General features: G+C 43.5%; 4 protein-coding genes across 4 annotated transcripts; 2 read left to right on the top strand and 2 right to left on the bottom strand.

Moving 5' to 3' along the window:
* The first annotated feature begins 17977 nt into the window (after positions 1–17977).
* On the top strand, positions 17978–20011 carry LOC137356399 (histone H2B 7-like). The gene is made up of 2 exons (XM_068022286.1): positions 17978–18007; positions 19541–20011. The coding sequence occupies exons 1-2, from the start codon at positions 17978–17980 to the stop codon at positions 19994–19996; spliced, it is 486 nt and encodes a 161-aa protein (XP_067878387.1). The 3' UTR covers positions 19997–20011.
* Positions 20012–23096: 3085 nt separating this feature from the next.
* Positions 23097–23438, bottom strand: LOC137356227 (histone H4). Its single transcript, XM_068022100.1, has one exon. It carries the CDS (start codon positions 23434–23436, stop codon positions 23125–23127), a length of 312 nt encoding a protein of 103 aa, XP_067878201.1. The 5' UTR covers positions 23437–23438; the 3' UTR covers positions 23097–23124.
* Positions 23439–24204: 766 nt separating this feature from the next.
* Positions 24205–28699, bottom strand: LOC137356398 (histone H1-like). Its single transcript, XM_068022285.1, has 2 exons — positions 28477–28699; positions 24205–24872 (listed from the first exon to the last, which is right to left on the bottom strand). Exons 1-2 carry the CDS (start codon positions 28697–28699, stop codon positions 24205–24207), a joined length of 891 nt encoding a protein of 296 aa, XP_067878386.1.
* Positions 28700–56227: 27528 nt separating this feature from the next.
* On the top strand, positions 56228–56897 carry LOC137356310 (histone H2B 5-like). The gene has a single exon (XM_068022188.1). The coding sequence runs from the start codon at positions 56236–56238 to the stop codon at positions 56614–56616; it is 381 nt and encodes a 126-aa protein (XP_067878289.1). The 5' UTR covers positions 56228–56235; the 3' UTR covers positions 56617–56897.
* Positions 56898–72089: the final 15192 nt, after the last annotated feature.

Here is a 72089-nt window from a genome sequence, read left to right as displayed (position 1 = left end):
GTGAAGGAATGGTGATATAGTTCCAAGTCAGGATGGTGTGAGACTGGAAGGGAAACTTGCACGTGGTGGTGTTCCCATATGTGTTTCCTGTTTGTTTGCTCTCTCTCCCTCCTTATTTCTCGACCACCCTGTCCTTCTGTCCCTCTCTGTCATGGGAAGCTACGAAGAGAAGGAAGTGGGTGCAGGAAGAGAGAGACCTGGGGATGTCTGTGCACAAATTGAAGGTGGCAGGGCTAGTTGAGAAAGTGGTTAAAAGACATATGGGATCCAGGCTTTGAATATAGAGGCTGAGAGTATAAAAGCAAGGAGGTTATGATGAAGATTTATAAAACACAGGCTTCATCCTCATCTAGTATTGTGATCAATTCTGGACACCATACTTTAGGAAGGATGTGGCGGCTTTCGAGAGGATGCATAAAAGATTCACGAGCAAGGTTCCAGGGATGAGGGACTTCAGTTACCTGGATAGATTGGAGAAGCTGGGGTTGTTCTCTGTGTCTTTCTCCGTCTTCCTCTCTCTCTCCCTCCTGCTATCTCTGACACTAGGAGAGAGACAGAGGGAGAGAGGGTTAGCTATGAAGCCAGGAGAAAAAGTCCAACAAATTCAGCAACCATTTCAGGAGGAGAAAAGCCAATAACAAGCACAAGCTGTTGGAGGGACGGGAAATCGTTTACGAAGGGACAGAGTATCTGATCACACCCGGGATGGTGTAATGGATGCCAACAAAGCCCATTTCAGCCTGCAATATGAAAAGGAGGGATAGAGAGCTGAGAGGGAATGAGTTAATTTTTACTGAGTTAATGAGGGGGCAATGGCGTCCTGCGGCTCCCACAATGCCGCGCGACTGGGAACGGCCCCTTTCTGCGGTACAGGCCGCGCTGCACTCTGGGAGGATGCTCCGCACATGCGCATCTCCACAAGAGCGTTAAATGCCGCTTTTTTATATTCTCCCCCGGCTCCGACGTTCAACTTTCCCCCATTGAGATCGACAGCTGAAGCCGCTTCTCCTTTTCCTTTCAGCTGCTGTTTGCGGAAATAAGTAGCCGGCGGGTGACGTCACGCGAACATGGCGGCTGATGACACCTCCCTCCCGCTCTGGCGTCAGTGAGGTCTCATTGGCTGCCTGGCCCCACGTGTCTGGAGGTCAAGGGGTCAAAATGTGCTTCCAGCCTCCGCGCAGCCGCGGTTTGGGCGACTTGTAACCCCACCCCCCGGGGTGGGGGAGGGGGGTCAGCACCAGACTCTTAAAGGGACCCTGCACCACCAGAACTGTCCCAAACTCTTAAAAGGACCCAACATGGACAGAGAGAGCAAGACAGTTGGAGAGCAAGTAATAGAGACGGAAATAGAAAAGAGAGAGTGATGGGGAGAGAGAGAGAGAGGAAGGACTGAGCTTGAAAGAATCATAGAGAGATGGAGAGACTGAGAGAAAATAGGTGAGAGTGAGAGAGCAACAGATGGTGAGTAATGGAGGGAGAATCTCCTCAATTGGACAGAGATGGAGAGAGAGTGATGGAGAGACTGAGAGAAAACAGGTGAGAGGGAGAGAGTGACAGAGCAAGAGATGGAGAGAAATGGAGGAAGAATTTCCTCAATTGGACAGAGATGGAGAGAGAGAGATGGAGAGACTGAGAGAAAATAGGTGAGAGGGAGAGAGTGAGAGAGCAAGAGATGGTGAGAAATGGAGGAAGAATTCAGCCCCTCAAACCTGCCCCACCATTCAATACAACCATGGCTGATCTCATTTCGTCCTCAACTCCACTTTCCTTCCCGTTCTCCATAACCCTTCAACCCATTATTAATTGAAAATCTGACCATCTCCTCCTTAACTTTACTCAACGTCCCGTCATCCAGCACAATGTGGGGTAGTGAATTCCACAGTCTCACGACCCTTTGAGAGAAGTAATGTCTCCTCATCTCTGTTTTAAATCTGCTCCCCCTTATTCTGAAACGATGGCCTCTCGTTCTAGATTGCCTCACATGAGGAAACATCGTCTCGGTCTACTTTGTCAATCCCCTTAATCATCATATATATCCCTCAATTAGATCTCCCCTCATTCTTCTAAACACTAGAAAAGGCAAAGGCCTAAACTGCTCAATCTCTCTTCATAAGACAAACCCCTCATATCTGGAATCAGTCTCGTGAACCTCCTCTGAACTGCCTCAAAGAACAAAGAACAGTACAGCACAGGAACAGGCCATTCGGCCCTCCAAGCCTGCGCCGATCTTGATGCCTGCCTATATTAAACAAGTGGTGACCCTTACCTCCCACATCCTGTAAGAGGAGCATGCAACTGCCCTAGCTTCCATCCCCTCCACTCTAAATTGACAAAAGAGATTTAAAAAAATAAAGGAAAAAACTTACCTCACCGAACCCTCCTGACAAGAGTCCTTTTTTTTTGGTTAGAGGAGGAGGATGGGTGGGAGACACTACACGTGTAGTGTTTCAGGTTTAGCCACTGCCTGAATATATAAGTTCACTTACCCAGCAGTCCCTGTGTCCGTGTCCGCCCAATCACGAGGTAAGTACTTTCTAGTGAAACTTACCTTCCCGGCTGCCCCCTGGCTCGCACTCTCACCACTCCCACTGCTCAAATGGAAGAAAGAAATACCCACCAATCACTGAGCAGCTCTCCTGTGACATCACACTTCACCTTTTGCTGGTCAAGCAGGTCCACAGAACAGAACCGAGCGGCTCTCGCTGCTGCTTCTGGTCTCTGGCTTCGGCTCCTTTTATCTCCCGGCTCCTCTCGCCTGTTCCCGCTCTCTCTGCAGAGATCTGCTCATGCGCGATAGAGGCCTGTCGAATATGACGTCATAACGCGGAGAAGAGCGCATGCGCACCCCATCCCCCAGCACTGCCTCTGAGCACCATTCACTGTGATTGTTTAAATCAGCTGCAAATGGAGACATTACAAGCCTGGGGTAAGTGAACAAACAGTATCTGCTCACAGCAGTACAACAGATTTGGCCCCGCGTCTGCCGATGTGCTGATAGATTAGCATTGATTACCGGGTACATTCAGCGGGAGTGGGGGACAGTTTGTAATGTGTATTGTGGAGCAGGAACTGGTCCTGGAACATGGAGTGAGCTGGGGGGGGAAGGGAGAGGTCTTTCTCAGGCAGTGTCTGGACAGGGAGAGAGAGACAGAATATGATGAACTCACTATTGAAAATCATTGCTGATTTCTCTCTCCAAACAGCAATGAATGTTATAATAAAAAGCAAAATACTGCGGATGCTGGAAATCTGAAATAAAAACAAGAAATGTTGTAAATACTCAGCAGGTCTGGCTGTATCTGTGGAGAGAGAAGCAGAGTTAACGTTTCAGGTCAGTGACCCTTCTTCAGTAATGAATGTTCCTGATTCAGATCCAGTATCTCACTATTTATTGTTACTAAATAGAGTACAGCAGAAGAAAATTGCTGAACAATAAAGATGCGGTAGATTTGAAGGGACCAGGTGAGAAGATTAAGGACACTTTTTTAAACAGTGCTTACTTGTTGTCCGTTGAACAATGGAACATGGAAATAGAAATCTGGCTTACACAAATGTCACTACTCGATCGGGTATTCCAATTCATGGAGCAGTGCGGGGCTTGGGGTGTTTCTGAATGTCACAATATTGTTATAAAACCGTTCCAAATACCTGGCAAGTAGAAGCAGAGTTCTGCAGTACTGCAGTGGACTCAGACACTGACACTGCTTGTGTTGTTAACTTTCCTTTTGTGATTGTTCAGAATGTTTATTATTGAAAAGATTACATTGATCACTTTTCTGTCTTCTCACTCAGCTGTTATTCAAGTATAAGAGTTGCCTTTCTTTTCCTGCAGGCAAACACTTGAAGGAACCAGAATGAAAGGCATGACTCCTCGACAGAAGGAAACGTGCATCCAGCTCGTTCCAATACACAGTAGGTACAGTATCACTCACAAAGCACACTGACATGGTCAGGTCGTCATTTCCACTGTAACAAACAAAAGAAGTAGTCAGACCCACACAGATCCCAAAGAGACACATTATCAATTCAATAGTCAAACAGAGCATTAGAGATAGTAGTCGTTTCTATTTCACTCCAACTGACTGGTAGATATATCAATTACAGTCCAAAAACACACAGTATCAGATTTAAATACATTGTGTCACCTTGGTTACAATTCAATTACCAAATCTTAAGTAGAATTGAACAAATGTACCTGATTGAAAGCGACAGAATGAATCCCAATAACATACCCCACAATATAAACTGAGACACAAGTTACACACCAGTCCAAACATGTCACTAAGGGTCTGACAAAAACACACAGGATTAATTCATTTTCTACAAACCGATGGAATTTGACATTACATATCAGGTCATGCTCTAAAATTGAAAGATTGTCATTCACAATTGCTTTTGCAGAGATACAAATTGGATACCAAGCTGCAACTCACAAACAAGAATTGCATAACACCTACAGCAATAAAATATAGTTAATCCATATTTTAAATTAAACACAAGTAAACACATATTGATAGCACAAAGACACATAGATGCAGAGTGAATCCTACACTCAACCAGGGTGCCAGAACCTCACAGATCAGGAATGAATTACATCTACAGAAACAGTATCAGTAACTTACATATATTGAATGTGTCTATCCTGTGTGCACAGTCGAGATACTGGCAGATACAGAATGTCTCCCACACTTACACACTCCCCCATAGACAGAAACATAAGGAATGCATTCCAAGCACACATTCAGTACCAGAGACTGTCAAATTCAGAATAAACCCTACATTCACACACAGGATCAGAGACTGAAAGTCCAGAATGTGGCCCACATTCATATACATATCATTAGCCCTTATCCAATAGGTATGAGCTTCTTGCTCCCTGTGTGGACGAGGGCACAGGCTGCAGGGAGGATGAGCAAACTGTCCACAGCACCGTGGTTCAGAGCGCTATTCAAGTGGGGGGATTAGTAATAGGGGATTGCAGATTTTGGGGAAGTATACCACTCTCTGGCATCAATAACAGGGAGTCCCAAAGGCTGCGTTGCCGACCTGGTGCCTAGATTAACGAGATCTCTTCTTGACTGGAGAGTAACTTGGAGTGGGAGGGGAAGGATCCAGCTGTCTTGGACCACATCGGTAGGACAAGGAATCCATTTCTGCTGAGGGCCGATGAGCAGCTCGGGGCTAAATTAAGAAGCAGAACCAGAAAGGTAATACTCTCCAGAATGCTACCAGAGCAACGTGCAAATTGGTGTAGGGTAAATCAGATTATAGAGGTAAACGTATGGCTCAAAGATTGGTGTGGGAGAAACGGGTTCCAATTCCTGGGGCACTGGCACCAGTACTGGGGAAGGAGAGAGCTGTTCCACTGGGACAGGCTTCGTTTGGACCATGCTGGGACCAATGTCCTGGCGAATCATATAACGAGGGTTGTAGATAGGACTTTAAAAATTTTTTAGTGTGGGGTGGGGGGTGGCGTTCAATTGAAGGGAAGCTTCAAAAATCAAAAAGGAACGAGAGAACAGAGGTGCAGAGTAGTGAAGAGGCAAACGGTAATCAAAGTATGACAGGAAGGTGCAGCTAATATAAGCAGCAGAGTTCAACAGAAATTAGAACCAGAATGAATAATAATGATAAAAAGTCAAAGCCTCTTTATCTGAATGCACACAGCATTTGTAACAAGATAGATCAGTTGGCGGCACAAATAGAAATAAATGAATGTGACTTGATAGCTATTACAGAGACGTAGTTGCAGGGTGACCAAGACTGGAAACTCAATATTCAAGGGTATACAATGCTCTGGAAAAATAGGCAAAAAGGAAAAGGAGGTGGGGTAGCTTTGTTAATAAAGGATGGTATCAGTGCGGTGTTGAGTAGTGAAATAGGTGCAATAGATCATGATGTGGAATCAGTTTGTGTGGAAATAAGGAATAGCAAAGGGAAGAAGTTACGGGTGGGAGTCATCCATAGGCCCCCGAAGAGCTGTCTCACTGGAGGACAAAGTATAAATCAGGAAATAATGGAGCTGTGTAAGAAGGGTGCTACAATCGTCACGAGTGATTTTAATCTGCATATTGACTGGACAAATCAGATTGGCAGAGGTAACATGGAAGGTGAATTTGTCGAGTACATCAGGGACTGTTACTTCGATCAATACATTGCAGAACATACCCGGGAACAGGCTATTTTGGATCTAGTAATGTGTAATGTGAAAGGATTAACAAGAGATATTGTCGTTAAGGATCCTCTATGGGGTAGTGATCACAACATGGTAGAATATCAAATTCAGTTTGAGGGCGAGCAACTCGGGTCTCAAACCAGTGTCCTCAAATTAAACAAGGGCAATTGCTGTGGTATGAAGAAAGAGTTGTCTAAAGTGGGCTGGGAAAATGGACTAAGGGGAAGGTCAGTGGATGAGCAGTGGCAGATATTTAAACAGATATTTCATAATGCTGAGCAAAAATTTATCCCAGTTAAAAAGAGAAGGATGAAGCATCTGTGGTTAATAAATGCTGCCAAGGAGAATATCTAATTAAAAACTAAGGCATACAAAGAGGCAAAAACTAGTGGCTGGCCAGGGGATTGGGAATATTTTAGGAATCAGCAACGGATGACTAAAACATTAATAAAGAGGGGGAACATTGATTCTGACAGTAAATTGGCAAGAAATATATAAACAAACAGCGAGAGCTTCTCCGGGTATATAAAAAGAACGAGAGTAGCTAAAGTGAGTGAGGGGACCTCAGAGGATGCAAAAGGAGAACTGATAATGGGGAACAGGGAAATGGCAAATAATTTATACCAATATTTTGCCTTGGTCTTCACACATTACACATACTCACGTAGCAGACGTTGATAGCTGCAGAAAAAGGAAATGTGCACACAGACACCTATAAGGAACTGTAAGATGCAGATAAGAACACAAACTTACCGACCAGAAATCGAAAGATTCATAGAAAAAAAAAACATATCACACACTAGAGTTTGAAAGATACAGAATAAACCCACACTGTCATACCTTAACTTTACAGGTACAACTTAAAACTGACACTCACATACCAGAAACCAACTGGTGCAAAGTGAAACTCAGTCAAGTAACAGTAACTGACAGGTACAGATCAAAAACCAGATTCATATCACAGAAAATAACAGGTACAGAATAAAACAACAGTCACATATCAGAATCTGGCAGGTAGAGAAATAAACCACCTTATTTTGCCATAAACTGCCAGGTACAGACTAAAACAGATAATCATTTACTATCAATGGACAGGTACAGATCTAATCCTCCATTCACTTAACAGAAGCAAAAAGGTATAGGATAAAGCATGTACTCAAATTCCAAAGATTGAAAGATCCAGAATAAACCCACATTCACATATCAGAAACTGACAGGAAATGATTGAAACCTTCTCACATTTCAGAAAGTAATTGGTACAGAATAAATGCCACCCTCACATTGAGAAACTGGTAGATACAGATTGAAACACAGACTCACACACTAGAAGCCAAAAGGTACAGATTAAAATCTCCATTCACATATCAGAAATTAGGAGATGAAGTATAAAAACCACACTTAACTACCAGAGACTGACAGACACAGAGTGAAATCCACAGTGAATTGTAAAAAATTTACAGTTAGAGAGGGAAAGTCTGTGATGCATAACAGAGAGTGACAGGGACAAAGAAAACCTGACAATTGGCACTTCAGACACTGACAAATACAGAACAAAACATACGCATAAGGAAGAAGATTCATATACCAGATACTGACAGATACAGACTAAAACTCGCACACAGGTAAAGGCAACTGAGAGGTTCAGAATAAAATTGGCACTCACATACCAGAGAATGACATGTACAAATTAAACCTCAGAGACATATGTCAGAAACTGGCATATACAGATTAAAAATCACATTCACATCTGAGACAATGTAGAGATGTGGTGAAAAATCCACAATCAAAAACCAGAATGTACCCCTTACTCTTATAACAGATAGTGACAGTGACAGGATAAAAACCACAGCTACACATTAGAAATTTAAGGGCACAGATTAAACCTTAAATTGGCCGAGACACTCAAAGATGAAGTGTAAACCCCCACTCATATTCCCAAGAATGTAATATTAACAGTCAAATCCACACTCACATACCCTAAACTGATGGGGACCAAGTACAAGCCAGACACACAGACACATCAAAATCTGAAAGATACAGAATAAGACGGTTCTCACATAAAACAGGTACAGATTTACTCACACTCAAAATCAGAAACTGACAGAGATAAATTGTAGACTTGGGAATTGAGAGGTAAACATGCTGGGACCAGTTTTCTGGCAAACTGCATAACTAGGGAAGCAGTGAGGGCTTTGAACGAAACAAAGGGGTAGAGGGATCAAGCTTGGGTAGGTGCAACAAATCAAGGGGTAGAATCAAGGTAAGAGAGCAGAATAGTAATATGGGAAATGAAGACCAGTGAATGGCGGAAGGGACAGAGAGAAAAAAACCGAAGAACACAGCAACAGTCAACACGAGGTGTTAGAAAGAAAGCAAAAATATAAGGCTCTGTATGTGAATGCACATAGCATTCATAACAAGGTAGAGGAACAGATAGTGCACATTGAAGTAAATCAATATGATATAATAGCCATTACAGAGACATGGTTGCAAGTTAACAATGGTTGGGTCCTGAATATTGAGGGATATACAGCATTCAAGAAGAATAGGAAGTTAGATAAAGGTGAAGGGGTTGCACTGTTAATCAAGGATGGCATTGGTGCAATAGTTAGAGATGACCTTGCTTCAGGAGATCAGGATGTTGAATCGGTTTGGGTGATGATGAGGAATAGTTGGGGAAAGAAGTCACTAGTAGGAGTTGTGTACAGGCCACCGAGCAATAATGACAATGTAGGGTAAAGTATACAAGAACAAATTTTGGGTGCTTGTGATAAAGGGATGGAAATAATAATGGGGATTTTATTCAACATATAAACTGGAAAAATGGGATTGGTTATAGCAGCCTGGACGAGGAGTTCATAGAATGCTTTTGAGATAGTTTCTTCGAGCAGTACATTCTGGAACCAGGTTATATTAGATTTGGTATTGTGTAATTTGACAGGATTAATTAATGACCTCAGTGTAAAGGGACCTCGAGGTAGCAGCAACCACAATATGACTGAATTTTGCATCCAGTTTGAAATTGAGAGGAGTGGGTCTAAGACTAGTATTTTAAACTTAAATAAGGACAAGTATGTGGGCATGAAAGCTGAGCTAGCTGAATTGAACTGGGTTACTAGGCTAGGAGATAAATCAATAGAGAAGCAGTAGCAGACATTTAAGGTGATATTTCTGAAAACTCAAAGGAAGTATATTCCGACAGTAAAGTAAAATTCCAAGGGGAGGACCCACCATCCATTGTTAACTAAAGAAGTTAAGGATAGCCTCAACCTGAAGGAAAAAGCATATAATTGTGCAAAGACGAGTGGCAGGTCAGATGATTGGTCAGAATATAATGAATGGCAGAGAATGACTGAAAGGTTAATCAGGGGAAAATAAATTAGATTATGACAGCAAACTAGCTAGAAATGTAAAAACAGATAGCAAGAGTTTCCATAGGTATTTAAAAAGGAAAAGTGTAAGTAAAGTGAGTGTTGGTCCTTTAGAGAATGAGAATGGGGAGTTAATAGTAGATAATAAGGAAATGGTGGTTGAAATGAACAATTATTTGGCTTCTGTCTTCACTGGAGGATACACAAAATATTTCAGTAATAGCAGTAAATCAGGAGGTGGAAGGAAGAGAGGAACTTGGTGAAGTTACAATCACCAGGGAAGTGGTACTGAGTAAACTGATGGAGCTGCTGGCTGACAAGTCTCTGGGTCCTGATGGGCTTCATCCTCGGGTCCTTAAAGTCATGGCTGCTGAAATAGTTGACTCGTTATTTTTTCAAGATTTGCGAGATTCTAGAAAGGTTCCATCAGACTGGAAAGTAGTAAATATAACCCTTCTATTCAAGAAGGTGGAGAGGCAGAAATTGGGTAACTATAGGCCAGTTAGCTTGACCCCTGATTCAGGGAAGGCATTAGAATTGATCATTAAGGAGGCTATAGCTGGGCCTTTAGAAAAACACAAGGTCATTGGAAATGTTCAGCATGGCTATGTGAAAGGGAAATCATGGTTAACCAAAGTATTAGAGTTCTTTCAAGGAGGAAAATGCACTGGGGATAAAGGGGAGCCCATTGACATACAGTATTTGGTTTTCAAGAAGGCCTTTGTCAAGGTGCCACATGAAAGGTTATTGTGCAAAGGTTATTGACCACATCTTGAATACTGCGTGCAGTTTTAGTCTCCATATTTCAGGAAGGAAGTAAATGTGTTGGATGTGTTTCACAGGAGGTTTATTAGATTGATACCTGGAATGAGTGGGTTGTCTTATGAGCAAAGGTTGGACAGACTGGGCTTTTCTTCACTGGAGTTTAGAAGAGTGAGGGGAGACTTGATTGAAGTGCATAAGATCCTGAATGGTCTTGACAAGTGGATGGGGAAAGGATGTTTCCTCTTGTGGATGAGTTCAAAACTCAGGGATGCTGTTTTAGAATTAGGGATCGCCATTTTAGGACAGAGATGAGATTTTTTTCTCTCCGAGGGTTGTGCAACTTTGGAATTCTCTGCCTCAGAAGGTGGTGGAGGTGGGGTAATTGAATATTTTTAAGGCAGGGGTAGATAGATTCTTGTTAGGCAAGGGAATCTAAGATTATCAGGCATAGATGGGAGTGTGGAATTCAACTCAGAAATTGATCAGCCATGAACAAATTGAATAGCGGAGCAAGCTCGAGCGGCTGAATGGTCTACTATTGCTAATTCAGCAGGACTGGGGGACTGTTTGTAATATGCACTGCGAAGCAGGAACTGGACCCGGAACATGGAGTGACCCAGGTGAAAGGGAGAGGTCTTTCTCAGGCAGTGTCTAGACAGGGAGAGAGAGACAGAATATGATGAACTCGCTTTTCAAGATCATTGCTGATTTCTCTCTCCAAACTGTAATGAATGTTCCTGGTTTGGATTGAATATCTTACTGTGTGTTGTTGGATGGTGAATTGGGTGGCAGAGTGGCCAGCACCGCAGCCTCACAGCTCCAGTGACATTGGTCCGGTTCTTCGTCCTGCTTGTGTGGATTTTGCAAGTTTTCCCTGTGACTGCATGGGTTTCCGCTGGGTGCTCTGGTTTCCTTCCACATGCCAATGACTTGCAAGTTGATGGGTAAATTAGCCATTGTAAAAAAAAAAAATGCCCCTGGTGTAGGTATGTTGTAGGAGAATAGTGGGGACATTAGAGGGAAAAATGGGATAAATATAGATTGGTATAAATGGGTGGTTGATGGTCAACATGGACTCGATGGGCTGAAGGGCCTGTTTGGAACTGTACCTGACTATGAATGGCGGAAAAAAAATGGCTGAATAATCAAGACATGGCAGACTTTCCAAGACTGTCAATTGCAGGATCAGGTGAGGAAATTAAGGACACTTTTCTAAACAGTCATTACTTCTTGTCCATTGAACAATTGGACATGGAAATAGAACTCTGGCTTGTGCAAATGTCACTTCTCCATTGAGTCGTCCGAGTCATTGAGCACTGCTGGGCATGGGTTGTTTCTGAATGTCACAAAATTGCGGTAAAACTGCTCCAAATACCTGGGAAACAGAAGCAGAGTGCTGCAGTACTGCAGTGGACTCAGACACTGACACTGCTTATGTGTGAACTTTCCTTTTGTGATTGCTCAGAATGATTATTATTGAAAATATTACATTGATTACTTTTGTGTCTTCTCACTCACCAGTACTTCAAGTGTAAGAGTTACCTTTTTTATCTGCCAGGCAAACACTCAAAGGAACCAGAACGAAAGTCATGACTCATCAATAGATGGAAAAGTACCTCCAGCTCGTTCCAACACATATTAGGTACAGTGTCAGTCACAAAGCACAGTGACACGGTCAGGTCATCATTTCCACTGTAACAAACAAAAGAAGTAGTCAGACCCAGACTGATCCCAAAGAGACACATTATCAATCCAATAGTCAAACAGAGCATAGAGATAGTATTTGTTTCTATTTCTCTGCAACTGACTGGTAGATACATGATTCACAGTCCAAAAACACACACATTATCTGATTTAAATACACTGTGTCACCTTGGCTACAATTCAAATACCAAATCTTAAACAGAACAGACAAAATGTACCTGATTGAAAGCTACAGAATGAATCCCAATAACATACCCCACAATATAAACTGAGCTACAAATTACACACCAGTGTAAACATGTCACTAAGGGTCAGACAAAAACATACAGGATCAGTTCATTTACTACAAACCGATGGAATTTGACATTACATGTCAGGTCATACTCTAAAATTGAAAGATTGTCATTCACAATTGCTTTTGCAGAGATACAAATTGGATAAAAAGCTACAACTCACAAACAAGAATTGAATAAAACCTACAGCAATAAAACATTGTTAATCCATATTTTAAATTAAACACAAGTAAACACATATTGATACATTAACGTGTGAAACAAAGAGCTGTCACCACAATGCCTGAGATACATATGAAGTACCGGATATTCCAATATTCTGTAGACTCTGGAGCAGTTCGTACAGATTGGAGGGTGGAAAATGTAACCCCACTATTTAAAACAAGGAGGGAGAGAAAAAAAGGAATTACAGACAGAACCTTGCATCAGTCGTGGGGAAAATGCTGGAGTCTATTATAAAGGATGTGATAGTTTTACGAAAGAGAAGTCATGCTTAACAAATCCACTGGAGTTTTTTGAGGATGTAACTAGCAGACTCGATAATGGAGAACTAGTGGATGTGGTGCATTAGGATTTTCAGAAGGCTTTTGACAAGGTCCCACATAAGAGGTTAGTGTGCAAAATTAAAGCACATGGGATTGGGGGTAATATACTGGCAGGGATTGGGAATTAGTTGACAGACAGGAAACAGAGTAGGAATAAATGGGTATATTTCTGGGTGGCAGGCAGGGTCCAGTGGGGTACTGCAGGAAACTGTGCTTGAGCCCCAGCTATTCACAATATATCTTAGAGACTTGGGTGAGGGAAGTAAATGTAACATTTCCAGGTTTGCAGATGACACAGAGCTGGGGGTGGGGTTTGGGGGGGGGTGGATTGTGAGCTGTGAGGAGGATGCAAAAGGCTCCAATGTGATTTGGACAAGTTGGGTGAGTAGGCAACTGTGTGGCAGATGAAATATAAATTGGATAAAAGTGAATTTATCCATTTTGGTTTTAAAATAGTAAAGCAGATTATTATCTGAATAGTGATAGATAGGGAAAGGGGGAGGTGCAACGAGACCTGGGTGTCCTTGTACATCAGTCGCTGAAAGCAAGCATTCAGGTGCAGCAAGCAATTAGGAAGGAAAATGGTATGTTGGCCTTCGTTGCAAGAGGATTTGAGTACAGGAGCACAGATGTCTTACTGCAGTTATACAAGGCCTTGGTGAGACTCATCTGGAGTATTTCGAGTCAAAGAGTGATACAGCACTGAACAAGGCCCTTTGGGCAACCGAGTCTGTGCTGACCAACAACCACCCATTTTTATACTAATCCTACATTAACCCCATCCGACCAACAACCACCTATTTATACTAATCCTACATTAATACCATATTCCCTACCTCTACCCACCTTCCCAACCACCAACCTATACTCGGGGCAATTTACAATGGCCAATTTACCTATCAACCTGCAAGTCTTTGGCTGTTGGAGAAAATCAGAGCACCCAGCGGAAACCCACATGGTCACAGGAAGAACTTGCAAACTCCGCACAGGCAGTCCCCAGAACCAAACCCATGTCGCTGGAGCTGTGAGGCTGTGGTGCTAACCACTGTGCCACCGTATTGTGTGTAGTTTTGGTCTATTTATCTTAGGAATTTTGTTCTCGCCTTGGTTCCTGGGATGGCAGGATTGATGGACGAGGAGAGATTGGGTCAAGTAGGCCTCCATTTACTTTGGTTTAGAAGAATGAGAGGGGATCTCATAGAAACCTATAAAATTCTAACAGGATTCATGCTAAATGCAGGGAGGATGTTCCCGATGGCTGGGGAGTCCAGAACCAGGGCTCACAGTCTCAGGATACGGGGTGTAGAACAGTACAGCACAGTGGCGCAGTGGTTAGCACCGCAGCCTCACAGCTCCAGCGACCCAGGTTCAATTCTGGGTACTGCCCGTGTGGAGTTTGCAAGTTCTCCCTGTGTCTGCGTGGGTTTCCTCCGGGTGCTCTGGTTTCCTCCCACATGCCAAAGACTTGCAGGTTGCTCGGTTAATTGGCCATTATAAATTGCCCCTAGTATAGGGAGGTGGTAGGGAAATATAGGGACAGGTGGGGATGTGGTAGGAATATGGGATTCGTGTAGGATTAGTATAAATGGGTGGTTGATGGTCGGCACAGTCTCGGTGGGCCGAAGGGTCTGTTTCAGTGCTGTATCTCTGAACTAAACTAAACATTACAGGCCCTTCGGCCCACGATGTTGTGCCGAACCTTTAACCTACTCTAAGATCAAACTACCTGCATACCCTTCTTTCTACTATCATCCATGTACCTATCCAAGAGTCGCTTAAATGTTCCTAATGTATCTGCTTCTACTCCCAGCACTGGCAGTGCATTCCACGCACCCACCACTCTCTGTGTAAAGACCCTACCTCTGACATCTCCCCGAAACCTTCCTCCAATCACCTTAAAATTATGCCCCCTTGTGATAGCCCTTTCCACCCTGGGAAAAAGTCTCCTGCTATCCACTCTATCTATGCCTCTCATCATCTTGTACCCCTCTATCAAGTCACCTCTCATCCTTCCTTGCTCCAATGAGAAAAGCCCTAGCTCCATCAACCTTCCTTCGTAAGACATGCCCTCCAGTCCAGGCAGCATCCTGGTAAATCTCTTCTGCACCCTCTCTAAAGCTTCCACATCCTTCCTACAATGAGGCGTTCAGAGCTGAACACAATATTCCAAGTGTGGTCTAACCAGGGCTTTATAGAGCTGCAGCATAACCTCGCGGCTCTTAAACTCAATCCCCCTGTTAATGAAAGCCAACACACCATACGCCTTTTAACAACCCTATCAACTTGGGTGGCAACTTTGAGCGATCTATGGAAATGGACCCCAAGATCCCTCTGTTCCTCCACACTACCAAGAATCCTGTCTTTAAGCCTGTATTCTGCATTTAAATTCGACCTTCCAAAATGAATCACTTCACACTTTTCCAGATTGAACTCCATCTGCCACTTCTCAGCCCAGCTCTGCATCCTGTCAATACCCCATTGCAACCTACAACAGCCTTCCACACTATCCACAACTCCAGCAATCTTCGTGTCATCGGCAAACTTGCTAACCCAGCCTTCCACTTCCTCATCCAAATCATTTATAAAAATCACAAAGAGCAGAGGTCCCAGAACAGATCCCTGCAGAACACCACTGGTCACCGAGCTCCAGGCTGAATACTTTCCATCTCCTACCACCCTCTGTCTTCTATGGGCCAGCCAAAAACCAGAATAGATCAATAAATCAAATGGCAGATACAGCATGAATCCCAACTTCCCATTGCAGTGACTGACATGCACAGAGTAAAACTATCATCTATTTAGCAGAAGTTAACAAGCACCCTTCAAATGTTCACTCACAGAGTAGAAACTGTCAGTTCAAGGCAGAAGCAGATTCACACAGAACAAGATGAAAGATACAATGTGAACCTCATACTTAAATACCAGAAGCTGATGGGTATACAGTAAAACTTGCAATAGGATACCAGACACAGACAGATAGATAAAAGACAATATCACATAGCAGAATCTGACAAGTGCAGAGTAAACTGTATAGTAGCATATCAGAGAGTGACCGTAAAAGTGTAAATCAAGGACTACCATAAACCAACAAGTACAGAATAATGACCATCCTCACAAGAGTGATTCTGATAGATACAGGGGAAATGTTACACTCACCATAGATGCACAGAAACAGAATACAACATATACACAGAAAGTAACTGAGGTACATAGCAAAATCCACATTGAGAAACATACAGGGAAAGTAAAACACATACTCACAAATCATGCACAGACAAAAGCCACATTCACATTACAGAGACTGGCAGATGCAGAGTAAAACCCACAATCAATTACCACAAACAAAATGTTACAGAATAAAACAGATATTTGCATTGCAGTAACTGACAACATGCTAGGTAAAATCCACATTTGCATATCAGAAACCAAAGGTTAAAGATTAATCCCACATTCATTTGCCAGAATATACGATGTACAGTGGAAATGAAAACAGAAAATGCTGGAAATAATCTGCAAGTCTGGCAGCACCTGTAGAGAGAGAAAGTGAGTTAACATTTCAGGTCAATGACCTTCGATCAGAACGGACCTTTCTGATGAAAGACCATTGACCAGAATGGTTATCTCTGTTTCTGTCTCCACAGATGCTGGCAGGCCTGCTGAGTATCTGCGGAGAATGACTGCAGAATTCTGAGGTGCAGAGGGATCCAGGTGTTCTTGTGCTTGAGTCACAAAAAGTTAGTATGCAGGTATGGCAAATCACAAAGGCAATTGGAAAGTTATCCTTTCTTACAACAGGAATTGAAAATTAATCTAAGGATGTTATGCTTCAGTTATATGGGGCTTTGGTGAGACCACAGCTCGAATACTGTGTACAGTTTTGGTCTCCATATTTAAGGAAGGAAGTAAATGTGTTGGAGGTGTTTCAGAGGAGGTTTATTAGATTGATACCTGGAATGTGTGGATGTCTTATGAGGAAAGGTTGGACAGACTGGGTTAGTTTTCACTTGAGTTTAGAAGAGTGAGGGGAGACTTGATTGTAGTGTATAAGATCCTGAATGGTCTTGACAAGGTGGATGGGGAAAGGATGTTTCCTCTTGTGGATGAGTTCAGAAATCGGGGGCGCTGCTTTAAAAGTATGGGTCACACTTTTAGGACCGAGATGAGGAGATTTTTTTTATCCCTCTGAGGTTTGTGAGACTTTGAAATTCAGTGCTTTAGAAGGTGGTGGAGGCGGTGTCACTGAATATATATTTTTTCAGTCAGGTCTTGATAGATTCTTGTTAGGCAAGGGAATCAAAGATTATTGGGAGTAGATAGGAGTGTGGAATTCAAGTCAGAAACAGATCAGCCATGATTTAATGTAAGAAGCAGGAGGTTTAGAGGGGATTTGAGGATTGTTTTTTTTTCATTTTCACCCAGATGGTGGTTGGAATCTGGAACACATTACCTGAAAGGGGTGGTAGAGGCAGGACCCCACACAACATTTAAGAAGTATTTAGATATACATTTGAAAGGCCATAGCATACAAGGCGATGGGCCAAGTGCTGGAAAATGGGATTAGAATAGATCACTGATTGTGCCTGTGCCGGCCATCAATGTGTCTAAGGGCCTGTTTCTGTGCTGTATAACTCTATGACTCTATCTCTCGATGACAAATACAAAGTAATACCAACATTCACATCGCAGAACTTGGCAGATTGAAAGCAAATCCACCATACAGTTCAGCAGAAACTAACAGAACAGAAAGAACACATTATCACATACCATAAATTGGCATAGAGAATAAAATTCACGTGCCCGTACCAGAAATTAACTTGTCCAGATGAAAATCCATAATCATACAGCAGAGAGTGAGCTGTACTATTAAACCCAGCTTCTGCACTTGAGGCTAACATGCACAGAGTAAAAACAATGCTCATGTCTCATACCAGAAACGGCCAGCCGTAGATCACAACCCACACTCACATATCAGAACAGGCAGGTACAGTGTAAAATATCTCTTAATGAACCACTGACAGGGACGTGATACAGACCACATTCATTCATCAGAAACTTACAGATACAGATAATAAACAGTACTTACATACAACAGATTGAAAGGAACAGGTTAAAACCCATCCTTATATGAAGACGTCTGATTGGTACAGAACACAGGTGAGGCCTCCAAACCAGAGACTGACATGTAGAGTGAAAACAACGCTGGCATGTCATCAATTAACATGTGCTGTGTAAAGCTACACAAAAATGCCACTTACTAACAGGTACAGAGACAAAATCAAACAACCTTTCAAACCAGAAACTGACAGGTGCAGATTAAAATCCAAATTCACAATTCAGAAATTGACAGATAAAGAGAAATGCCCAGACTCCAAAATCAGATATTAACAGATACATAACAAAACCCACACTCACTCAGTAGAAGCTCATAGGTACAGAACAAAACCCAAAATCATCCACTTAGAAACTGAATGTTACAGAGAAAGAAAAAAAAACAGAATCACCTATTGAAGATTGAAATTACTGAATTAAATCACAAAATCATTGACCATAGATTGACAGATACGGAGTAAAAGTCACAGTTAAATATCACATACTGACAGGCACAGAATGAAACCCACACTCACATGTCCTGCAGGGAAAGACAAACATGACACGACCCAGAATGTCCATGCATTTCCTCCTGCCATATTCCGTATATATGACCAAATAGATTCTTTTGTTAACAACTCAAAAACATCATCGCTGCCAGTGTTATCATATTATATTTGATCAACTCTTTCCACTCCACAACCCTCCATATTTTTTCAGACCTGTCTTGCTGAATATTTGTAGCCAGTAATAATAAGTTCCCATGCTCGCCTAGTTTCAGCCAGAATTATGTAATTGCCACTATATAAATCTTTCATGTGGTGACTTGTGGCTGCAGCTGACCAAACTTATTTGGCACGCAACATAGATTTAAAGACTTGCACTTCAATGCTTGCACTTGCCCATGTCTGACCCCAACTATACTGGACGGTTCCGTCCTGGTGATGGAGGGAAGTGCAGCAGGCCGGTACATCCTGATAAGGAATGGAAGTGTCGAGAAATTATATGTACAGGGTGAAAAAATAGATGTGTTCATACCAGCAAAATGGAAATGTTTGAAGAGACAGAGGGACTCAGAAAGTCATGGTTAAGTTCGGGCAAAGGGGTTTGGACGATCTGACTGCTGCGTCAGTTTGTGGCTGTGATAGGCATGAAGTGTGATTGATTAATTTAGATATCCAATCAGACAGATTTAGCTTTTAGTTTTAGTTTTAGAGATGCAGCACTGAAACAGGCCCACCGAGTCTGTGCCGACCATCAACCACCCATTTATACTAACTCTACACGAATTCCATATTCCTACCTGTCCCTATATTTCCCGACCACCTACCGATACTAGGGGCAATTTTATCATGGGCAATTAACCTATAAACCAGCAAGTCTTTGGCATGTGGGAGGAAACCGGAGCACCCGGAGCAAACCCACGCAGACACAAGGAGAACTTGCAAACTCCACACAGGCAGCACCCAGAATTGAACCCCGGTCGCTGGAGCTGTGAGGATGCGGTGCGAACCGCTGCGCCACTCAACATCAGGCAGTGACATCATTGTAAACCAGCCAATCATGAACATGGTCATCTCCCATCCTTCATTTGCATAGGGTTCTGGGGATGTCCATAAAATTCAAGCTCCGAGCGAAATTTCGGTTATTCTGCGTCTGAAGTTGATCGTGATCATGGTTGACGAGAAGAAAACTGCAGCACCTTCCAAGAAGGGCGCCAAGAAAACTCAGAAGAAGGCGCCAACGAAGGGCAGCAAGAAACGTAGAAGATCCAGGAGAGAAAGTTACTCCATCTACGTGTACAAAGTGATGAAGCAGGTTCACCCTGACACCGGCATCTCCTCCAAAGCCATGAGTATCATGAATTCGTTTGTGAATGATATTTTCGAGCGAATCGCGGGTGAAGCTTCCCGCCTGGCCCATTACAACAAACGCAGCACCATCAGCTCCCGGGAGATCCAGACCGCCGTGCGCCTGCTGCTGCCCGGGGAGCTGGCCAAACACGCCGTGTCGGAAGGTACAAAGGCGGTCACCAAGTACACCAGCTCCAAGTAAATATCCGCAATGTACTGAAAAACACAATATACAAAAAAGGCTCTTTTAAGAGCCACCCACAATTTCTCTGAAATAGCTACAACATCATCATGATTATCGAATTCTTTTTATGTTAATACGAATACTCTGCAAATTTTTGATGGCGGTTGTAAATCTCTGTTTAAATCCGGTCAGTTCAGGTTAATACAGATTCATTCGGCCCCTTTGCTATATTTCGAAAATGAAAGCTGATTTAACGCATGATTTAAAGATGTTCTCAGTTACTTGGTTGCCGTGTTGAAGTTTGATTATCTTTATGAATAAGTACATTGTTAAGAAACCCCGTTGGTTTAGGCACCCTCAGTCTCTAACCCGTGACACTGAAAATCTATACTCCGCTTTTGTCTCCCACGAAAAGGGATCAATCTATAATCAGTGAGACAGTATAATTACGAAGATTAACCTGAAATGTGTCCGGTTACAAAATGCTGTGAATGAGTCTTTCAGCCGCTGGTTAGACTGTATCATGAAAAAGAATAAAGCAGAATACATGGCGGATTACAAAAGCGAATCTGGGACAAAATGTGGAATAAAAAAATGAAAATATTTTTGCAATGTTTTCTGTAAAACAATATAACCTATAAATGTGATATTCTATATTGAAGCCGCCCCTTGTTTTACAAATATATTGGCGGGCTTTTCAAATGTGAAATATCGTTGGGAGCCTGACCATTTCGCGCTCTTATTTTCCGCTCTCAACTCACTGTCTTCTTGTGATTGGTGAATTGAGCAGCTCTCTGATTGGTTACATGTACAGTACAATGACACCAAGTGCTGACAGACCAATCAGCAGTGTCCCCAACACCATTCCTCCAGAAGGTACAAGGAGGAGGAATGTGGGCGGATCTCAGCATTCTTCGTGAAAGTGTTTGTGAGATTGTGGCAATGTCTGGAAGAGGGAAGACCGGTGGGAAATCTCGGGCCAAACCCAAGTCTCGCTCCTCCCGGGCTGGATTGCAGTTCCCGGTCGGCCGTGTTCACCGCCACCTCAGAAAGGGGAACTATGCTGAGCGAGTGGGTGCCGGAGCCCCGGTCTATCTGGCTGCTGTGCTCGAGTATCTGACAGCTGAAATCCTCGAGCTGGCCGGCAACGCGGCCCGGGACAAGAAGAAGAGCCGCATCATCCCCAGACACCTGCAGCTGGCCGTCTGCAACGACGAGGAGCTGAACAAGCTGTTGGGAGGGGTGACCATCGCTCAGGGCGGGGTGCTGCCTAATATCCAGGCCGTGCTGCTGCCCAAGAAAACCAGCGCTCCGAGCACGAAGGGCAAGTGAAGCGGCCTGACTTGAATCTGTGAACCCAAAGGCTCTTTTCAGAGGCACCCACTTTATCTGTGAAAGGGCTGGTTACTGTCTGAAAGACTGTAATATTATACTGTTATCATTGTTTTGTGTTGGAATGAAGTGTACTGGATTTTGGCATTTAGTTGCTCATCAGATGAAATGCATTTTAATTCCCTCAGACCCTATTGGAAAGGCACTTTTACCATTCTACCCTTTATGTACCACAAACATTTGTTCAGTCCTAAAACGATCGCCGGTCTATTAAAATGCGCTGTGCACATTGGGATCGCTACTCTAGATCTTACAACTGACACGTCATGAAATCTGCAGCTACCGGATGCAGATATAAGTAATTGTGTCTCCCGGCTTTGAGTAAATAAGTGGTCAAAACCTTCTGAGACGTTTATGTGCTGGAATGAACAAGAGATCACAACTCTTTCTTTTGTCGATTTGGTGGCTCTTAAAAGAGCCGTTGTGGTATTTGATGCCGAACTCAGTTCCGGGCAGGGTCAGTTTAGGCTCGCTCCCCGCGGATGCGGCGTGCCAGCTGGATGTCTTTGGGCATGATGGTGACTCGCTTGGCGTGGATGGCGCACAGGTTGGTGTCCTCAAAGAGCCCCACCAGGTAAGCCTCGCTGGCCTCCTGCAGGGCCATGACGGCAGAGCTCTGGAAGCGCAGGTCTGTCTTGAAGTCCTGTGCGATCTCCCGCACCAGGCGCTGGAAGGGCAGTTTGCGGATGAGCAGCTCGGTGGATTTCTGGTAGCGGCGGATCTCCCTCAGAGCCACAGTGCCGGGTCTGTAACGGTGAGGCTTCTTCACTCCGCCCGTGGCTGGAGCGCTCTTGCGGGCCGCTTTGGTAGCCAGCTGCTTGCGGGGAGCTTTGCCTCCGGTCGATTTGCGCGCTGTCTGCTTGGTTCTGGCCATTATCTACGGAGACCTTACACAATGTCGCGTTTAATGCTGAAGCTGCTCAGGGACTGCCTATTTAAGACAGCCGACGGACCGCCCTAATGTTGTGATTGGATGAAGCACCGTCCATCATCCAATTTGAAACGATGTCTGCAATGGAAATGGGCAGTTTGAATTGCTGCTCCCTGATTGCTTGAAGTGCAACTGAAATTTCATCAATTTCAAAAAGCCCGCCAATTTCAAATTAGCAAACTACTCAAAGCATTCTCTGTGCCACAGAGAACAACCACGGACCATTCAATCTTTCCTCAGAGCTGCATTTTTTCCAGTCCCGGCAACATCCGGTTGAAATGCAACTGAAATTGAATCAATTTCAAAAAGCCCGCCATTTTCAAATTATAAAGGACGCAAAGATGAAAGAAAACCTAATTTGGCGGAAGCGATTATAAAATCTCAGTGCTTTTAGCGTCATTTTTTTCCGCCCTAGATCCCCCTCTGTGTCTTCCAACACGGTTTGAATAGGGGTTCATTCCCTGTTCGGTCTCTGGCGGGAATAAAGCTCCGGCCATTTCTTACTCTAACGGGAGTAAATCCTTTTCTACATCTTTACCGGCAGTTCAGGTCGGAAATGGACATTATCAAATGCAACCTTTTAATTCATGACGCGGTAATTAAACATGGAACAGAAGAAGACAGTGAAAAAATGTGCGACACGTAAAGTGACTATAAGAGAATGCAATACTGATCTGATAAAGTCCACATAACATTGGATGAGCTACAACAATTTCACATCCCAAGACATCCCCGCTGCACTTTCAAGGTCACTTATCTCTATATGAGGTTTTGGGTGGCTCTTATAAGAGCCTTTTGTTTTTGGTAGACAAGGTCGATTTGTTTAGCCGCCGAATCCATAGAGAGTGCGGCCCTGGCGTTTCAGAGCGTACACCACATCCATGGCGGTGACCGTCTTGCGCTTGGCGTGCTCAGTGTATGTGACCGCATCTCTGATCACATTCTCCAGGAAAACCTTCAGCACCCCGCGGGTCTCCTCATAGATCAAACCCGAGATGCGCTTCACTCCGCCACGGCGAGCCAGGCGGCGAATTGCTGGCTTGGTGATGCCCTGGATGTTATCACGAAGCACTTTGCGGTGCCGCTTTGCTCCGCCTTTGCCCAGTCCTTTGCCTCCTTTACCTCTTCCTGTCATGATGTTTTTTCAGACAAACCTAATTCTGAATGAGAAACGAGTAGTTTCTGCTGCCTTTTTATACAGCCTGCCCCGACCTGACTGAGAAAGAGACAGAGAGCCAGAGGCGTGTCTGGAGGAAACTGAGTGACAGACAGAGCAGAGAAATGTCTTTGATCCTCTCGCTCCGCCTCCCACTTGCTCGAACCGCGAATTCAAGAAAAAACAATTCTCGACATTAGAGCTCAGCATAAAACTTGGAGATTCGGCATTGATAGTCACTGATAACAGAAAACCGGCGGTCTAAATACGGATCTGTAACAAATAAAAGTTCGTAATACACCCGCCGAAGTGCAGTGCTTCCGATCACAAGTCAACCTGTTTCGGCACACCTCTCCTCCCAGACGGATTGAGCAGTTTACTGAAACCGAACCCCAGCTGAATTATACAAAATCATGTATTGGAGTTTGAGATGTGACGCGGGGTATCTCGCCCGTGTTACTGTGTTACAGGCTGTCGCCCTGAAACGGGCATGAACTGAGACTTCACCGAACATATACCCGGGTACAGTGAGGCCCGGACATCCCTGATTTGTTGCAGAGAGTGAGGAAGGGCTGGGTTGAGAGTCACCAGGGAACCTGGATTTACTTCAAATCATTTCTAGGTGAAATGTGCACACGACTGCGGGACAGGGATCATTTGATCGGGGGATCAGCTCTTTCCTGAGAGACGTGGGTGGCTCTGAAAAGAGCCTTTGGGTTCAGATGTCTACAAGTTTCCCGTGCTCTTTCACTTCTTTCCAGGGGCTGCTTTCTGAGCCTTTGCTGCTTTCGGCTTCTTCCCGCCCCTTGTTGATTGAACTTTCTTGGGCGGCTTTCCGCCCGTGGCCCTCTTGGTTTTATTGGCATTCTTCGCTGGAGATTTTTTTGGAAGCGTTGCTTTCTTTACCGCCTTCTTTGGTGTTTCCGCCTTCTTGGTGCTCACTTTCCTGGCTGCTGTCTTCTTGCTGCTCACTTTCTTGGCGACTATTTTCTTCCCTGGGGATTTCTTGGCTGTTTTCTTTGTTATCAGTTTCTTGGCAGCTGTTTTCTTCACTAAAGATCTCTTGGCTGCTCCTGTCTTAATCTTCTTCACCACATTTCCCTTCTTTTCCTGTTTCGCGATTTTGAAGGTGCCGGAGGCCCCCGTGCCCTTCGTCTGCACCAGGAAGTCTTTCGCCACAAGCCGCTTGATACTTTGCTTGATTTGGAACTTGCTCTTCTCCACATCGACACCTTTAACACGCAGAGCCTTCTTTATTGCCTGCAGTGACATCCCACTGCGGACACTGCATTCCGCCACAGTCTTGAGGATCAGCTCGCCCAACTTGGGACCGCCTGACCCTTTCCGAGGAGCCGCCTTCTTCTTCTTTGGAGTCTTGACTTGAGCGGCGGCGGCTAGAGGAGCCGTTTCGGCGGCTGCAGTATCGGTCATGTCCAGGACTCTGCACAAAGTCTCTCTGTCAGTCAGAACTGGGTCAGAAATGAAGCTGGTGGTGGCGGCACTGAGCAACTTAAAGGCAGCGAGCGGACGGGGCGGAGACAACCTGCTGTCAGCTCCCGGCTCCTGCTGCCTCTCTGTGTTTCTCTCTGGTCCTAAACTCTCCAATTCCACTGAAATTCGGGTATTCCAGAGTCCCAGGCTAGATCTTTCCTGTCTCTGACATCAGAATGTTTGCTGTCACAAAGGTTTCACTTGAAGTAAAGACTCCATTTTCGACTGAAACCCGTTTCATTGCTGCACTGATGACTCTCTCTCAGCCGATCGCTGACATGTTCCATACTTTTCGATTAAAATCTTGAAATCAACAAACAAACAACACTGAATTCCCACTTTGAGGATTAGAAGGGGAGCAAAGTGCTTCTTTGACTGGAAAATCTTGTTATTTTACACAAGAGGGACTCGGAAATCCGACGATGAGACCAGACCCACAAACACAGTGGCATTAGACTAACGCTCCCGCCCCTTTAATACACTCTCTTCCACAATATTCACATCCACACAATCTCAGGTCGTTAAATTTAGCATTTCCAGGACAGGATTTCCCCTCCGCTCGGCCTGTGCTGCGGATTCACGGTGGGTATTTGCATTTTCTAGGCTCAGCAAGTGTTAAACACTCTGAGACTGGCGCTGCGAATGTTGTCTGTTTCCCAGATTTGGCGTCAAGAGCCAATCACAGCTTTGAATCTGTTCAAACCAATATCGGCTTTGATGTTATTATATTGATCACACACAAACATGTTTCCTGACGGTGAAAATACAAATTATGCCCTGTCTGTCCCTACATTCCATCCATATTTTTTTCTAGGTGTCCCAGACATCCCATTCTCAAGGAGAGACGTCCAGTTGCACAATAATCCCACATTCATACACAGTGTTTTTATTTTGTTCCAGGCAGTGACAGGCTGGTTCTCTCCGTGCTTAGATTCAGGACTGAAGACAGATAAACACACCGTCAGATTCGAACATCCGAGCGGAGAAGTGACAGTGACCGTCTCACCTGCGGCATTGGTGGCGTGTTAACTGTTCCAATACCGTACGTCTCTTCAGCGTGTCCATAACACGCTCAATAACTTCATTCCTCTTTCATATACAACAACAGAGCGACAGAGAGAGGGAGAGTGAAAGAGAGAGAGGGGTGAGAGAGGGAGGGAGACAGACCGTTTCAGTCTTACAATTTCCAACTGTGTGTCCCTTTCACACAGAATAACAGTATTTCACCTTCACCTGAATATTCAGAGAGAGAGACTATCAGTACTACAATAGAATGCATACATATAACACTTAGTAACTGTATCTCCAACATAGATACAGCACCAAAGGCAGAGGGAGAGAGACAGCATCAATAGCGAGAAAAAGGCAGAGACAGAGAAAGATCTGGATTGGGGGAGAGGCTTGGAGGATGGTGAGATAGAGAGATATGTATTCACTTAGAATCACAGAAGCATCGAAATATTATGGCACAGAAAGAAGCCACTTGGCCCATCCTGTCTGTGCCAGCCGAAAAGAATTCCACCTATTCTAATCCCAGCTGCCAGCATTTGGTCCGTAACCCGCAGATTACGGCACTTGAGATGCATATCCAGACCTCTTTTGTATGAGTTGAAGGTTTATGCCTCAACTCCCCTTTCAGGCAGTGAGTTCCAGAACACCGCCACACTTTTTTTCAAATTCATTCATATGATGTGGGTGTTGCTGGCTCGGCCAGCATTTATTGCCCATCCCTCACTGCCCTTGAGGAGGTCGTGGTGAAATGGCTTCTTGAACTGCTGCACTCCATGTGAGGTAGGTACAGCCACAGTGCTGTTAGGAAGGGAGTTCCAGGATTTTGACACAGCGACAGTGAATGAACAGCAATATAATTCTAAGTCAGGATGGTGTGTGACTTGGAGCGGAACTTGCAGGTGGTGGTGTTCCCATGCATCTGCTGCTCTTGAGATTCTAGTTGGTAGAGGTCGCGGGTTTGGAAGATGCTGTCGAAAGAGCCTTGGTTCGTTGCTGCAGTGCATCTTGTAAATGTTACACACTGCTCTGATGTGTGTCGGTGGTGGCGGGAGTGAATGTTTGTGCATGGGGTGGCAATCAAGTGGGCTGCTTCGTCCTGGATGCTGTCGAGCTTCTTGAGTGTTGTTGGAGCTGCACACATCCAGGCAAGTGGAGAGTATTACATCACACTCCAGACTTCTGCCTTGTAAATGGTGGACAGGCTTTGGGGAGTCAGCAGGTTATTTGCTTGTCGCAGGATTCCTATCCTCCGACCTGCTCTTGTAACCACGGTATTTATATGGCTACTCCAGTTCAGTTTCTGGTCAATGGCAGACCCGAGGATATTGATAGTGGGGGATTCAGCGATGCTAATTGCCATTGAATGTTCAGGGGAGATGGTTAGATTCTCTCTTGTTGGAGATGGTAGTTGCCTGGCACTTGTGTGGCACGAATGTTACTTGCCACTTATCAGCACAAGCCTGGATAATGTCCAGGTCTTGCTGCATTTCGACACGGATTGCTTCAGTAGCTGAGGTGTCACGAATCATGCTGAACATTGGAGAATCATCAGTGAACATCCCCACTTCTGACGTTATGGTTGAAGGAAGGTCATTGATGAATCAGCTGAAGATGGTTGGGCCGAGGACATTACCCTGAGGAACTCCTGCAGTGAAGTCCTGGAGCTGAGATGATTGACCTCGAACAACCACAACCATCTTCCTTTGCACTAGGTATGACTCCAACCAGCGGAGAGTTTTCCCACTGATTCCCATTGACCCCAGTTTTGCTCGGGTTCCTTGATGCCATACTCGGTCAAATGCTGCCTTGATGTCAAGGGCAGTCACTTTCTCTTCGCTTCTTGAATTCATCTCTTTTGTCCATGTTTGAACTAAGGCTGTAATGTGGTCAGGAGCTGAGTGGCACTGGCGCAACCCAAACTGAGCGTCACTGAGCAGGTTATTACAAAGCAAGTGCCGTTTGATGGCACTGTTGATGAAATCTTCCATCACTTTTATGATGATTGAGAGTAGGCTGATTGTCCAGCTTGGACATGACCTGCTTTTGTTGTCAAAGACATGCTTGGGGAATATTCCACATTGTCAGGTACATGCCAATGTTGTAGCTGTACTGGAACAACTTGGCTAGGGGCAGATCAAGTTCTGGAGAATAGGTCTTCAGAACTATTGCCAGAACATTGTTGGAGCCCAGAGCCTTTGCAGTCTGCAGTGCCTGTAGTCGTTACTTGATGTCACACGGAGTGAATCGAAATAACTGATGCATTCAGGAGGAATCCGAGATGAATCATCAACTCGGCACCTCGAGCGAAGATTGTTGCAAATGCTTCAACCTTATCTTTCGCACTGATGTGTTGGGCTCCCTCATCATTGAAGATGGGGATATTTGTGGAGCCACCTCCTTCAGTTAGTCTGTTAATTGTGGACCACCATTCATGGCTGGATGTGACAGGACTGCAGAGCTTAGATCTGATCTGTTGGTTATGAGATCACTTGGCTCTGTCTATCGCATGCTGCTTACACAATTTGGCCCCCAAATAATCCTGTGTTGTAGCTTCCCCAGGTTGACACCTCATTTTGAGGTATGCCGGGTGCTGCTCCTGGCATGCCCTGCTGTACTCTTCATTGAACCACGTTTGGTCACCTACCTTGATGGTAATGGTAGAGTGGGGGATATGCCGGGCCATGAGATTACAGATTGCAGTTGAGTACAATTCTGCTGCTGTTGGTAACTCGATCCTCATGTACGAACATACGAATTATGATCAGGAGTAGGCCACTCGGTCCTTCGAGCCTGCTCTGCCATGCCATTCAATAAGTTTTTGTCTCTACTGATTACTTCACATTTCCACCACCCCCCCCGGTAATCCTCCACTCCCTTGTTCGTCAAGAAACTATTTACACTGCCTTAAAAATATTCAAAGACTCTGCTTATACCGCCTTTTGAGGATGAGAATTCCAAAGGCTCACGACCCTCCGAAAGAAAATAAAAATCTCCTTATCTCTGTCTTAAATTTGCGACCCCTTATTTTTAAACAGTGACCCCTAGTTATAGATTCTCCCACAAGGGGAAACATCCTTTCCACATCCACCCTGTCAAGACCCCTCAGGATCTTATATGTTTCAATCAAGTCACATCTTACTCTTCTAAATTCCAGTGGATACAAGCCTAGCTTGTCCAATCCTTCCTCGTAAGACAGCCCGTCCATTCCAGGCATTAGCCTAGTAAACCTTCTCTGTACTGCCTCCAACGCACTTACACCGTTCCTTAAATAAGGAGACCAGCACTGTACACATTAATCCGAATGGCCCACAGAGCCTCATGGATGCTCAGTTTTGCATTGCTAGGTGGGGAAAACTTTCCCTTGTATCCCCGCTAATCTTTCTACCAAACACTTTAAGTCTTTGTCCCCTCGTCACTGACCTCCCTACGAAGGTAAATCGGCCCTTGACATCCACTCTATCCAGGCCTCTCAAAATGTTATACATTTCAATCAGATCTACCATTCTCTGTTCCAAGGGGAACAGTCCCAGGCCACCCAATCTTTCCTCATAGCTGCATTTTTTCCAGTCCCGGCAACATCCTTGTAAATCTCCTCTGTACCCTCTATAATGCAATTCTTCTTTGGCTTCCTTATCTCGACAGACAATGGGTAAGTGCCTGGAGGTGGTCAGTGGTGTGCGGAGCAGCACCTGGAGTGGCTATAAAGGCCAATTCTAGAGTGACAGGCTCTTCCACAGGTGCTGCAGAAAAAATTGATTGTTGGGGCTGTTACACAGTTGGCTCTTCCCTTGTGCATCTGTCTTTTTTCCTGCCAACTGCAGGAACTCGCCACACTTTAGCCCCGCCTTTATGGCTGCCCGCCAGCTCTGGTGAACGCTGGCAACTGTCTCCCACGACTTGTGATCAATGTCACAGGATTTCATGTCGCGTTTGCAGACATCTTTAAAGCGGAGACATGGACGGCTGATGGGTCTGATACCAGTGGCGAGCTCGCTGTACAATGTGTCTTTGGGGATCCTGCCATCTTCCATGCAGCTCACATGGCCAAGCCATCTCAGGCGCCGCTGACTCAGTTGTGTGTATAAGCTGGGGATGTTGGTCGCCTCGAGGACTTCTGTGTTGGAGATACGGTCCTGCCACCTGATGCCAAGTATTCTCCGGAGGCACGAAGATGGAATGAATTGAGACGTCGCTCTTGGCTGACATACGTTGTCCAGGCCTCACTGCCATAGAGCAAGGTACTGAGGACACAGGCCTGATACACTCGGACTTTTGTGTTCCGTGTCAGTGCGCCATTTTCCCACACTCACTTGGCCAGTCTGGACATAGCAGTGGAAGCCTTTCCCATGCGCTTGTTGATTTCTGCATCTAGAGACAGGTTACTGGTGATAGTTGAGCCTGGTAGGTGAACTCTTGAACCACTTAGAGAGCGTGGTCGCCAATATTGATGGATGGAGCATTTCCGACGTCCTGCCCCATGATGTTCGTTTTCTTGAGGCTGATGGTTAGGCCAAATTCATTGCAGGCAGCCACAAACCTGTTGATGAGACTCTGCAGGCACTTTTCAGTATGAGATGTTAAAGCAGCATCGTCAGCAAAGAGGAGTTCCCTGATGAGGACTTTCCGTACTTTGGACTTCGCTCTTAGATGGGCAAGGTTGAACAACCTGCCCCCTGATCTTGTGTGGAGGAAAATTCCTTCTTCCGAGGACTTGAACGCATGTGAAAGCAATTACATGACTTCTTAACAACCTTGTCGACCTGTCCTGCTACCTTCTGGGTCAGTGGACATTTACTCCAAGGTCCCTCACATTCTCTACACAACTCAGTATATTCCCATTAATCATGTATTCCTTTGCCTTGTTTGACCTCCCAAAATGCATCGCCTCACACTTATCCGAATTTTATTCCATTTGTCATTTTTTTGCCCATATGTCCAGAGCATCAATATCTTCCTGCAGCCTACAGCAATCCTCCTCGCTTTCTATCACATGACCAATTTTTGTGTCGTCTGTAAGCTTCTTGATCATTTCCCCTACATTTACGTCCAAATCATTAATATATACCACAATGAGCAGGTGACCCAGTACTGAGCGGAACGCCAATGAAAACAGCTCTCCAATCGCAAAAACACACGTTAATAATTACCCTTTGTTGCCTGCCACTAAACCTAATTTACATCCAGCTTACTGTATTTTCCTGGATCCCCCGGGATTTTACTTTTTGAAACAGTCTGCCATGTGGGAACTTGTCAAAATCCTTGTTAAACTCCATGTAGACCACATCAACTGCAGTGCCCTCACACAACTTCCTTGTTATTAATTCAATAAATTCGATCAAGTTGGTCAGACGAGATCTTCCCTTCACAAATCCACGCTGACTATTCTTGACTAATCGATGCCTTTCTAAGTGACAGTTTATCCTGTCTCTCAGAATGATTCCAATATTTTGCTCACTACTGAGGTTAGACTGACTGGCCTGTAATTATTGAGTTGTGGGCTGAAATGTCAGATTCGTTTTATCTCGAAAGATCCACCCGGGGAGACCGACGATACAAACTTATCTCTCACTTATATGGTGCCACAAGCAGCCACATTATTAATCTCACAATCTGAGGACGTGTCCGAAAGTGAGTCACACAATGTCCCAAATGTAACTTTTTTTCTGCCCTGTTGAGGTCTCTGCAATGTTTCAGCTCGAACCGTTCGCTGTGACACTCAGTGACAGACATTTTCAATGTGATTACATGAATCTAGGACTGTTACTGTCAGATATTAAATCCTGCGCGATCCCAGCAAACACACCGACTCCCTCCAAGGATTGCTTTGAGAAACTGGGCAAACATACTGCAGAGAATAATCTCAAATTGAACTTTATAAAGGGGTAATCTCCCAGATGTGAACCTTCTCTATCTTACCCGCAGCCCCTGTTCCATTGCTCACAATGTGATAAAACTGAACTGAATAAAGTTCCAATTGTTTGTATTTTTGTTTTTCAAAGCGTTGCCGAAAGAAGCGCATGCGCGGTAAAGCCACGCCCACACCTCGGATGGTTGATGACCGACAGAGCGCATGCGCTCCCCTGTGCCTGCAAGGCCATTGAACGGCATTTATTCAAAGAGGGGAAAGCGTTTGTTTTTAACAGAGGGAATGGAGATATTACAGTATCGGGGTAAGTCAGCAAACAGCAGTCTCCTTCCAGCAGCACTTTGTTTGGGGAAACTTGTCCGCAATCTGGCTCAGAGATCATCATTGACTTTGGGGCAAGTTCAGGAGGGTTGCGAGTTGTTTGCTAGAGACAGAGTGAGGCAGGAAGTGATCCGGTAACATGGAGTGAGCGGCGGAAGACAGAGGCATTTCTTGGGCTGCGTGTGCACTGCGTAAGTGAGACAAAAGGTGAAGAAGCTGCTGTTGAAATTCATGGCTGTTTTTATCCTCAAACCTGTAATGCTTGTTCCTGGTTTAGCTCCTATTTCACGCTGTTTGTTGTTATTGACAAGTGAATAGTGAAAACAGAGCCGGACTGTTGGCATTTATTGCAAGGGGGATGGAATATAAACGTCAGTTGTTGGTGAGACCTCACCTGGATTACCGGATACAGTTGTGGTCTCCTTCGCATTGGATGCAGTTCAGGCAAGGTTCGTTCGGTTGCTTCCTGTGATGAAGAGGTTACGTTATGAGGAAAAGGTTGAGCAGGTTGTGTTACACTCATTGGAGTTTGTAATAATCAGAGCTAATCTTATAGAAAAATGTAAAATTCTGAGGGGTCTTGACAGAGTAGATGCTGAGAAGATACCTCCCCTCGAGGGAATCAAGAACCACGCCGCACAGTTTCAGAATAAGGGGTCTCCCATTTCAGACGGAGGTAAGGAAGAATTTCTTCTCACAAAGCGTCATTAATCTATGGAATTTTCTACCCCTGAGAGAAGTGGATGCTGATGATTAAATATATTCAAGGATCAGTTAATTTTTTGATCTACAAGGGAGTAACGGGTTTTTAGTCAGGCAGAATAATGGAGCTGAAGCCAAGATCAAATCAGACATGATTTTATTGAATGGTGGATCAGGCTGGAGAGGCTGAATGGCTGACTCCTGCTCCTAGTTCTTAGGTTATTACATTATAATGCCAGATGGAAATAGAAACCTGACCTGCACAAATATCCCTGCTCCATCAGGTCGTCCCAACCTTGGAGCAGTGTAGATGTTGGCTTGTTTCTGGATGTCCCAAAATTGTTGTGAAACTGCCAAGACACCTCGTCAGCAGATGCTGAGAGCTGCAGTGGAATCAGACAGTGATATTTTTTGTATTTTTGGTTTGCATTTGTGATTAGTCATAAATATTATTAATTGAAATGTTACATTAATCTCTTTTCTAGCTTCCACCTCAACTGCTCGTGACTTACAAGACATAGTTTTCTTCCTTTCTGTTGGTGAATAGTTCAAGGGAGCAGAATGAATGTGATGATTCCCAGGCACAAGGGCAAGTGCAGTGGGCTCCTTCCATCACAGACAAGGTACAGTACCACTCCCATAGGCCTTTAGTTCATGGCATTGTCACAAGAAGCAGATGTAGTCAAACTCTCACTGATCCCAAGTTCAGAGACACATTTCCAATTCAGCAATCAAACAAATCAGAAGAGACAGACATTGTATCCAATCCATTCCAAATCAATACTGCTGAAAGTTAGGTAAAGTTTAAAAGCAGAACCCACTATCAGATTAAAAGGCACTCTGTCAATCTCACAAGAGGGTGCATCCTGGAGACAGTGAATCTCACCCTCACATGCCTGAAACTGATGTTGACAAAATAAAAATAAACACATTCATATAATATAAACAGACAGGCACAAAGTGAAATTCACATTTCCAAATTATTAAAAAGTTTAAGTAAAGATTAAAACCTTCAGCCACAGAAAGTAAACTGACAGATACAGAGAAGAAAATGAAACCACTCACAGGCAAGAGACTGTCCGATAGAGAATAAAACCAGAGTCACCTAACAGAGACAGACAGTTACCAGTAACAGCCATGACACATTGCAGAGACTGAGAAGCACAAAGGAAAATCACTTCTTCAATAACAGAAATTGAAATCTAGGAATAACACACATCCTCATGTAATAGACATTGATAACTGCAGACAAAGAAAATATGCTCATAAACCTATCAGGAACTGTAAGCTGCATATTAAAACGTACAGTTACAGAGCAGAAATCGACTGATTCAGAGATAGGCCCCATGTCACAGAATAGAATTTGAAAGAGACAGAATAAACCCACAACATCATACCTTAAGGTTTAACCTATCATCCAGGTGCAGCTTAAAACTGACACTCACATACCAGAAGACAACTGGTGCAAAGTAAAACTCACTCAAGTAACAGAAACTGATAGGTACAGATCAAAAACCACAATCATATCCCAGAAAATAACAGGTAAAGAATAAAACAACAGTCACATATCAGAATCTGGCAGATAGTGAAATAAAACCACTTTCATTTTCCATAAACTGACAGGTACAGACTAAAAACTACATTCATATACTATCAATGGACAGGTACAGATTTAATCCCTCATTCACTTAACAGAAGCAAACAGATATAGGGTAAAGCATGTTCTCAAATTCCAAAGATTGAAAGATCGAGAATTAACTCACATTCACATACCAGCAACTGACAGAGAAAGATTAAAATCTTCCCACATTTCGGAAAGTAACAGGTACAGAATAAATACCACCCTCACATATCAGAAACTGGCAGAAACAGATTGTAAAAAGACTCGCATAGGAGAAACCAAGAGGTACACATTAAAATCTACATTCACATATCAGAAATTAGGAGATACAGTATAACTGCCACACTTAACTACCAGAGACTGACAGACACAGTGTGAAACCCATAGTGAATTGCAAGAAGTTAACAGAGAGTGAAAGTCTCTCATCCATATCAGACACTGACAGGTACAAAGAAAACCTAACAATTGCACTTCAGACACTGATAGATACAGAACAACACACACATAATTAAGAACATTCATATATCAGATACTGACAGATACAGGTTAAAACTCACACACACAGAAAAAAAGACTGACAGGTTCAGAATAAAATTGGCAGTCACATTTCAGAGAATGACAATGTACAAAGTAAACCTCACAGCCAGTGTCAGGAACTGGCATGTACAGATTACAAATCACATTCACATCCGAGAGCGTGGAGAGAAGTGTGAACCCCCACTCATATACACAAGAATGTGATATTGTGTCAAATCCACACTCACATACCCTATACTGATGGGGACAAAGTACAAGCCAGATACGCATACACCGGAAGCTCAAAGGTACAGAATAAGATGTTTCTCACATAAAACAAACTGACAGGTACAGATAAAGCCACACTCAAAATACAAGACTGATAGAGGTAAATTGTAGACCAGGGATTGAGAGATATACAGTGAAACTCCACCCGCCAAGACTGGTGTGGGAGAAGTCAGGTTCAGTTTGTGGGGCACTGGCACCATGACTAGGGAAAGTGGAGGCTGCACCGTTTGGACAGTCTACACCTGAACCAAGCTGGGACCAGTGTTCGAGAAAACCATATAACTAGGGATGTAGAGAGGTACTTGATCTAAACAAAGGCATCAAGCTTTAGTGGATGTAACAAATCAAGGGGTACAGTCAAGGTAGGAGAACACAATAGTAATATGGGAAATGAAGGCCAGAGAATGGCAGGAAGGGGCAGAGAGAAATAACCTAAGAGCAGACCGACAGTCAACACTAGATGTGACAAAGATAACAAAAAGATAACACCAAAGGCCCTTTATGTGAATGCACATAGAATTCATAACAAAGTAGAGGAACTGATAGCACACGTTGAAGTAAATAAATATGATCTAATAGTCATTATGGAGACATGGCTGCAGGATAACAAGGATTGGGTCCTCAATATTGAGGGATATGTAACATTCAAGAAGAATAGGAAGCTAGGTAAAGGTGGAGAGCTGGCACTGTTAATCAAGGATCGTATTGGTGCAATTGTTAGACATGACCTTGGTTCAGGAGATCAGGATGTAGAATCGGTTTGAGTGGAGATGAGGAATAGTCGGGGGAAAGAGGCACTAGTCGGAACAGTCTACAGGCCCCCAGACAGTAATCACAATTTAGGATGAAGGATACAAGAATATCTATTGGGTGCTTGTGATAATGAGATGGAAAGAATCACAGGTGTTTTCAAACAACACAGTGGTGCAGTGGTTAGCACCACAGCCTCACAGCTCCAGCGACCCAGGTCCAATTCTGGATACTGCCTGTGCGGAGTTTGCAAGTTCTCCTTGTGACTCTGTGGGTTTTCTCCGGGTGCTCCAGTTTCCTCCCACAGCCAAAGGCTTGCAGGTTGATAGGTAAATTGGCTATTATAAATTGCCCCGAGTTTCGGTAGGTGGTAGGAGAATTGAGGAAAGGTGGGGATGGGTTAGGAATATGGGATTAATGTAGGATTAGTATAAATGGGTGGTTGATGGTTGGCACAGACTCGATGTACTGAAGGGCCTGTTTCAGTGCTGTATGTCTGAAGTAAATAATTATAAACTGGAAAGAATGAGATTGGTAATAGAAGCTAGATGGGATTGAGATTCACAAGGAGGAGGAGTTAGCAATTTTGGAAAGAGTGAAAATAGATAAGTCCCCTGGGCCAGATGGGATTTATCCTAGGATTCTCTGGGAAGCCAGGGTGGAGATTGCAGAGCCGTTGTTGTTGATCTTTATGTCGTCATTGTCGACAGGAGTAGTGCCGGAGGACTGGAGGATAGCAAATGTTGTCCCCTTGTTCAAGAAAGGGAGTAGAGACAGCCCTGGTAATTATAGACCTGTGAGCCTTACTTCGGTTGTGGGTAAAATGTTGGAAAAGGTTATAAGAGACAGGATTTATAATCATCTTGAAAAGAATAAGTTCATTTGCGATAGTCAGCACGGTTTTGTGAAAGGTAGGTCGTGCCTCACAAACCTTATTGAGTTTTTCGAGAAGGTGACCGAACAGGTGGATGAGGGTAAAGCCGTGGATGTGGTGTATATGGATTTCAGTAAGGCGTTTGATAAGGTTCCCCACGGTAGGCGATTGCAGAAAATACGGAAGTATGGGGTTGAAGGTGATTTAGAGCTTTGGATCAGAAATTGGCTAGCTAAAAGAAGACAGAGGGTGGTGGTTGATGGCAAATGTTCATCCTGGAGTTTAGTTACTAGTGGTGTACCGTAAGGTTCTGTTTTGGGGCCACTGCTGTTTGTCATTTTTATAAACGACCTGGATGAGGGTGTAGAAGGGTGGGTTAGTAAATTTGCGGATGACACGAAGGTCGGTGGAGTTGTGGATAGTGTCGAAGGGTGTTGTAGGGTACAGAGGGACATAGATAGGCTGCAGAGCTGGGCTGAGAGATGGCAAATGGAGTTTAATGCGGAGAAGTGTGAGGTGATTCACTTTGGAAGGAGTAACAGCAATGCAGAGTACTGGGCTAATGGGAAGATTCTTGGTAGTGTAGATGAGCAGAGAGATCTTGGTGTCCAGGTACATAGATTCCCTGAAAGTTGCTACCCAAGTTAATAGGGTTGTTAAGAAGGCATATGGTGTGTTAGCTTTTATTAGTAGGGGGATCGAGTTTCGGAGCCACGAGGTCATGATGCAGCTGTACAAAACTCTGGTGAGGCCGCACCTTGAGCATTGCGTGCAGTTCTGGTCACCGCATTATAGGAAGGATGTGGAAGCTTTGGAAAGGGTGCAGAGGAGATTTACTAGGATGTTGCCTGGTATGGAAGGAAGGTCTCACGAGGAAAGGCTGAGGGACTTGGGGTTGTTTTCGTTAGAGAGAAGGAGGAGGAGAGGTGACTTAATAGAGACATACAAGATAATCAGAGGGTTAGATAGGGTGGATAGTGAGAGTCTTTTTCCTCGGATGATGATGGCAAACACGAGGGGACATAGCTTTAAGTTGAGGGGTGATAGATATCGGACAGATGTCAGAGGTAGTTTCTTTGCGCAGAGAGTAGTAGGGGCGTGGAACGCCCTGCCTGCAACAGTGGTAGACTCGCCAACTTTAAGGGCATTTAAGTGGTCATTGGATAGACATATGGATGAAAATGGAATAGTGTAGGTCAGATGATCGGCGCAACATCGAGGGCCGAAGGGCCTGTACTGCGCTGTAATGTTCTAATAAAAAAAAAAGCCTGTATGAGGAGTTCATAGAGTGCTTTCGAGATCGTTTCTTCCAGCAGCATGTTCTAGAACCATCCGGCAAGCACGTTATTTTTGACTTGGCATTGTGCAATTTGACAGGATTAATTAATGACCTCAGAGTAAATGCACCTCTTGGTAGCAATGATCACAATGTGATTGAAGTTTGCATCCAGTTTGAAAGTGAGAGGAGTGGGTCTAAGACTAATATTTTAAGCTTAAATAAGGACAACTATGTGGGCATGAAAGCTGAGCTAGCTGAAGTGAACTGGGATCAATTGAGAAGCAGTGGCAGACATTTAAGTGGATATTTCAGAATACTTAAAATAAGTATATCCCTACTGAAAAGAATAATTCCAAGGGGAGGACCCTCCATCCATGGTTGATTAAAGAAGTTAAGGAAGGCATCAACTTGAATGAAAAGGCACACAATTGTGCAAAGATGAGTGGTAGGTCAGATGATTGAGTCATTCTGTGCCATTCTATATATTCTGACCAAAGTTTAATCAGGAGCAAAGAAATTAGAGCATGGGAGTAAGCTAGCTAGAAATGTAATAACGGATAGCAAGGGTTTCTGCAGGCATTTGAAAAGGAAAAGTGTAAGTAAAGTGAGTGTTGGTCCTCGAGAGAATGAAAATTGGAAGTTCAAGTTTGGTAATAAGGAAATGGCAGAAGTAATGAACAAAAAAATTGCTTCTCAAACCTGTAATGCTTGTTCCTGGTTTAGCTCCGGTTTCACGCTGTTTGTTGTTATTGAAAAGTGAATAGTGAAAACAGAGCCAGACTTTTGGCATTACCTGCAAGGGGGCTGGAATATAAATTTAGGAAAGTTTTGCTACAAATTTGCAGGGTGTTGGTGAGACCTTACCTGGAGTAGTGGATACAGTTGTGGTCTCCTTCGTGCATTGGATGCAGTTCAGGCAAGATTCGTTCAGTTGGTTCCTGAGATGAAGAGGCTGTCTTATGAGCAAAAGGTTGAGCAGTTTGTGTTACAAACATTGGAATTCGTAATAATCAGAGCTAATCTTATTGAAAAATGTAAGATTCTGAGGGGTCTTGACAGAGTAGATGCTGAGAAGATATCTCCCCTCCTGAGGGAATCAAGAACCACGTCGCACAGTTTCAGAATAAGGGGTCTACCATGTTAGACAGAGGTAAGGAAGAATTTCTTCTCTCAAAGCATCATTAATCTATGGAATTCTCTGCACCAGAGAGTAGTGGGGGCTGGATTATGAAATATATTCAAGGATGAGTTAAACTTTTGATCTACAAGGGAGTAATGGGTTTTTGGCCAGGCAGGATAATGGAAATGAAGCCAAGGTCAAATCCGACATGACTTTATTGAATGGTGGATCAGGCTCGAGAGGCTGAATGGCTGACTCCTGCTCCTAGTTCTTCGGTTATTATATTATAATGCCAGATGGAAATAGAAAGCTGACCTGCACAAATATCCCTGCTCCATCAGGTCGTTCCAACCTTGGAGCAGTGTAGATGTTGGCTTGTTTCTGGATGTCCCAAAATTGTTGTGGAACTGCCAGGACACCTCGTCAGCAGATGCTGAGAGCTGCAGTGGAATCAGACAATGACATTCTTTGTATTTTTGGTTAGCATTTGTGATTAGTCATAATGATTATTAATTGAAATGTTACATTAACCTCTTTTCTAGCTTCCACCTCAACTGCTCGTGACTTACAATACATAGTTTTCTTCCTTTCTGTCGGTGAATAGTTCAAGGGAGCAGAATGAATGTGATGATTCCCAGGCACAAGGGAAACTGCAGTCGGCTCCTTCCATCACTGACAAGGTACAGTACCACTCCCATAGGCCTTCAGTTCATGTCATTGTCACAAGAAGCAGATGTGGTCAAACTCTCACTGATCCCAAGTTCAGAGACACATTTCCAATTCAGCAATCAAACAAATCAGAAGAGACAGACATTGTATCCAATCCATTCCAAATCAATACTGCTGAAAGTTAGGTAAAGTTCAAAAGCAGAACCCACTATCAGATTAAAAGGCACCCTGTCAATCTCACAAGAGGGTGCATCCTGGAGACAGTGAATCTCACCCTCACATGCCTGAAACTGATGTTGACAAAATAAAAATAAACACATTCATCGAATGTAAACAGACAGACACAAAGTGAAATACACATTTACAAATTATTAAAGAGTTTAAGTAAAGATTAAAACCTCCAGCCACTGATGGGAAACTGACAGTTACAGAGAAGAAAATAAAACCACTCACATGCAAGAGACTGTCGGATAGAGAATCACACCAGAGTCACTTAACAGAGACAGTTACCATGTAAAACCCATGGACACATTGCAGAGACTGAGAAGTTCAAAGGAAATGCAATTCTTCAATGACAGAAATTGAAAGATAAGAATAACACACATACTCATGTAGTAGACATTGATAGCTGCAGAAGAAAAGAAAATGTGCTCACACACCTATCAGGAACTGTAAGTTGCAGATTAAAACTTACAGTTACAGAGATGAAATCGACAGATTCAGAGAAAGGCCCCATGTCACACACTAGTGTTTGAAAGATACAGAATAAAACCACACTATATTACCTTAACTTTACCGGTGCAGCTTAGAACTGACACTCACATACCAGAAGACAACTGGTTCAAAGTAAAACTCACTCAAGTAATAGAAACTGACAGATACAGATCAAAAACCACAATCATATCCCAGAAAATAACAGGTACAGAATAAAACAACAGTCACATATCAGAATTTGGCAGATAGAGAAATAAAACCACCTTCATTTTTCATAAACTGACAGGTACAGACTAAAAACTACATTCATTTACTATCAATGCGCAGGTACAGATTTAATCCCTCATTCACTTAACAGAAACAAAATAGGGTAAAACACAGACTCAAATTCCAAAGATTGAAAGATCCAGAATGAACCCACATTCACATACCAGCAACTGACAGAGAAAGATTAAAACCTTCTCTTAATTCAGACAGTAACAGGTACAGAATAAATGCCACCCTCACATATGAGAAACTGGCAGAAATTGATTTTAGCCCAGACTCTCATAGGAGAAACCAACAGGTACACATTAATATCTACATCCACACATCAGAAATGAGGAGATACAGTATAAATGCCGTACTTAACTACCAGAGACTGACAAACACAGAGTGAAATCAATAATGAATTGCAAGAAGTTAACAGTTAGAGAGTGAAAGTCTCTCATCCACAACAGACACTGACAGGTACAAAGTAAACCTGACAATTGCACTTCAGACACTGACAGATACAGAACAACACAAACATAATTAAGAAGATTCAGATATCAGACACTGACAGATACAGGTTAAAACTCACACAGATAGAAAATAAACTGACAAGTTCAGAATAAAATTGTCAGTCACATATCAGAGAATGACAATGTACAAAGTAAACCTCACAGCCAAATGTCAGAAACTGGCATGTACAGATTAAAACTCACCTTCACATCCGAGAGAATGTAGAGATGTGGTGGAAAATCCACACTCAAAAACCAGACTGAAACCCTTACTCTTATATCAGACAGTGACAGAGACAGGTTAAAAACCACAGCTACACATGAGACATTTAAGGGCGCAGGTTAAACCTTAAATTGGCTACTAGACAATCAAAGATAAAGTTTGAACTCCCACTCATATACACAAGAATGTAATATTAACTGTCAAATCCACACTCACATACCATATACTGAGGGGGACAAATTACAAGCCAGAACACACACACAACTGAAGCTGAAAGGTACTGAATAAGGCGTTACTCACACAAAACAAACTGACAGGTACAGATAAAGCCACACTCAAAATCCGAAAATAACAGAGGTAAATTGTAGACTAGGGATTGAGAGATATACAGTGAAACTTACACCCACCAAGACTGGTGTGGGAGAAGTCAGGTTCAGTTTGTGGGGCACTGGCACCAGTACTAGGGAAAGTGGAGGCTGTACCATTCGGACAGTCTATACCTGAGCCAAGCTGGGACCAGTGTTCGAGCAAACCGTATAACTAGGGATGTAGAGAGTTACTTGATCTAAACAAAGGGGGAGGGGAACAAGCTTTAGCAGATGTAACAAACCAAGGGATAAAGTCAAGGCAGGAAAACAGAATAGAAACCGGGGAAATGAAGGCCAGAGAATGGCAGGAAGGGACACAGAGGAAAAAAAAAACTAAGAGCAGACCAACAGTCAACACTAGATGTTACAAGGATAACAAAAAGATAAAACTAAAGGCTCTGTATGTGAATGCACGGAGCATTCATAACAAAGTAAAGAAACTGATAGCACATGTTGAAGTAAATAAATATGATCTAATAGCCATTATGGAGACATGGCTGCAGGATGACAAGGATTGTGTCCTCAATATTGAGGGATGTGTAACATTCAAGAAGAATAGGAAGCTAGGTAAAGTTGGAGGGGTGGCACTGTTAATCAAGGATGGCATTAGTGCAATAGTTAGACATGTCCTTGGTTCAGGAGATCAGTATGTAGAATTGGTTTGGCTGGAGATGAGGAACAGTCAGGGAAAAAAGGCACTAGTGGGAGTAGTCTACAGGCCCGCAGACAGTAATCACAATGTAGGATGAAGTCTACAAGAATAACTAATGGGTGCTTGTGATAATGGGATGGAAATAATCATGGGTGATTTTAATCTTCATAAAAACTGGAAAAAATCAGATTAGTAACAGAAGCCTGTATGATGAGTTCATAGAATGCTTTCGAAATAGTTTCTTTGAGCAGCATCTTCTAGAACCATCCAGCGAGCAGGTTATATTAGACTTGGTATTGTGTAATTTGACAGGATTAATTAATGACCTCAGAGTATCTGCACCTCTTGGTAGCAATGATCACAATATGATTGAGCTTTGCATCCAGTTTCAAAATGAGAGGAGTGGATCTAAGACTAGTATTTTAAACTTAAATAAGGACAGCTATGTGGGCATGAAAGTTGAGCTAGCTGAAGTGAACTGGGTTACATCAGACTGGAAAGTAGAAAATATAATCCCTCTATTCGAGAAGGTGTGGAAGCAGAGACAGGGTAACTACAGTAATATAAAAGCAAAATACTGCAGATGCTGGAAATTTGAAACAAAACAAAAAGTGCTGGAAATACTCAGGTCTGGCAGCATCTGTGGAGAGAGATGCAAAGTTAACATTAACTATAGGCCAGTTAGCTTGACCCCTGTCATGAGGAAGGTGGTAGAATTGATCGATGAGGAGGCTATAGCTGGGCATTTTGAAAAACATAAGGTCATCAGGAATAGTCAACATGGTTTTGTGAAGGGGAAATCATGTTTAACCTATTTATTGAAGTTCCTTGAAGGACTAACATGCACTGTGGATAAAGGGGAACCTGTTTGACATACAGTACTTGGTTTTCCAGAAGGCATTTGACAAGTTGCCACATAAAAGGTTATTGTGCAAAGTAGGAGCTCATGGGTAACATATTGGCATGGATAGAAGATTGACTGGCTGGCAGAACACACAGAATGCATAAATGGGTCCTTTTCTGATTGGCAGGATGTGACGAGTGCTGGGCCTCAACCTTTTACAATTTATATCAATGACGTAGATGAGGGGAGTGATGACATGGCAGCTAAATTTGCAGATGAAACAAAGATAGGTAGGAATGTATGTTGTGAAGAGGACATAAGGAAGTTGAAGACTGATTTCGATAGGTTGAGTGAGTGGGCAGGAATCTGGCAGATGATGTACAATGTGAGAAAATGGGAAGTTGTTCACTTTGTCAGGAAGATTAAAAAATACTTCAGTGCTGAGTGACTGCAGAATTCTGGAGAGGGATCTAGGTGTTCTAGTGCATGAGTCAAAAAAGTTAGGGTGCAGTTACAGCAAGACAGAAGGAAGGCAAATGGAATGCTATCCAGTATTACGAGAGGAATTGAAAATGAAAATAAGCCTGTTGTACTTCAGTTATACAGGGCATTGCTGAGACCAATCTAGAATACTGTGTGCAGTTTTGGACTCCTTATTTAATGAAGGAAGTAAATGTGTTGGAGACGGTTCATGAGATGTTTACTTCAGAGAAGTGAGTGTGACAGCTAACCAGAATAAAAAGACACAAACTCAAATACCAGAGAATGAGGGTTACCGAGTAAAACCCACATTTACTTATCGGTAATTGCCATTTTCAGAATTAAAAACCTTTCCCATCTTCCCATTGCAGCAACTGACATGCACAGAGTAAAACAAACAGTTATTTAGCAGAAATTAACAAGTGCAATTGCAAATGTACACTCACAGAATAGAAACTGTCAGTTCAAGGTAGAAGCAGATTCACACAGATCAAATTGAATGTTACAATGTGAACTTCATATTTAAATACCAGAAGCTGATGGGCACACAGTGAATCTTACAATAGCATACCAGACGCAGACAGACAGAAAAACAACATTATCACAGAGTGGAATCTTACAAGTACAGAGGAAAATTTACAGTAGCATATCAGGGAATGAGAGGGAAAGAGTAATTCAAGCACTACCATAAACCAACAAGTGCAGAATAATGGCCATACAAAGAAGTGTGATGCTGATAGGTACAGGGAAAATGTGAAGCTCACCACAGATGGACAGAAACAGAATGAAGCACATACACATAAAGTAACTGAGGTACATAGCAAAATCCACATTTACATGTCAGAAACAGACACAGAGAGCAAAACACACACTCACAAATTGTACACCGATAAATACAGAGTAATAGCCACATTCACATTACAGAGACTGGTAGGTGTAGGGTCAAACCCACAATCAATTACCACAATCATAAAGTTACAGAATAAATCAGATAATTGCACTGCAGGAACTGACAACATGCTGGGTAAAATCCTCATTTGCGTATCAGAACTGAAAGGTTAAATATTGATCCCACATTCACTTGCCAGAACATGTACATGTCCATGTACAGTGTAAATGGAAAATGCTGGAAATACTCTGCAAGTCTGGCAGCACCTGTGGAGAGAGAAATTCCGTTCACATTTCAGGTCAATGACCTTTGATCAGGACAGACCTTTCTGATGAAAGGTCATTGACCTGAAAGGCTAACTCTGTTTGTGTCTCCACAGATGCTGGCAGTCCTGCTGTGTATTTACAGAATTTTCTGCTTTTATTTCCAATTTCCAGCATTAACAGTATTTTGCTTTGTATTAGGTGCAGTTTAAAGATCTTACTTCAATACCAGTAATTGACAAGTACGAAGGAATACTCATATTCATGTAAACAGAAAGTGAGCGATTCAAACCAAAACCACCGTTCAATTCATCAGTAAATGAAAGGTACATTAAAAAATCCACTCACATCAGATGCTGGCAGATAGAGTGAAAAGTGCACATGCACATATCAGTAAGTGACAGAGATAAATATAGTCACATTCCACATTCTGAGATAAAGAATGAATCCCTCACACACATACCATACAAAGAGGGACAGATACTTAGACAGATCTAGGTGTGTAAGAGATCCTTCATTGTTCCTTAAATATAAACAAACAGATCCTGTCTTTCAGAGTGGCAGATGCAGAATAAGTTCTACACTCAGACTGTACCATTGATGAACAGCTACAGAATGAATGTCATTCATAAAAGTGGGAGTTCCAGAATTTGGGCTGAGTGATGATGAAGGAATGGTGTTATATTTTTGAAGTCAGGATGTTGTGCAAACTGGAGATGAAATTGCAGGTGGTAATGTTCTTATAAGCTTGCTGCCCATGTTCCAGTCAGTAGCAGATGTCATGGGTTTGGAAGGTGCTGTTGTACGGTACTTCCTCAGGTTGATGCAGTACATCTTTTAGATGGGACACACTGTGCACTGGTGGGTGGAGGGAGTAAATACATAACCTGGTGAATGGTAAGATAATCAAGCCTGCTGATTTGTCCTGGATGGTATCAAGCTTCTTCAGTGTTTTTGGAGCTGCACTCAACCAAGCAAGTGGAGAGTAATCCATCAGAATTCTGACTTGTGGCTTTTAGGTGGTGGAAAGACTTTGGGAAGTTAGGACATGAGTTACTCATCACAGAATTCCCAGTCTCTGACCAGCCCTTGAAGCCATAGAAGTAATATGGCAGAAAAAAGAGTAAATCCTATAGTCATTTCCCATAAAGCAACATGCACATAAGAATGGGCATGTGCAAACAAGATACTGACATGCCTTGGACACAAGCTGCAATCATTAATCATAGGTTCGTGGAGACAGAATAAAACCACAATCACATACCAGTAACTGAGAGGTACATAGTAAAATTCACATTCACATGTCAGGAACAGAAAGGCAAAGAAAAACACTTGCTGGCAAATCCAATACAGACAGACACAGAGTAAGAGCCACATTCACATTCCAGAGACTGACAGATCAAGAGTAAACACTCCAATTAATTACAAGTAACAAACAAGAACAGAATAGAATACATACTTGCATTTTAGTATCTGACAGGTACCCAGAATAAAATACACATTCACGTATCAGAAACTGACAAGTGAAGAGTAAAAGTCACAGTAATATGTCACAAACTGACAGATACAGGGTGATCTCACATTCAGTTGCCAGATTATAAAAGGTAATGAAAAAAATCTTTCTTCCAGACCTGAAACTGACAGGCACAGAATAAAGGAGCGACTGACATTGCAGTAAGTGACCAGAATGAGGAAAATCCATATTCACATGTCAGAAACTGACAGTTGAAGAGTAAAATCTGAAGTAACATCACACTCTGACAGATATGGATTGATGTCACAATCACTTGCCAGCAACTAGCAGGTACAGAGTAAAGATCTTTATTCCATACCAGAAACTGACAGGTACAAAGAGGGATGAGGTCATGCAACATGAACTTCAAAAGCAAGGTAGCAGATTAAAGAAAAGGGGTCCACAAAGGTTGTAATCGCTGGATTACCCCCGCTGCCACGTGCAGGTGAGTATAGGAATAGGAGGATAGAGCAGATGAATGTGTGGCTGAAGAGATAGTGCAGGAGGGAGGGCTTTAATTTCCTGGATCACTGGGTCTGTTTCTAGCCAAGGTGGGAATTGTACAAGTTGGACAGATTGCACCTGAACTGGATCGGGACCAACAGCCTTGCTGGGAGGTTTGCACGTGGTTTTGGGGGAGGGGGGTGGGTGGTGGTTGTAAACTAATTTGGCAAGGGGGTGGGATACAGAGGGGACGTGCAGTAAGGGTTGATGCACAGTCAAATATAGAAGAGAAACTGAGTCAGTCTGGAAGGCAGAGAAAAGGCAGACCTGTTAAGACACAAGCTAACAATGCAAGGCTGGATTGCATCTATTTTAACACAAGGAATCTTACTAGTAAGGCAGATGAATTGAGGCCATTTATTAACACATGGGAATATGATATTATTGTTTTCACTGAGACATGGTTGAAGGAAGGGCAGGACTGGCAGCTCAATGTTCCAGGGTCTAGAAACTTCAGGCATGACAGGGGAGGGTATAAAATAGGAGGTGGCAGTGCACTGTTGATCAAGGAGTCAATTACTGTACAAGGAGGGATGATATCTTCGAACATTCCTCAAATGATCCATATGGGTAGAACATAAATACAAAAAGGGGGGCAATCACTTGGCTGGGAGTGTACGACAGGCCTCCAAACAGTCAGGGAGAGATAGAGGAGCAGATATGTCGGCAAATCTCAGAGTGGTGTAAAAATAATAGGGTAATAATTGTAGGGGATTTCAACTGACCCAATATCAACTGGGATCGTCTTAGTGCAAATGGCTTAAAGGATGCAGAATTCTTCAGTTCATACAGGAGATCTTTTTGAGCCAGCAGGTAGAAAGTCCTATAAAAGAAGGAGCCGTGCTCGACCGAATCCTAGGGAGTGAAGCCGGACTACTGGTAGGAGTGTCAGTGGGGGAGCATTTCGGGGATAGTGGCCATAACTCTGTAATATTTAAGGTAGTTATGGAAAAGGACAAAGAAGGACCAGAAATAAATGTACTCAATTTGGGGAAGACCGATTTCAATATGATAAAACAGGATCTGGCCAAAGTGGACTGCGAGAAGCTACTTATGGGCAAGTCTACATCAGACTAGTGGGAGTCATTCAAAAAGGAAATAATGAGAGTTCAGGGTCAACATGTTCCCATAAAGGTGAAGTGTAGGACCAACAAATCCAGGGAACCCTGGATGTCAAGGGATATAGAGGATTGGATAAGGGAAAAAAAAAAGAGGATTCGGGCAGAAAACAGCGGAGGCCCTAGAGGATTATAGAAAATGTAAGGGGGTGGGGGGAGGTGGTACTTAAAAAAAAAAATATAAGAATAATAAGCAGAGTGAGGAGGTGACTTGAAAAATAAGTCGTGTCTAACAAACTTGATTGAATTTTTTGAGGTGGTGACTAGATGTGTAGATGAGGGTAAGGCAGTTGATGTTGTCTACATGGACTTCAGTAAGGCTTCAGATAAGGTCCCACATGGGAGATTGGTTAAGAAGGTAAGAGCCCATGGGATCCAGGCCAATTTGGCAAATTGGATTCAGAATTGGCTTAGTGGCAGGAGGCAGAGGGTGATGGTCGAGCGTTGTTTTTGTGAGTTGAAGTTTGTGACCAGTGGTGTACCACAGTGATCGGTGCTGGGACCATTGCTGTTTGTAGTGTACATGAATGATTTAGACGTGAATGTAGTAGATATGATCAGGAAGTTCACAGATGACACGAAAATTGGTGTCATAAATAGTGAGGAGGAAAGCCTTAGATTACAGGATGATATAGATGGGCTGGTAAGATGGGTGGAGCAGTGGCAAATGGAATTTAATCCAGAGAAGTGCGAAAATGTGAGGTGATGCATTTTGGGAGGCCTAACAAGGCAAGAGAATATACAATGAATGGTCAGATCCTAAGATGTACAGAAGGTCTGAGGGACATTGGTGTACTTGTCCATAGATCACTGAAGGCAGAAGCACGGGTAGATAAGGTGGTTAGGAAGACATATGGGATACTTTTCTTTATTAGCCGAGGCATAGAATATAAGAGCAGGGAGGTTATGAGGGAGCTGAATGAAATGCTAGTTAGGCCACAGCTGGAGTCCTGTGTACAGTTCTGGTCAACTCACCAAAGGAAGGACGTGATTGCAATGGAGAGCGTGCAGAGGAGATTCACCAGGATGTTTCCTGGGCTTTGGCATTTCAGTTATGAAGAGAGACTGGATAGGCTAGGGTTGTTTTCCTTGGAGCAGAGAAAGCTGAGGGGGGAACTGATTGAGGTATACAAAATTACACGGGACATTGATAGTACAGATAGGAAGAAAACGTTTCCCTCAGCGGAGGGATCAACAACCAGGGGAGATAGATTTAAGTAATGGGCAGCAGGTTTCGAGGGGACTTGAGGAGAAAATATTTCATGCAGAGTGTGGTTGGAATCTGGAACACACTACCTGAAGGGCTGGTAGAGGCAGGACCCCTCATAGCATTTGAGAAGGATTTCGATGAACACGTGAAATGTCATAGCATACAAGACTATGGGCCAAGTGCTGGAAAATGTGATTCGAATAGATTCATGCTTGATGGGAGGCAAAGACACAGTGGGCCAAAGGACCTGTTTCTGTGCTGTATAACTCTATGACAAATGTAAAGGAAAGCCAACATTCACATAGCAGAAATTCACAGATCCAAAGCAAATCCACCATACAGTTCAAAAGAAAGTGACAGGACAGAAAGAACACACACTCACATACCAGAAATTGGCATACAGAATAAAATTCACACGCCCGTACCCGAAACTAACTTGTACAGATGTAAATCCACAATCATATAGCAGAGAATGAGATGTATGACTAAACCCAGCTTCTGACACTTGAGGCAAACGTACACAGAGTGAAAACAATGCTCATGTCTCATACCAGAAACGGCCAGATGTAGATCACAACCCACACTCACATATCAGAACGGGCAGGTACCTTGTAAAATATCTCTTAATGAACCACTAACAGGGAGACGATACAGTCCACATTCGTTCATCAGAAACTTACAGATACAGATAATAAACAGTACTTACATGCAACAGATTGAAAGAAACAGGTTAAAACTCATCCTTATATGTAGACATCTGATTGGTACAGACCACAGGTGAGGCCTCCAAACCAGAGACTGACATGTCGACTGACAACAACGCTGGCATGTCATCAATTAACATGTGCAGTGTAAAGCTACACAAAAATGCCACTTACTAACAGGTACAGAGACAAAATCAAACAACCTTTCATACCAGAAACTGACAGGTGCAGATTAAAATACAAATTCACAATTCAGAAATTAACAGATAAAGAGAAATGCCCAGACTCCAAAATCAGATATTAACAGATGCATAACAAAACCCACACTCACAGAACAAAACCCATCATCACCCATTGAGAAACTGAATGTTACGGAGAAAAATAAAACAGAATCACCTATTGAAGATTGAAATTATTGAATGAAATGACCAAATCATTGACCATAGATTGACAGATACGGAGTAAAAGCCACGGATAAATATCACATACTGATGGGCACAGAATGAATCCCACACTCACGTGTCCGGCAGGGAAGGACAAATATTTCGCGACCCAGAATGTCTATGCATTTCCTCCTGCCATATTCCACATATGTGACCAAATAGATGCTTTTGTTAACACCTCAAAAACATCATCCCTGCCAGTGTTATCATATTATATTTGATCAATTATTTCAACTCCACAACCCTCCATATTTTTTCAGACCTGTCTTTCCTGAATATTTGTCGCCAGTAATAATAAGTTGCCTTGCCTCGCCTAGTTTCAGCCAGAATTATGTAATGGTCACGATATAAATCTTTCATAATGAAAACAAGAAATTAGAATTAGAATTAGAATTAGAACATTACAGCGCAGTACAGGCCCTTCGGCCCTCGATGTTGCGCTGACCATCTGACCTACACTATTCCATTTTCATCCATATGTCTATCCAATGACCACTTAAATGCCCTTAAAGTTGGCGAGTCTACTACTGTTGCAGGCAGGGCGTTCCACGCCCCTACTACTCTCTGCGTATAGAAACTACCTCTGACATCTGTCCTATATCTTACACCCCTCAACTTAAAGCTACGTCCCCTCGTGTTTGCCATCATCATCCGAGGAAAAAGACTCTCACTATCCACCCTATCTAACCCTCTGATTATCTTGTATGTCTCTATTAAGTCACCTCTCCTCCTCCTTCTCTCTAACGAAAACAACCCCAAGTCCCTCAGCCTTTCCTCGTAAGACCTTCCTTCCATACCAGGCAACATCCTAGTAAATCTCCTCTGCACCCTTTCCAAAGCTTCCACATCCTTCCTGTAATGCGGTGACCAGAACTGCACGCAATACTCAAGGTGCGGCCTCACCAGAGTTTTGTACAGCTGCATCATGACCTCGTGGCTCCGAAACTCGATCCCCCTACTAATAAAAGCTAACACACCATATACCTTCTTAACAGCCCTATTAACCTGGGTAGCAACTTTCAGGGATTTATGTACCTGGACACCAAGATCTCTCTGCTCATCTACACTACCAAGAATCTTCCCATTAGCCCAGCACTCTGCATTCCTGTTACTCCTTCCAAAGTGAATCACCTCACACTTCTCCGCATTAAACTCCATTTGCCATCTCTCAGCCCAGCTCTGCAGCCTATCTATGTCCCTCTGTACCCTACAACACCCTTCGACACTATCCACAACTCCACCGACCGTCGTGTCATCCGCAAATTTACTAACCCACCCTTCTACACCCTCATCCAGGTCGTTTATAAAAATGACAAACAGCAGTGGCCCCAAAATAGAACCTTGCGGTACACCACTAGTAACTAAACTCCAGGATGAACATTTGCCATCAACCACCGTCTTCTTTCAGCTCGCCAATTTCTGATCCAAAGCTCTAAATCACCTTCAACCCCATACTTCCGTATTTTCTGCAATAGCCTACCGTGGGGAACCTTATCAAACGCCTTACTGAAATCCATATACACCACATCCACGGCTTTACCCTCATCCACCTGTTAGGTCACCTTCTCGAAAAACTCAATAAGGTTTGTGAGGCACGACCTACCTTTCACAAAACCGTGCTGACTGTTGCAAATGAACTTATTCTTTTCAAGATGATTATAAATCCTATCTCTTATAACCTTTTCCAACATTTTACCCACAACCGAAGTAAGGCTCACAGGTCTATAATTACCAGGGCTGTCTCTACTCCCCTTCTTGAACAAGGGGACAACATTTGCTATCCTCCAGTCCTCCGGCACTACTCCTGTCGACAATGACGACATAAACATCAACAACAATGGCTCTGCAATCTCCTCCCTGGCTTCCCAGAGAATCCTCGGATAAATCCCATCTGGCCCAGGGGACTTATCTATTTTCACTCTTTCCAAAATTGCTAACACCTCCTCCTTGTGAATCTCAATCCCATCTAGCCTAGTAGGCTGTATCTCAGTAATCTCCTCGGCAACATTTTCTTTCTCTACTGTAAATACTGACGAAAATTATTCATTTAACGCTTCCCCTATCTCCTCTGATTCCGCACACAACTTCCCACTACTATCCTTGATTGGCCCTGTTCTAACTCTTATCATTCTTTTATTCCTGATATACCTTTAGAAAGCCTTAGGGTTTTCCCTGATCCTATCCACCAATGACTTCTCGTGTCCTCTCCTTGCTCTTCTTAGCCCACCCTTTAGATCCTTCCTGACTAGTTTGTAACTCTCAAGCGCCCTAACTGAGCCTTCACGTCTCATCCTAACATAAGCCGCCCTCTTCCTCTTGACAAGCCCTTCAACTTCTTGAGTAAACCACAGCTCCCTCGCTCGACAACTTCCTCCCTGCCTGACAGGTACATACTTATCAAGGACACGCATTAGCTGCTCCTTGAATAAGCTCCACATTTCGTTTGTGCCCATCCCCTGCAGTTTCCTTCCCCATCCTACACATCCTAAATCTTGCCTAATTGCGTCATAATTTCCTTTCCCCCAGCTATAATTCTTGCCCTGCGGTATATACATGTCCCTGCCCATCGCTAAGGTAAACCTAACCGAATTGTAATCACTATCGCCAAAGTGCTCACCGACATCTAAATCGAACACCTGGCCAGGTTCATTACCCAGTACCAAATCCAATGTGGCATCGCCCCTGGTTGGCCTGTCCACATACTGTGTCAGAAAACCCTCCTGCACACACTGGACAAAAACAGACCCATCTAAAGTACTCGAACTATAGTATTTCCAGTCAATATTTGGAAAGTTAAAGTCCCCCATAACCACTACCCTGTTAGTCTCGCTCCTGTCGAGAATCATCTTCGCTATCCTTTCCTCTAGATCTCTGGAACTATTCGGAGTTCTATAGAAAACTCCCAACAGGGTGACCTTTCCTCTCCTGTTTCTAACCTCGGCCCATACTACCTCAGTAGACGAGTCCTCAAACGTCCTTTCTGCCGCTGTAATACTTTCCTTGATTAACAATGCTGGATATACTCAGCTGGTTTGGCAGCATCTGTGGAGAGAGAAGCAGAGTTAACATTTCTGGTCAGTGACCCTTCTTCAGAACTGGTAAATATTAGAAATGTGAAAGGTTTTAAGCAAGTAAAGCGGGGGTGGGGCAAGAGATAACATGGGAGAAGGTGTAGAAAGGAAAATGTCACAGAATAGCTGACCAGAAGGTCATGGAGCAAAGGCAAACATTATGTTAATGGTGTGTTGAAAGACAAAGCATTCGTACAGATCGGGTGTTAATGGATGAAAATTGAACAGCCGCAAGTACAAATATGAAAAAAAGTGGGTAAGCAAACTGAACCAACTGAGGTGATATAAAATAAAATAAATATAAAAATAAAGATAAAAAGGAAAGAATAACTAAAAATAAAAGTAAATTGGGGGGCCCGTCATGCTCTGAAATTATTGAACTCAATGCTCAGTCTGGCAGGTTGTATTGTGCCTAATCGGTAAATGAGATGCTGTTCCTCGAGCTTACCTTGATGTTCACTGTAACACTGCAGCAATCCCAGGACAGAGATGTAAGCAGGGGGGAGTGTTGAAATGACAAGCAACCGGAAGCTCGGGGTCATGCTTTCGGACTGAGCGGAGGTGTTACGCAAAGCGGTCACCCAGTATATGTTTGGTCTCCCCAATGTAGAGGAGACCACATTGTGAGCAGCGAATACAGTATACCATATTGAAAGAAGTACAAGTAAATCGCTGCTTCACTCGAAAGGAGTGTTTGGGGCCTGGGATTGTGAGTAGAGAGGAGTAAAATGGGCAGGTATTATATCTCCTGTGATTGCAGGGGAAGGTGCCATGTGAAGGGGACAAGGTGGTGGGGGTAATGGAGGAGTGGACCAGGGTGTCGCGGAGGGAATGATCCCTTCGGAATGCTGACAGGGGAAGGGAGGGGAAGATGTATTTGGTCGTGGCATCACGCTGGAGGTGGCAGAAATGGCGGAGGATGATTCTTTGGATGTGGAGGCTGATGGGGTGGAAAGTGAGGACAAGGGTATCCTCGGTTGAGGAAAAAGGAAGACATATCAGAAGCGCTGTCATATAAATCTTTCATGTGGTTACTTGTGACTGCAGCTGACCAATCTTATTTGGCACGCTACATGGAGATAAGGACTTGCACTTCAATGCTCGCATTTGCCCCACTCAAAGAACAAAGAAAATTACAGCACAGGAACAGGCCCTTCGGCCCTCCAAGCCTGTGCCGATCCAGACCCTCTATCTAAACATGTCGCCTATTTTCTTAGGGTCTGTATCTCTTTGCTTCCTGCCCATTCATGTATCTGTCTAGATACATCTTAAAAGACGCTATCGTGCCCGCGTCTACCACCTCCGCTGGCAACACGTTCCAGGCACCCACCACCCTCTGTGTAAAGAACTTTCCACGCATATCCCCCCTAAACTTTTCCCCTATCACTTTGAACTCGTGACCCCTAGTAATTGAATCCCCCGCTCTGGGGAAAAAGCTTCTTGCTATCCACCCTGTCTATTCCTCTCATGATTTTGTACACCTCAATCAGGTCCCCCCTCAACCTCCGTCTTTCTAATGAAAATAATCCTAATCTGCTCAACCTCTCTTCATAGCTAGCACCCTCCATCCCAGGCAACATCCTGGTGAACCTCCTCTGCACCCTCTCCAAAGCATCCACATCCTTTTGGTAATGTGGCGACCAGAACTGCACGCAGTATTCCAAATGTGGCCGAACCAAAGTCTAATACAACTGTAACATGACCTGCCAACCCTTGTACTCAATACCCCGTCCAATGAAGGAAAGCATGCCGTATGCCTTCTTGACCACTCTATTGACCTGCTTTGCCACCTTCAGGGAACAATGGACCTGAACACCCAAGTCTCTCTGTACATCAATTTTCCCCAGGACTTTTCCATTTACTGTATAATTCACTCTTGAATTGGATCTTCCAAAATGCATCACCTCGCATTTGCCCTGATTGAACTCCATCTGCCATTTTTCTGCCCAACTCTCCAATCTATTTATATTCTGCTGTATTCTCTGACAGACCCCTTCACTATCTGCTACTCCACCAATCTTAGTGTCGTCTGCAAACTTGCTAATCAGACCACCTATACTTTCCTCCAAATCATTTATGTATCTGACACCCACTATACTGGACGATTCGGTCCTGTTGATGGACGGAAGTGCAGAGGGGCGCTACATCCTGATTAGGAAGGGAACTATAGAGAGTGAAAAAAGAGACGAGTTCGTACTAGCAAAATAGAAATGGTTGATGAGGAAGAGGGACTCAGAAAGTCACTGATGTAGATGTATGAGGGCGGGCAAAGGGGTTTGGACGATCTGACTGCTGCGACAGTTTGTGTCTGTGAGAAGCACAAAATGTGATTGGTTACTTTAGACACCCAATCAGATAGATATAGAACATCAGGCAGTGACATCATTGTAAACCAGCCAATCATGAACATGGCCTTCTCCCATTCCTCATTAGCATAGGGTTCTGGGGATGTCTATAAAATGCGAGCTTGGAGCAAAATTTCGGTTATTCTGTGTCTGAAGTTGATCGTGATCATGGTTGACGAGAAGAAAACTGCAGCAGGTTCCAAGAAGGGCGCCAAGAAAGTTCTGAAGAAGGCGCCAACAAAGGGCAGCAAGAAAAGGAGAAAATCCAGGAAAGAAAGTTACTCCATCTACGTGTACAAAGTGATGAAGCAGGTTCACCCTGACACCGGCATCTCCTCCAAGGCCATGAGCATCATGAATTCGTTTGTGAATGATATTTTCGAGCGAATCGCGCGTGAAGCTTCCCGCCTGGCCCATTACAACAAACGCAGCACCATCAGCTCCCGGGAGATCCAGACCGCCGTGCGCTTGCTGCTGCCCGGGGAGCTGGCCAAACACGCCGTGTCGGAAGGTACAAAGGCGGTCACCAAGTACACCAGCTCCAAGTAAATATCCGCAATGTACTGAAACACACCCAAAAGACAAAAAGGCTCTTTTAAGAGCCACCCACAACTTCTCTGAAAAAGCTACAACATTGTGTGTATAGTATCGACTTATATTGATTTATATATCAAGTGTCCTTGCCTTTGTGATCTCTGTTTTACTCCCATAGATTCTGGTTAATGCAGTTTCACTGCCCGTGCGATCTTTCTGTCTCTAACTAATAATGTCCCGTACATAAATTACTGACCACTGACCATTTGTGAGGTTTGTTCTCGGACGTGTTCATATTCGGCCCCTTTTCTGTATTTCGACAATAAAAGCTGATTTAACGCACATACATCAGTTCGCAGTCCCTTATTTCCCTAGTTCAAGTTTGACTTCAAAAATTAATAATTACATTATCTAGAACCCCCGGTGGTGTCGGAACCCTCCGTCTCACACGCTGACACCTGACACTGAAAATCTACACTCCGCGGTTGTCTCCCACGAATAACAAACAATCGTTCATCAGTGATGCGGTATTATTATGAAAATTGACATGAAATGTGCCCGGTTGGAGAATGTTGTGAAAGAGACTTTCTGCTCGCTGGTTTTAAAAAGGACAGAGAGTAAACCCGAATAGATGTCAGAATGTAAAAGCCAATGTGGAACTTGTTACCAAATGTAGAATAACACAATATGAAAAAGGTTTTATTTATTTCACCGTACAAAAAGAACTATAAATGTGATATTCTGCATTGAAGCCGCCCCAATATATTGGCGGGCTTTTCAAATTTGACAAATCGGTTGCAGTCTGACAATTTGGCGCCGTTATTTTCCGCCCTCATCTCCTTGGCGTCTCCTGATTGGTGAATTCAGCAGCTCTCCGATTGGTTACATGAAGAGGACAGAACAGAGTGACCAATCAGCAGTGCCCACCACTCCATTCCTCCAGAAGGTACAAGGAGGAGGAATGTGGGCGGATCTCAACATTCTTCGTGAAAGTGCTTGTGAGATTGTGGAAATGTCTGGAAGAGGGAAGACCAGTGGTAAAGCTCGGTCCAAGGCCAAGTCCCGCTTCTCCCGAGCTGGACTGCAGTTCCCGGTGGGCCGTGTTCACAGGTTCCTTAAAAAGGGCAACTATGCTGAGCGGGTGGGTGCCGGAGCCCCGGTCTATCTGGCTGCTGTGCTCGAGTATCTGACAGCTGAAATCCTCGAGCTGGCCGGCAACGCGGCCCGGGACAACAAGAAGAGCCGCATCATCCCCAGACACCTGCAGCTGGCCGTCCGCAACGACGAGGAGCTCAACAGGCTGCTGGGAGGGGTGACCATCGCACAAGGCGGTGTGCTGCCTAATATCCAGGCCGTGCTGCTGCCCAAGAAAACCAGCGCTCCGAGCACGAAGGGCAAGTGAAGCTGCCAGACCTGAATTTGACAACCCAAAGGCTCTTTTCAGAGCCACCCACTTTATCTGTGAAAGGGCTGGTTACTGTCTGAGAGACGGTAATGTTACACTGTTCGCGTTATTTTGTGTTGCTATGAATTGTACTGGAGTCAAGCATTTATCTGCTCATCAGATGGAATGCATTTTAATTTTCTCTTGCCATATTTGTAAGGCTTTTTTACAATACTACCGTTTATATACCAGTAAGGCGTGTCTTGAGTTCTAAAATGAGCTACTCTGATAAAATGACTTGTATACAATGGTGTCACTGCTCTCACACTGAAAACTGCAAGGTCCTGAAATTCCCAGCTGCAATATGGAGACAAAGGAATCTGGGTCACTCTGCTTCGAGAGTTATCAGTGGATAGTAAAGAGGGTGGTCACATCCTTCTGAGACGTTTATGTGCTGGAATCAACAAGAGATAACAGCTCTATCTTTTGCCAATTTGATGTCTCTTTGAAGAGCCGTTGTGTTATCTGATGCCAAACTCAGTTCCGGGCAGGGTCAGTATTTTTTTTCAGGGCAGTTGTTTCAAAGAAGCTGTCGGCGGATTTTAAAAGAGATGTTGCGTTTCGTGTTTTATTTCTGTACATTGTGGAGATTTACAAGGAACTGGGATAATTCGTCAGTGTTTTTGTCCCTGCCAAGGCGGCGTGCTTGGAGAACTCCCCGGGCAGCAGCAGACCCATTGCGGTCGATATGTGTGTACACAAATCACAAGATCCAAATGATTGTAGACTGATGCCATCTACTGGCTAAAAGTGAGTCATGCAAGAATATTCCCATTCCTTCAGAAATATCTGAAATTGGAGAGGAATAACATCGAGTGTGTTGGGGGCAGATTCAATCGAGAACCTGAAAACAGAATTGGATAATTATATCAAGAATAAAACAAAACTGTAGAGCAATGGAGAAAAGGCGGGTCGGTGGGAGGAGGTGAGCTGGTGTTGCAGAGAGCCGGCCCCGACACGACGGGCCCAACGGTCGCTGCCTGAGCAACATAGAAAAATAGGAGCAGGAGTAGGCCATTCGGTCCTTCCAGCCTGCACCGCCATTCAATCAGATCATGGCAGATCATCGAAACGCAGTAAACTGTTCCCGCTTTCTCCGCGTATCCCGAGATCCCTTCAGACAGAAGCGACGATCATTTTCGAATTCCAGACACGCTTTAGTAGTGCACAAAGTGTAGAAGTGTAAAAAAAATTGCCTTACAAATATGACAAGAGGGAACTGAAATGCATTTCATCTGCTGAGCAGCTGAACGCCCGAAACCAGCGCAACTAACACTTTTACTAATTTATTTGATGATTTGGCCTCAACTCTTTTCTGTGGTAGAGAATTCCACAGCTTCACCACTCCCTGGGTGAAGAAATCCCTCCTCATCTCAGTGCTCAATGTCTTACCCCTTATCTTTAGACTGTCACCCCTGGTCCTGGACTCCCCCGCCATCAGGAACATCCTTCCTACATCTAGTCTGTCCAGTCCTGTTAGAATTTTGTCGGTTTCTAGGAGATGATGTAACCATTCCATGATTCTATCCTCCAATGGGAACATGAACGTGGTGTTAAGGTGCAGATTGAAATGGTTGAAATGACATTTGAGTTCCAATGAGCTCTGGTGTGTATACTGTATAAATGACGAGCTACATGTATGCCAGCGATGCTGGTATGGTGGTGAGTATATCTGCCTTCCAAACAATTGACCCAGATTAGATTCCCAGTCATTGCAATGCCCACTCGCGGTCAAATATATTTCTGCAACCTTGCTACAGAATGTGACAAATGAAAAGCCATGACTAAATTGAAGATGACAAATATTCTCAACATTAGGTTCTTCTCCCTTAAAGTTGATGGTCAAGTGTGCTGTGGAATTTTGCAGTTTAAAAAATGTCAATGCAAATTCAGAAATAAGACTTACAAAATATTCTCAACATCCAATCAGATTCACTTCCTTGCTTGATCAGCGTCGCCCTGCAGCAAGTTTGTTTCCTTCAAGTGCTTATCCAGTTTCTTATTGAAATCATTGATTGTCTCTCCTTCCACCACACTTGTGGACAGCGAGGTCCAGCAGGTAAAACAGAAAAAGTTCTTCCTCACATTCCCTTCCATCTCTTGCCGTAAACCATCAGTCTGTGTCTCCTAGTCCTTGTACCATCAGCTAATGGGAACAGGTTATCCTTGTCTAGCTTATGTACACCTCTATCAAACCTCCTCTCAATCTCCATTTCTCAAAGGAGAACAACCCTTTACTTACATAACACAATCCAGAGACATCTATCCAAGCTTTTCAGGTGCAAAAGAATAGTTGTGTATTAAGTAGTATAGATAGGAGCATAAAACTAAGAGACTTTGAGAGATCAACTGATTGTCTCTGCCCAATTCACTGGATTTTCTGTATCACCTGAACACTGCTATACTCTGTGTAAAGGTTAGAGCATTTCCATGGCTTACATTTATGCAAGAACTGCTATGTCAAGGCTGGAAGGCAAAGCATGACGGTAATCTTCACAGGAATATGTCAAAATGCCATGTTGAGAGATGTGTCTGTGTGGATGATGCACTGAGTCACGACAAAAAGGAAAGAAAAGTCGTGCAGCAGGAGGGGTCCACAATGTGGGGGTGATGGATCATGACATATTTTACCTTTGTGAATAATAAGGACAGCTACAATAATAGGACTAATTGTATGCTATGTACATCAATATATTACAGTCAGTTTGAGCTAATGCTTGCTTCATTATGAAATGACATTACAAGACTATAGTCCGTTAAAACCTCTATGTAAGAACAATGGGAGAGATAGGTTGAAGACCACAGCATCCTTACAGGGGGTGAGATGAGAGAAATAGGACACTGTAGAATTGCAAAAAATGGCTTCTATCAGCAAGAATGTGACCTTTAGTATCCTTGTTAAAATAGAAAGGAACAGGAAGTATCTGTAATGTGTGTAGATTGAACCATTAACTAACTAGGGTCAAACAATGATGTCAACTTGGTCCAATTAGGATACTTCGAACAATTCAAAGCTAATATGGTGACATCCTTGCACCCAAAGAAGGGTAAAAGAAAGGGTGTTACGGGACATTGTCGGCACTTACAGAGGGGTCCACGGAACATCATTATCACACTTAGAAGGAGAAGATAGAGTACGGTCAAGAAAACAGCAAGGGAAGCAGAAAGAGAGAAGTCCACGCCCCAGCAAGCACAGAAGCAAGAACCGGTGCTGAGTGATGCTGCAAACCTATTGCTGTTGTTAAACATTCACTTTATCTATCTTAGTTAAGACTAATAAACTCTCAGACTTGATCACAGAACTTGAGTTTGTACCTTGTAGGTCTATTTTGGCCAATAATCACAGGACATTTTCTGTCGCCACTTCCCCTCTCTATTCTATCTCCCTCCTCTCGCTCTCCTCCCTCTGCACTTTATTATTATTGATGATGGTCATATTGACCTATTTATTCTCCTCCATCTCAGGCAGTCCCCTGCGATTATGGATGACTTTTTACACTCCAGTTTGATGGGTTCTGAAATAGCTGATAAATCCAATGCATGATCTGCAGACTCTGCCACATGAGGGTGAGGTGGTGTTAGAAGGGTTCAGGTAAATGACCCGTTTGGAGGTATGGATGCTGCCATCGAGCCTCGACTTCACATGTTACCGACAAATTTCCCTGAACTGTAAACTATCTTCCCAAATGAGAGATGATTTGAGGACATATCTAAAATGTTTCCACACTCAGCCAGGGGTTCTCCTGCAACGACCAATTTCTGAGCAAAACAGCTGCTTCCGGATTCTGCATTTGCAGGTTTTTGGAGAGACCCCTGTTCAGACAAGTGATAGACGAATACTGACTGAACACACGTCAGTTGCTGTCTGTGAGTGAGGGGCTTTGGAAAACTTTCCCTTGTACCATGTCACAGATACAGTAAGGAAGGATGGAGTAGATGAGTCTATGTCTTTCTCCAGTACTGAATTGCAGTGGGGTGGATGTTTAATCAGTCTCTAACTGTCTCTTTTTGGGTGAGGAGGTAACAGAAAGGAGACCAGTTCCCCTCCCTGAGTACCTGTCACTGCTTCTATCCTGTGTGTGTAGGATTCACCCTGAGTCCCTCTATCCAGCTTTACCTGCTCTATCTGCAAAAGTGCTGAACCTTTCAGTTTTTGGTCTGCTCAAACCGAGTTCAAGGCCTGAGTAGTGAACAGAATGTCTCATCAATTCTTTGAATAATAACATGATTGAACAACAGGTTATGATCGACTCGGCCAAAGATTGGAAAAATCCCCGACCATCAATATTACAACAGGGACTGCGAGAATCTCCTGGCTCAGAGTGTTTAAGGGATACAGACCGAGGCATCGGCAACTAACCCCTGAGAATCACAGCAAAGACTGTGTACATGAGGACATTTAACAACTGGGAGCTGGGACTCTGGGACGGTCCAGCTCTATTCTCACTGTGCTTGTGTGTCCGGTGTAATCGCGTGTCTCTTGTTTCAAATAAAACGATGAAGATTGCCGTCCGGTATTACTCTCATTGACCTGGGTTTTCACTCGGGTAAAATAAAATGTTGCTGGCTGATATTAACTCTGCAAAGTCCCAGCAAACACACCGGCTCCCTCATTCTTCCCATGTTTCTGTCGCTTTGAGAAGAGGGGCTCAATAGTAACAAACACCCTGCAGACAGAGTCCGCAATTTGAGCATCTAAATGGGACCAGCTGCCAGTTTTCTATGTTCCATGTTCCCCCACACTTCCCCTCCCTCCCTCCACCCTAACCCCATGTTTGACTTTTCAATGTAGACATTGGGAGAAGTTTCCATTGATGTTTATTTGCTGAATTATTGCAGAGATCTGCTCACGCGCGAGAAAGGACAGTCGAAAATGACGTCATAACGCGGAGAAGAGCGCATGCGCACCCCATCCCCCAGCTCTGCCTCTGAGCGCCATTCACTGTGATTGTTTAAATCAGCTGCAAATGGAGACATTACAAGCCTGGGGTAAGTGAACAAACAGTATCTGCTCACAGCAGTACAACAGATTTGGGCCCGTGTCTGCCGATGTGCTCATAGATTAGCATTGATTACCGGGTACATTCAGCGGGAGTGGGGGACAGTTTGTAATGTACATTGTGGAGCAGGAACTGGTCCTGGAACATGGAGTGAGCCGGGGGGGGGAAGGGAGAGGTCTTTCTCAGGCAGTGTCTGGACAGGGAGAGAGAGACAGAATATGATGAACTCACTATTGAAAATCATTGCTGATTTCTCTCTCCAAACAGTAATGAATGTTATAATAAAAAGCAAAATACTGCGGATGCTGGAAATCTGAAATAAAAACAAGAAATGTGGCGCAGTGGTTGGCACCGCAGCCTCACAGCTGCAGCGAACCGGGTACAATTCAGGGTACTGTCTGCGTGGGTTTTCTCCGGGTGCTCCGGTTTCCTCCCACAAGCCAAAAGACTTGCAGGTTGGTAGGCAAATTGGCCATTATAAATTGCCCCGAGTATAGGTAGGTGGTAGGGAAATATGGGGACAATTGGGGATGTGGTAGGAGTATGGGATTAGTGTAGGATTACTATAAATGGGTGGTTGATGGTCGGCACAGACTCGGTGGGCCGAAGGGCCTGTTTGAGTGCTGTATCTTGAAGCTAAACTAAACTAAACTCAGCAGGTCTGGCTGCATCTTTGGAGAGAGAAGCAGAGTTAACGCTTCAGGTCAGTGACCCTTCTTCAGTAATGAATGTCCCTAGTTCAGATCCAGTATCTCATTCTTTATTGTTAATAGATAGTGAACAGCAGAAAAAAAAGGCTGAACAATAAAGATGCGGCAGCTTTGAAGGGACCAGGTGAGAAGATTAAAGACACTTTTTTAAACAGTGCTTACTTGTTGTCCATTGAACAATGGAACACGGAAATAGAAATCTGGCTTACGCAAATGTCACTACTCGATCGGGTATTCCAATTCATGGAGCAGTGCGGGGCTTGGGTTGTTTTTGAATGTCACAAAATTGTTATAAAACCGCTCCAAATTGCCCCTCGTATAGGTAGGTTGGAGGGAAATATAGGGACAGGTGAGGATGTGGTAGGAATATGGGATTAGTGCAGGATTAGTATAAATGGGTGGTTGATGGTCGGCACAGACTCGGTGGGCCGAAGGGCCTGTTTCAGTGCTGTATCTCTAAATAAAAAATAAATAAAATACCTGGCAAGTAAAAGCAGAGTTCTGCAGTACTACAGTGGACTCAGACACTGACACTGCTTGTGTTGTTAACTTTCCTTTTGTGATTGTTCAGAATGTTTATTATTGTAAAGATTACATTGATCACTTTTCTGTCTTCTCACTCAGCTGTTATTCAAGTATAAGAGTTACCTTTCTTTTTCTGCAGGCAGACAGTTGAAGGAACCAGATGGAAAGGCATGACTCCTCGACAGAAGGAAATGTGCATCCAGCTCGTTCCAATATACAGTAGGTACAGTATCAGTCACAAAGCACACTGACATGGTCAGGTCATCATTTCCACTGGAACAAACAAAAGAAGTAGTCAGACCAACACTGACCCCAAAGAGACACATTATCAATTCAATAGTCAAACAGAGCAGTAGAGATAGTCGTCATTTCTATTTCACTCCAACTGACTGGTAGATATATCAATCACAGTCCAAAAACACACACATTATCAGATTTAAATACATTGTGTCACCTTGACTACAAATCAATTCCCAAATCTTAAGTAGAACAGACAAAATGTACCTGATTGAAAGCTACAGAATGAATCCCAATAACGTACCCCACAATATAAACTGAGCTACAAATTACACACCAGTCCAAACATGTCACTCAGAGTCAGACAAAAACACATAGGATTAATTCATTCTCTACAAACGGATGGAATTTGACATTACATATCGGGTCATGCTCTAAAATTGAAAGATCGTCATTCATAATTGCTTTTGCAGAGCTACAATTGGATACCAAACTGCAACTCAAACAAGAATTGCATAAAACCTACAGCAATAAAATTTTGTTTAACCATATTTTAAATTAAACACATATTGATACATTAACGTGTGAAACAAAGCATTGCCAACACAGTGCCTGAAATATATATTAAGTCCTGAATACAGCAGGATCTCAACTCACATACAGCACAAAGACACATAGATGCAGAGTGAATCCTACAGTCAAACAGGGTGCCAGAGCCTCACAGATCAGGAATGAATCAAATATACAGACACAGTATCAGTAACTTGCATATATTTATTTATTTATTTTATTTATTTAGAGATGCAGCACTGAAACAGGCCCTTCAGCCCACCGAGTCTCTGCCGACCAACAACCACCCATTTATACCAATCCTACATTAACCCCATATTCCCGACCACATCCCCACCATTCTCCTACCAACACTAGAGGGAATTTACAATGGCCAATTCACCTATCAACCTGCAAGTCTTTGGCTGTGGGAGGAAACCAGAGCACCCTGCAGAAAACCATGCGGTCACAGGGAGAACTTGCAAACTCCGCGCAGACAAAAACTGACAGGTTCAGAATAAAATTGGCCGTCACATACCAGAGAATGACATGTACAAATTAAACCTCAGAGCCCTATGTTAGAAACAGGCATGTACAGACTGAAAATCACATTCACTTCCGAGACAATGTAGAGATGTGGTGAAAAATCCACAATTAAAAACCAGAATGATATCCTTCCTCTTATAACAGATAGTGACAGTGACAGGTTAAAAACTACAGCTACATGTTAGAAATTTAAGGGCACAGGTTAAACCTTAAATTGGCCTTCTAGACAATCAAAGATGAAATGTGAACCCCCATATCTTTTTTTTTTTATATATATATTCCCAAGAATGTAACATTAACAGTCAAATCCACACTCACATACCCTAAACTGATGGGGATAAAGTACAAGCCAGACACACAGACACATCAAAATCTGAAAGGGTCAGAATAAGATGATTCCCACATAAAACAGGTACAGAAAAACTCACACTCAAAATCAGAAACAGACAGAGATAAATTGTAGACTAGGGAATTGAGAGGTATACATTGACACTTACACTCCAAAAGACTGGTGTGGGAGAAGTGGGGTTCAGTTCATGGGGCACTGGCACCATTACCGGAGAAAATGGGGGCTGTACCATTCTGACGGTCTGCACCTGAAATGGCTTGAACCAGTGTTCTGGCAAACTGCATAACTAGGGAAATAGAGAGGGCTTTGAACTAAACAGAGGGATCAAGCTTGGGTAGATGCAACAAATCAAGGGGTAGAGTCAAGGTCAGAGAGCAGAATAGTAATATGGGAAATGAAGACCAGTGAATGGCGGAAGGGACAGAGAGAAAAAAACCTAAGAACACACCAACAGTCCACACGAGGGGTTACAAAGATAATAAAAATCTAAGGCTCTGTATGTGAATGCACATAGCATTCATAACAAGGTAGAGGAACAGATAGTGCACATTGAAGTAAATCAATATGATATAATAGCCATTACAGAGACTTGGCTACAAGATAACAATGGTTGGGTCCTGAATACTGAGGCATATACAGCATTCAAGAAGAATAGGAAGCTAGGTAAAGGTGGAGGGGTTGCAATGTTAATCAAGGATGGCATTGGTGCAATAGTTAGAGATGACCTTGCTTCAGGAGATCAGGATGTAGAATCGGTTTGGGTGATGATGAGGAATAGTCGGGGAAAGAAGTCACTCGTGGGAGTTGTGTACAGGCCCCCAAGCAATAATGACAATGTAGGGTGAAGTATCCAATTAGAAATTTTGGGTGCTTGTGATAAAGGGATAGAAATAATAATGAGGATTTTGTTCAACATTTCAACCGGAAAATTCAGATTGGTTATAGCAGCCTGGACGAGGAGTTCATAGAATGCTTTTTGAGATAGTTTCTTAGAGCAGTACATTCTGGAACCATCCAGCCAGGGTTATATTAGATTTGGTATTGTGTAATTTAACAGGGTTCATTAATGACCTCAGAGTAAAGGAACCTCGAGGTAGCAGCAACCACAATATGATTGAATTTTGCATCCAGTTTGAAATTGAGAGGATTGGGTCTAAGACGAGTATTTTAAACTTAAATAAGGACAACTATGTGGGCATGCAAGCTGAGCTAGCTGAATTGAACGGGGTTTCTAGGCTTGGAGATAAATTAATAGAGAAGCAGTGGCAGACATTTAAGGGGATATTTCAGAATACTCAAAGTATACTCCTACAGTAAAGTAAAATTCCAAGGGGAGGAGTCACCATCCATGGTTAACTAAAGAAGTTAATGATAACCTCAACCTTAAAGAAAATGCATATAATAGTGCAAAGACGAGTGGCAGGTCAGATGATTGGTCAGAATATAATGAAAGGCAGAGAATGTCTAAAAGGTTAATCAGGGGAAAATAAATTAGATTATGACAGAAAATTAGCCAGAAATGTAAAAACGGATAGCAAGTGTTTCTATAGGTATTTAAAAAGGAAAAGTGTAAGTAAAGTGAGTGTTGGTCCTTTAGAGAATGAGAATGGGGAGTTAATAGTAGCGAATAAGGAAATGGTGGTTGAAATGAACAATTATTTGGCTTCTGTCTTCACTAGAGGATACACAAAATATTTCAGTAATAGCAGTAAATCAGGAGGTGGAAGGAAGAGAGGAACTTGGTGAAGTTACAATCACCAGGGAAGTGGTACTGAATAAACTGATGGAGCTGCTGGCTGACAAGTCTCTGGGTCCTGATGGGCTTCATCCTCGGGTCCTTAAAGTTATGGCTGCTGAAATAGTTGACTCGTTGTTATTTTTTCAAGATTCGCTTGATTCTAGAAAGGTTCCATCAGACTGGAAAGTAGCAAATATAACCCTTCTATTCAAGAAGGTGGGGAGGCAGAAATTGGGTAACTAAAGGCCAGTTAGCTTGACCCCTGATTCAGGGAAGGCATTAGAATTGATCATTAAGGAGGCGATAGCTGGGCATTTAGAAAAACACAAGGTCATTGGAAATGTTCAGCATGGCGATGTGAAAGGGAAATCATGGTTAACCAAAGTATTAGAGTTCTTTCAAGGAGGAAAATGCACTGGGGATAAAGGGGAGCCCATTGACATACAGTATTTGGTTTTCAAGAAGGCCTTTGTCAAGGTGCCACATGAAAGGTTATTGTGCAAAGCAGGAGTTCATGGTGTAGTGGGTAACTTAATTAGCATGGATCGAAGATTGGCTGGCTGACAGAAAACATTCTGATCGGGAGGATGTGATAAGTGGAGTAACACAGGGGTCTGTGCTGGGCCCACAACTTTTTACAATTTATATCCATAACCTAGATGAGGGGAGCAATGGCATGGCAGTTAAATTTGCAGATGACACACAGATCGGTAGGAAAGTGTGTTGTGGAGAGGACATAAGGAGGTTGCAGACCTTGATAGATGGTTGAGTGAGTGGTCAGAAATCTGGCAGATGAAGTGTAATGTCAAAAAATGTGAAGTTGTTCACTTTGTCTGGAAGATTAAAAAAACAAAGTATTACTTAAATGGTGAACAACTGCATAATTCCGAGGTGCAGAGGGATCTCGGTGTTCTGGTGCATGAGTCATGAAAAGTTAGTATGCAGGTACAGCAAGTCATCAAGAAGGAAAATGGAATACTATCCTTTATCATGAGAGGAATTGAAAATAAATGGAAGAATGTTGTGCTTCAGTTATACAGGGCATTGGTGTGACCACATCTTGAATACTGCGTGCAGTTTTAGTCTCCATATTTCAGGAAGGAAGTAAATGTGTTGGAGGCGTTTCACAGGAGGTTTATTAGATTGATACCTGGAATCAGTGGGTTGTCTTATGAGGAAAGGTTGGACAGACTGGGCTTTTCTTCACTGGAGTTCAGAAGAGTGAGGGGAGACTTGATTGAAGTGTATAAGATCCTGAATGGTCTTGACAAGTGGATGGGGAAAGGATGTTTCCTCTTGTGGATGAGTTCAGAACTCGGGGGTGCTGTTTTCGAATTAGGGGTCGCCATTTTAGGACAGAGATGAGATTTTTTTCTCTCTGAGGGTTGTGCAACTTTGGAATTCTCTGCCTCAGAAGGTGGTGGAGGTGGGGTAATTGAATATTTTTAAGGCAGGGGTAGATAGATTCTTGTTAGGCAAGGGAATCAAAGATTATCAGGCATAGATGGGAGTGTGGAATTCAACTCAGAAATTGGACAGACTGGGCTTTTCTTCACTGGAGTTTAGAAGAGTGAGGGGAGAAATTAGAAATTAGAACATTACAGCGCAGTACAGGCCCTTCGGCCCTCGATGTTGCGCTGACCTGTGAAACCATCTGACCTACACTATTCCATTTTCATCCACATGTCTATCCAATGACCACTTAAATGCCCATAAAGTTGCGAATCTACTACTGCTGCAGGCAGGGCGTTCCACGCCCTTACTACTCTCTGAGTAAAGAAACTACCTCTCACATCTGTCCTATATCTATCACCCCTCAACTTGAAGCTATGTCCCCTCGTGTTTGCCATCACCATCCGAGGAAAAAGACTCTTACTATCCACCCTATCTAACCCTCTGATTATCTTATATGTCTCTATTAAGTCACCTCTCCTCCTTCTCTCCAACGAAAACAACCTCAAGTCCCTCAGCCTTTCCTCGTAAGACCTTCCCTCCATACCAGGCAACATCCTAGTAAATCTCCTCTGCACGCTTTCCATAGCTTCCACATCCTTCCTATAATGCGGTGACCAGAACTGCACGCAATACTCCAGGTGCGGTCTCACCAGAGTTTTGTACAGCTGCAGCATGACCTCGTGGCTCCGAAACTCGATCCCCCTACTAATAAAAGCTAACACACCATATGCCTTCTTAACAGCCCTATTAACCTGGGTAGCAACCTTCAGGGATTTATGCACCTGGACACCAAGATCTCTCTGTTCATCTACACTACCAAGAATCTTCCCATTAGCCCAGTACTCTGCATTCCTGTTACTCCTTCCAAAGTGAGTCACCTCACACTTTTTCGCATTAAACTCCATTTGCCATCTCTCAGCCCAGCTCTGCAGCCTATCTATGTCCCTCTGTACCCTACAACATCCTTCGGCACTATCCACAACTCCACCGACCTTAGTGTCATCTGCAAATTTACTAACCCACCCTTCTACACCCTCTTCCAGGTCATTTATAAAAATGACAAACAGCAGTGGCCCCAAAACAGATCCTTGCGGTACACCACTAGTAACTAAACTCCAGGATGAACATTTGCCATCAACCACCACCCTCTGTCTTCTTTCAGCTAGCCTGATCCAAAGCTCTAAATCACCTTCAACCCCATACTTCCGTATTTTCTGCAATAGCCTACCGTGGGGAACCTTATCAAACGCCTTACTGAAATCCATATACACCACATCCACTGCTTTACCCTCATCCACCTGTTTGGTCACCTTCTCGAAAAACTCAATAAGGTTTGTGAGGCACGACCTACCAGTCACAAAACCGTGCTGACTATCTCTAATGAACTTATTCTTTTCAAGATGATTATAAATCCTGTCTCTTATAACCTTTTCCAACATTTTACCCACAACCGAAGTAAGGCTCACAGGTCTATAATTACCAGGGCTGTCTCTACTCGCCTTCTTGAACAAGGGGACAACATTTGCTATCCTCCAGTCTTCCAGCACTATTCCTGTCGACAATGACGACATAAAGATCAAGGACAAAGGCTCTGCAATCTGCTCCCTAGCTTCCCAGAGAATCCTAGGATAAATCCCATCTGGCCCAGGGGACTTATCTATTTTCACACTTTCCAAAATTGATAACACCTCCTCCTTGTGAACCTCAATCCCATCTAGCCTAGTAGCCTGAATCTCAGTATTCTCAACAACATTTTCTTTCTCTACTGTAAATACTGACGCAAAATATTCATTTCACACTTCCCCTATCTCCTCTGATTCCACACACAACTTCCCACTGCTATCCTTGATTGGCCCTAATCTAACTCTAGTCATTCTTTTATTCCTGATATACCTATAGAAAGCCTTAGGGTTTTCCCTGATCCTATCCGCCAATGACTTCTCGTGTCCTCTCCTTGCTCTTCTTAGCTCTCCCTTTAGATCCTTCCTGGCTAGCTTGTAGCTCTCAAGCGCCCTAACTGAGCCTTCACGTCTCATCCTAACATAAGCCGCCTTCTTCCTCTTGACAAGCGCTTCAACTTCTTTAGTAAACCACGGCTCCCTCGCTCGACAACTTCCTCCCTGCCTCACAGGTACATACTTATCAAGGACACACAGTAGCTGCTCCTTGAATAAGCTCCACATTTCGATTGTTCCCATCCCCTGCAGTTTCCTTCCCCATCCTACGCATCCTAAATCTTGCCTAATCGCGTCATAATTTCCTTTCCCCCAGCTATAATTCTTGCCCTGCGGTATATACCTGTCCCTGCCCATCGCGAAGGTAAACCTAACCGAATTGTGCTCACTATCACCAAAGTGCTCATCTACATCTAAATCTAACACCTGGCCGGGTTCATTTCCCAGTACCAAATCCAATGTGGCATCGCCCCTGGTTGGCCTGTCTACATACTGTGTCAGAAAACCCTCCTGCACACACTGGACAAAAACTGACCCATCTAAAGTACTCGAACTATAGTATTTCCTGTCGATATTTGGAAAGTTAAAGTCCCCCATAACAACTACCCTGTTACTCTCGCCCCTGTCGAGAATCATCTTCGCTACCTTTCCTCTACATCTCTGGAACTATTCGGAGGTCTATAAAAGACTCCCAACAGGGTAACCTCACCTCTCCTGTTTCTAACCTCGGCCCATACTACCTCAGCAGACGAGTCCTCAAACGTCCTTTCTGTCGCTGTAGTACTCTCCATGATTAACAATGCCACACCCCCCCCTCTTTTACCATCTTCTCTGTTCTTACTGAAACATCTAAATCCCGGAATCTGCAACATCCATTCCTGCCCCTGCTCTACCCATGTCTCCGAAATGGCCACTACATCGAGATCCCAGGTACCAACCCATGCTGCAAGCTCACCCACCTTATTCCGGATGCTCCTGGC

Source organism: Heterodontus francisci, chromosome 45 (genome assembly GCF_036365525.1).
Source record: "Heterodontus francisci isolate sHetFra1 chromosome 45, sHetFra1.hap1, whole genome shotgun sequence".
NCBI lineage: Eukaryota > Metazoa > Chordata > Chondrichthyes > Heterodontiformes > Heterodontidae > Heterodontus > Heterodontus francisci.
Note: the sequence above shows the minus strand (reverse complement) of the source record. Positions and strands in the feature narration are given on the sequence as shown.

Bases quoted from the DNA above. Each gene is read 5' to 3' on its own strand.
- LOC137356399 (XM_068022286.1), top strand. From the start codon at position 17,978: ATGAAGACGTCTGATTGGTACAGAACACAG. The intron at 18,008-19,540 runs GTGAGGCCTCCA...TCATTTGCATAG, and splicing joins CTGATTGGTACAGAACACAG to GGTTCTGGGGATGTCCATAA.
- LOC137356227 (XM_068022100.1), bottom strand. From the start codon at position 23,436: ATGACAGGAAGAGGTAAAGGAGGCAAAGGACTGGGCAAAGGCGGAGCA.
- LOC137356398 (XM_068022285.1), bottom strand. From the start codon at position 28,699: ATGAGGATCGAGTTACCAACAGCAGCAGAATTGTACTCAACTGCAATC. The intron at 24,873-28,476 runs GTAAGCAGCATG...CCGATACTGCAG, and splicing joins TTATTTGGGGGCCAAATTGT to CCGCCGAAACGGCTCCTCTA.
- LOC137356310 (XM_068022188.1), top strand. From the start codon at position 56,236: ATGGTTGACGAGAAGAAAACTGCAGCAGGTTCCAAGAAGGGCGCCAAG.